This window comes from Gastrolobium bilobum, unplaced genomic scaffold, assembly GCF_033153095.1.
Source record: "Gastrolobium bilobum isolate Gb01-03AN ecotype WA unplaced genomic scaffold, APGP_CSIRO_Gbil_v1 utg25398, whole genome shotgun sequence".
Lineage (NCBI taxonomy): Eukaryota > Viridiplantae > Streptophyta > Magnoliopsida > Fabales > Fabaceae > Gastrolobium > Gastrolobium bilobum.
Genome location: NW_026897820.1, coordinates 267,550 through 339,638, shown reverse-complemented (window position 1 = coordinate 339,638; position 72,089 = coordinate 267,550). Strand labels below are relative to the sequence as shown.

Below are 72,089 nucleotides of genomic sequence, written 5' to 3'. Positions count from 1 at the left end.
AAGGGAGATGCCTAAGAGAAGGAAATGTACCTTCTTAACTTGATTCCGTCAAAGTTTGTTGTAAAGACACCTAAAGAATTATGGAAAGGGTGCAAGCCCAGATCAAACCATATTCAGATTTAGAGTGCTACGGCACACGTCCTACAACAGCAGTCAAATAAGATGGAATCTTGTATGGAAGAGTGCATATCTTTTGGCTACCCTAAGAGAACTAGGGATGATTTCTTATTTAATCTTAAGGACAAGATAATCTAAGTGAGCACTCACATGATTTTCTTAAAAGAGGACTAGATGAGAAATTATAAGCTCTTAAGTTAGGTTATTCTTGATGAGATTTATCTCAGCTCAAGAATTTCCAGAATCTCTAGAAGCTTCATCCACTGTTCCCTTGATTGTTCAAGAAGGGATATATATATATCTCTAAGTGAACAAACAAGAAGAGCATGATTGAAAATTCAACATGATAATATATAAGTGAAACTAGTAGAAATATTAGTATCACATGTAAAGGAACAATATCAAGGATAAGCGGATCCTCAAGAAATTAAAGATCCATCATTTGACCCACTCTTTGTTTTACCTATAAATACACAAGGTCTAGTGCAGTACATTCGTAGTGGGAGAGAACCTTGTTAACTCTTAAGTTTTCTCTTGTTGAGTGACATTGATCCTACTAGTTACGATAATGCACTAGAAGATGTTGTTGATCAAGTGTTGCTCAAGCTATGAACAATGAGATGAAATACTTGTATTTCAACTCTGTTCGGTCCTAGTAAAAACACCAAGAGGGGTAAAATCCACAAGGTGCATGTGGACATAAAAGGCAAAGAGAGGATGGACAAGAAGGTGAAAACCTTCAAAGCTAGCTTGGAGGCAATTTTTGCCAGACGCCATGCTTGAGTCTATCCAGATTCTCTTAGTTTCTATAAGTCTCAATTATGGGATTTCATTTTGGGAGTTGGATGTCAGGATATCTACATACATCAACCAAAAGGGTTTATAGCAAATGGGTAGGAACACACGGTATGCGAGTTGTGAAAGTCTATTTCATAGACTTAAGCAAGCATCCAGGTCTTGAAACATCAGTTTTGATCAGGTTATCAAAATTTTGATTTTGAGAGAACCTTGATGAATGATGTGTATTTGTATGTAAAGGATCCAACGAAAGACAGTAGTTTTTCTGGTACTTTATGTAGATGATATGCTCCTTATTGGAAACAATGTGGAGGTAATATCAAGCATAAAGAGTTGGCTAAGTTAGTGTTTTGGTATGGAAGTACTGGGGAAGCCAATTATATTCTTGGTATAAAACTCTTATGAGGCCGGAAGAATAAGTTGTTGGCATCACCTCAGGCTACTTACATTGACAAAACTCTTGCCAAAATTCAACATGAGAATTCTAAGAGAAGAATTATAATTCTCAGATGTGAAATTTATCTTTCTAAGGAGTAACCAAAGACTTCTAAGAAGGAAGAATGCATGAGCAGGATATCTTATGCTTTGGCAAAGGTAGACTCATGCATATCATGTTGGACGTTAAACCAGACATCTGTCACGCAGTGGGAGTAGTGAGATAGTACTATTTTGAACCAAGAGGAATACTAGATTATTGTTAAGCATGTACTCAAGTATCTTTGGAGAACGAGAGATTATATGCTGGTATATTCTAGTGGGAGTCTTGAAAAGTTGAGTTTTCAAAAATTCAGTTATTTCAAGTGGATATTGACTCAAGAAAATCAACTTCGAGCTATGATTTTTTCACTAAACTCAGATAGCATTAGAGGTGGATCTTGCAGACCCAGTTACTAAGAGTTTGCATTAACTTGTGTTCGAGAAGCATGTTACTTCTTTGGGTCTTAGGAGGATCCCGGACTTGCATTAAGCAAGTGGGAGTTATTGGTTTCGTTGTGCTCTTGGAGTAAGACGATGAAACAATAAAATAATTTTCTGAATTTCATAAATAAGATTTTATTTATTTATTTTGCGCACTATTTACAAACATAAAGGTCCGGATCAAATTGTGGAGTATATGATCATATGGATACGTTCATGGAGGACATGATCATAGGTTCTCACAATTGATGAATGGAGTCCCAGCTGTTAAATAAAGTTGGACAATTTTCAGGCTGCAATATTTTATGAAATGATTTTGTCCGAATCGTTGTAAAATATTGGTGTGAATTAACATTCACATTGAAAGAATCAAGGAGAGATTTGATTAAGGTTGTTTTTCTGTCATAAGGTATCAAATCTCCAGTTAACTATAGTTATGTAATTGCTCTTAATCCTGAGTTTATTATAAATAGGTAATCAAATAGTTTTCATTCTTTGATTTACCAACGGGTGAGGTTCGATCTATTGACGACCAATAACTCGGTATTTTGGGAGTGAAATTATTTGATTATCAGTATTTATGAGATAAACATGGAATTTGTAGGATATGTCCCCTTGATATGTTTCGGTACTTGGATATTAAAGACACTTGCCAGTGCATGTAATCCATTAGAGAAACTATCATAGTCAAGGGAATAAATAATTGATTGAGTTACAGAAAACTTGTCACTCAATTATAGACATTCTACAAAGGGGCGATGCATATTCATGTTATAAAGGTCATTAATCTTGGAGTTCACGTTCGGGCTTTTAGTGGAGTAGCGCCGAATTAGATAATCTTTCAAAGATTATCAGGAGCCTTGATGAGTGACAGATGGTAGATCCCCAGGCTAGCTTGAGACAAGGGATGGGTTGTATAATCAGATGATGATGGCTTATGGGCTACATTGTCTTGGGTTTATGAACTCAAGTTTGTGTCCAAAAGAGCAAATGGGAGATTGTTGGATTTAGTATGCTCTTTTCACTTAAGCCCAATGGCTTTAGTGAGAGTGAGCCCAAAGTCCAATTCTTAATCCACGAAGCTTAGGGTTAGTTTTGGATTGGGCGGGGTATATAAACACACTTTTCTCCCTTGTGCCTCCTAGGGTTACAGACATCAGAAACACATCTAAGAGGCAGACGTTCATCATCTGAACGGTTGCCCGCACGACCACCTGATCCCCTTGAGTCATAGCCTGGAAGATCAACCGTAGAGCGGAATTGCGACCGTTCGTGGTGCGTTGCTGCAGATCGTGAGGCTTGAGGAGGAGAACTGAACGTGAAAAATTGGCACGCTCGCTGCTTCATCTCAGGTAATCAAAGCGGTGTTCTTCATTCCTTATCGCATCGGTACGATGCGCTTTCGCGTTTCTGATGATATACCTTCATATATATCGCAACCTTAGGTATGTACGTTAACTTTAGAAAATTTTCGAAACCATGGAGCTTCTGCAACTGAAAGTCAAATGAAATGCAACTTTTATTTCATTTTGCGAAGCGAATTTAATTTTTATTTGACTTTCTTTAGTTAGGCCATCCATATTGTAAATTTATGATTAGGTTAATCCCCAGTCCTCCCCACCATCCTGGTCCTATCTTTATCAGTTCCTTACAATTATTGATCTATTTGAAATATTTTCTTGTCAAATGCTAATTTTTATTTCTTTTCCATTTTATACTTTATTTTGTTATTAAATATTTTTTCATATGACCGGTACTTAGTCAACATTAATAAATTTAATTAGTCGTTAACCAGATCACGAACTGCTACTCTGCTAGGCTGTAATTCACTAATTTATTTTATAGAGAATCTTCCATTCTTTGAAGCAAATTAGTAATGACATATACGCCTTTAAGTCTGCAAGCACTGAAGATATCTAATCTATATTTACAAGGTTAAATTATCTTTATATTATGATGAATCACTTGTTTACATCTTTTAGTTAATTTTGTTATAATGACATGCTAGTTAATTATAATTAGTCTTCTCGTTGTGCATGGTCGCGGGAAAGTAAATTTATTTACACAACTTTGTGATTATTATTGATCCCAGTTGCAAATTCTTGAGATTACACCGTACGTGTTCTATATACTTTAAAGTTTAAATGATTAAAATACGAAAGTAGTTTAAATATCTTGTTGCCAAGTGTAAGGCTGCAATTTAGAAGTGGTAAATATTTTTTTCCATTAAATTCAATTACATTTACAACTGTATTCAATTATGGCTAAAATAAGTCTCTTTTTTAATTCTTCTAATCAAACGCCATAACAAGAACGACATGGAAATGGAAGGGGAGAAAAAGTAGCACTTAAAACAGAAATGAACTTTAAGACACGAACAAAGGAAAAAAAAAAAAAAAAAAAAGAACTTTGATGCTCGTCTCTCACAACATAGTCTAATTAGAATAATACTTTTATTATACATTGGCCTTGTGGTCCAAAATTGATTAACGGCAACCAATTAGAGCAAGTGAATCACTCTTCTCTCAGCTAATCTTCCTAATAGGGATGTATAACTAACTATATATTAAGTTTGAGATTTCTTAACTTTGGCAAATTTGTTGGCATTTGGCCTCGTACTTGAAATGTATTTTAGGTGCTTTGGGGTTTGGAGTAGTGTGTGCATGATGATATGCCCATGATATACACTTTAGACCTAATTTTATGTGCTATATATAATTAAATAAAATGTATTCATCTGTTCCAATCTTTGGAATGGTTATTATTATACTTTCTCTAAAAGAGATCTCAAAGTACAACTGTATCTCTTAAATAATTACCTGGCTGGACCATTCAATGTATCCGACTTTAAACAAATTTAATTATTCCATTAAAATCATTATCTAAATGATAGTATGATTGGTTACACCTGCTCATATATCATTATTGGGTATAAATCTTTTATTTGTTTAAACAAATTTAATCTTTCTTCAGATCGCTAATATTGCTTTTTTATTGCTCTTATAAAAAATAACCCCCCTTCCCATGTTCCCACATGAAAACAACCGTAACTTTAAACATAAAAAAATAAGTGTTACAAATATTTTTTTCTGAGCCAAAGCTTGAAATTAGGTGTTGTATATGTTTGATCGACTCCGTTTGTTGTGTAGCATGACATCGTACGTGATAGTGATATCTCAAACACGAGTTAGGTTATTATTAATTAGATTTATGTACATGCGTGTGTTTGTTTGATAAGTTAGCTTATATAGTTAATTGAGACGGCACATCTTATTCTTATTTATTAGTCGTTTTATTTTCCATTTCATGGATGTATTATGTATACATATGTGATAGATCCACCATATCTAGTCACGTCAATAAAAGTTCTTGAGCACGTCTCAGAAATTAATTTTCAGTATTTCACGATACTGACCAAAAAAAGTTTATATTTCGCGTTATAAGTCAATCAATATAATATATGCTACACGTTAGGGTTATTTTAATAAAAATATTTTGTACTTGAATATTTTTATATTTTTATTTTTGGTCAAATAGAACTACATCTAACGCTAGCTTCTTTTTCCTTAAATTCCCCTTATGGCAATAAAAATTAATTTCGATCTTAAAAATAGTTATAATAACTAGAAACTTTATTAATAATGAAGTTACTCAACATATTTTTTTTTTTTTTTAAATTTTATGTTCTAAATATAAAACGCGTAAATTTATTATCTTTTCAGTTTGAAAGGCAACGTTGCAATCAAAGGAAGGAAGATGAGAATTATAAGTTATAACAATAAATCATAACGAATGGTTGAGAAAAGAAAAAAAAGAAATGTTTAGTGTGGTGGGAATTGGGAAGATAGCGAATTGAATTAATGGAGGGGTCCGAGACATAAAAAGCCTTAAGATAGGGAGGAAAGTGGGGAATTGGGACCATTTATGTTGTTAGTTTTCGCTACCTTTCTTTTCAAAATCTTTCATCCACAGGAAGCTGACAAAAGAATGTTGAAAAACCCCACAATTTATCCAGTCGTATGATCCTATTCATAATTAAATTCAATGAATGTACTGTATTTATTTTTGAAAATTTTAATGATATTCTTTTTATATTGCAGTTTATTACGGGATTTATAAACAAACAAATATATAGATCAAGTATATGATTAATTGTTTAACTCACTCCGCGTAATAAGGAAATCAAAGATCCTTAACCACTGAAAGTCATTTTTACACTTAGGGGTGTGCAAAAAAAAAAAATTGGTTCACTTGCTCTATTCTTGATCTGACCTTGACTTGATACATAAAAATTAATTTTTTTGGAACTGGTTTAAATACTGACCCACTTTTATTTGGATCAGTTTTAGACCTGACTTGTTTTAATAATGACCCATTGACCCAAAATTTAATCCATACCCATTATATGAAAAAAAAATCACAATTACTTTAAAAGAAAAGTTTTTAACGTAAAATAATTACGTCAAAACATTTTACGGAAAATATTTCCATCAAAATTTTTCGCAAAAAAATTTGACGAAAAATATTTTTTTCAAAATTTGTCACTAAAAATATTTCTGTAAAAAAATTTGATGGAAATTTTTTTTTAACGGAATCTAAATTTCGTCAAAATATTTCACAAAAAAATATATTCATCAAAAATTTCAACGAAACACATTTCCATCGAAAAAATTTTACGAAAAAAATTTCCACAAAATTCTTTACAGAATTCAGATTTCGGCGAAAGTTTTCGACGGAAACATTTTCGTTAAACTTTTTGACAAAAAAAAAAATTTCGTCGAAATTTTTAGCGAAACACATTTCTATCGAAAATTTTCGACTAAATATTTTCGTCAAGTTTTTTGATAAAAAATATTTCCATCAAAATTTTCAACGGAACACATTTCTATCAAAAAATTTCGTAAAAATTTTCGACAAATTATATTTCGATAAAAAATTTTGACGGAAAAAATATTCTGTCAAAATTCTTTAGAGAATCTAAATTTCGTCGAAAGTTTCGAATGAAACATTTCCCTCAAAACAATTTTCGTCAGAACACATTCCCATCAAAATTTTGAATGAAAAACATTATGTCAAAATTTTTGACGGAATTCTTTTTTCTTTTAAATTGATGGAGGAAATCATTTTCGTCAAAACTTTTGATGGAAACTAAATTTCGATAGAAAATTTATTTTTGTAAAAATTTTCATTAGAGAAAAAATTCCGTCGCTTTTCGACAAAATGTATTCCTACGAAAAAATAATTTTGTGACGAAATTTTCGTCGTTTGCAACGTAGAAATTTTGACGAAATTTTGTGACGAAACCAAGTCAAAAACGGATCAGTTCAGATTTGACTCACTTCAGAAACCAAGTCAGGTCAGATCCGACCCGGTTCTGAACTAGTTCAAAAAAATTCATACCAAGTCAGACCTGACTTAGATCAAATTAAAGCTGATCGAGTCAAAATACCTGATCTATAAAAATCAAATTGGATCAAGTCGGCACAAAAATCTGACCCGACCTGAGCCAATTTACACTCATGCTTTTTTAATAGGATTCTATTAGTTTTTTCAACAAAAGCATCAGCTGGATCTTTTAGAAGCAGTTTCTTACTAATAACTTTCAATCGTTCAAGAAGAGAATAAAGGTTTTGGCGAAATAATTAAAAACAAGAGCAGAGGAATGGTATTTAGTTTGTCTTTCTTATCTCCCTTTCAGCCTATTATATTAGCTCTACATCTTGAGCAATAGAAATCCTTAATTATCTGATGCATAACAATAGATGATCAGTCATTCAAATAATGATATTGAGATTAATCTGGTTTCAAAAAGAAAAAAAAATTCATGGATACCGATATTCAATGTGATTTGTTAAGTACTCTTACTATTTTAAAATGTTCATTGTTTTAGAATAATTATTTTATTTCAATTTATTATCATTTTATAAAATCAAAAAGTATTAATTATATTTTTCTAATGTTATTCTTTTCTTTTAGTATTTTCACTAATTAAAATGAGATATAATATTAATAGAATAATAATATTTTAAGTATTTTATTAAATGATAATTTAATTAACATAAATACATTTCCTGAAAATTAATATTACTTAATAACTTATTTGACCTCTGTACATTACCTTGAACCAGACATATATGAATACCAATGTTATTAAAATTGGTCTAGTCAATGATCCGGTCGAGGTACTGGGTCACTGGTTCAATCAGTGGGTCATTAGTTGAATCGCATGACCCGATAGTTATATATAAATATATAATTTATACTAAAAAAATTATAAATATACTCAAATAGCTAAAAAAATAATATAAATTCTAAACATTTTAATATAAAATAATAAATTATACATTGTTGTCCAATAAAGGATCAAACAAACACATAATGCTTGTTATGTTGGTGTTTCAGGTTCGGTAAACGACATCTCTAACTATCAAATGAAAATTCTCTGTGTACTGCATAATTGAGATAATATTAAGATTGTAGGTACATAACTTATGTAAGTCAATAAGTAACAGATCACCCAAATATGTTAATTGTGATTTTTTTTTGGAAAACTCTTTTTTTTAAAAACCCGGGCCGAGTCACCGGTTTTTCACCAAATTCGGTCGGGTCGCACCGGGTCATACCAGATCTGATACTTGACCGATTCAATATGATAACCGAACCGGTCAGATGACCGGTTCATCGAGTTTCGGGTCGACCTGGCTGGTCCGGTCCGATTTTCATAACAATGATAAATACTTTAAAACAATTTATAGAATATTTATTGGCTACAAGCAGTGTTTAAAAACCCGGCTCGGCCATCGACCCGGCTGAGGTCAGGGGTCATGGGGGTCACGGGTTCAACTGGGGGGTCAGGGAGTCACTACGCTGACCCGGTTCTATATATTAAAAAAATATAAATAGATATATCCTATATGAAAATATTAAAAAATAAATCACCAATCATCAAAGATTCAAAATATATTTAACATAATTCATCAATTACAACCACAAGCCAATATTATACAACCTAATTAAAGTATCAAGATACCAAAGTACAAAACTCATATTCTAATGGGGTCACTACACTGACCCGGTTCTGCCTCTTTTGAGAAGGTCTCTGACAAAGGAAAATTTAAAGGAAGTAAGAATGAGTTTTTGTTTTCCATCGACAACCGTAAGAATTTCATTTGAAGGGTTAAAATTCTTGTCTTTTCTAGAAGATTCTCGGCAGTGAGGTGAAGATTGAAAACATTTAGGTCACTAGGATAGAAGAGAACAATTAGATTTAGGTTTGCAAGCATTTTTTTATTTTGTTAATAAAATAATATTGTTTCATGGATTTTTTTTTTTAAAAAAAAACATGCAATGACCCCTTTGACCCCTCTGACCCGGGAGTCACTGAAATCCAACCGGGTTTTAGGGGTCGGAGAAGTCGATATGCATATAGGGTCCAACTTGTGACCCTAACCCTTAGAGGGGAGGGGTCAGGGTTGACCCGGGTCAACCCGGGAGTGGGGCGGGGTTTTAAAACACTTGGCTACAAGTCAATAACTAATTAATATTTAAAAATTAAAAAATAAATATTTAAAAACTCATTATAAATATCTTACCCATAAAAGTACCATAGTTACTCCTATGATTAATTACGCTTTAAATTTAGTTAGTGGGTCAATTTGAGCATTGACTAGCAACCAGCCATGGCGAGAACAACTGTATATATTACCAATTTACAAATTAAAATATAAGCAAATACTATTCAATAATGAAGACACTAATTAACTGTTTGTCATTCTGGAATTAAAAAAATAATTAAATAATAATGTAAAGGCAATTTTACGGAACTTGTTGTGCGTGTGTCATGGAGAAGCGAAAATGAAACTCTTTCTCCTAAAAGCATTACTCTAAGAATGTGAGTGAGTATATTTAACTTTTTCAGAACATGTTCACAAATAATAGCATTACTGTAATCATATAAACAAACATTTCAAAAGTTTAATTATTTATTTTTATGATATATATATATATATATATATATATATATCTTACATGTATTTTTTGTGCAAATAAAAAGGAAGAGGGTTTAAACATAGCAGAAGTTTCAACAACTTACAGTATTACTTATTAATAATGACTTATCAATGAAAACACGTTTTTGTATATGATATTCTATCTAATCAATCAAATTAACTCTCATTATCATATTAAAATGAGTTTAATGCTGTTATCAAAAAAAAAAAAAAATGAGTTTAATGCTGACATATTGTAATCATTATTAAAAAAAGGGTCTATTGTCAAGGGTCACATTTTCACATTAATTGTCACCCATGTTGTAAATGTGAAAAAATACTAATAATAAATCAAAAGTAAATCTTATAAAAATTATGAGAGAGGCGTTAACAAGATTAAAATTGAATTTGTAATTTTTTAGGCATGTCCATTTTTTATTTTTTAGTAGTTGGTGAATAAAGACGTGTCCTTTGATTTGGTTAAAAGGGTATAAAGCTCAATGAGTATCTGTCAACAATAACCGAGTAATGTATCTATCAAGAACCAAGGAATCCATTAATAAGAATGGAAACGTTTCAGTGGACAGGATCCCGCTAATTATACCTTGGTCTGGGACTCTGTGTGGGAATGTAAAAATTGGCACAGAACTTAGAAACAGTGGTAGGGTCCCAGTTATGATGGAAAGGAGAAGAGGGTAACCAATTAGTTGTTGCAGGCTCCTATCCCTTGTCCTCCCCTACAAATGGAGTAGCTAGGACCATACTGTGACCCTGTGACTCCACTATCCGAGTATGCACGGCGTGTTTGGTTTTGTTTGAAATTCGAAAATTATAATTTGGTATAAAAATTACAACAAAACAATCTTTTACTTAAAACCTTGATATGATACTTTTCAAACTGGGAAATCAAACATGCACTTCATATCATATGCATACCTTCCTATTCTCATGTCATGACCACCATCACTCTTTATCACATTCAAAATCTGAGCCTCAATTATTCATTTCATCTAGTTTATAATTATGCCTTTGCTCATGAATGCGTTGATCGAGTGGTTGAGCGAGGACGGCTCATTGTTGATTTGTCGTGATGAGAGCGAATTAAAATCGTATTGTATAGGTGTTAAGCGAATTCTAATATAACATTAACTACAAATTCAACATTTTGGATTGAAATAATTTTTTATATATCTAAATGATTAGGAAATCGATTCTCATATAAAATATTTTAGCACATGTAAATAAATTTATGTAATATTCATTCTTCAAGTCCAATAAATTCTTATATTAGGGGATATGTTAGAAAAGTCTGATATAAAATTGTTAATATAAATAACACTCACAAATTTAAATTTTTTAGTTGAAATAAATCTTTTTGAAAGACAAAAAAAAAAATTATACAACTTATTATCATTAATTTTGCAAGAATCCATCAATCTTATAAATAAAATAGTTCGTGTCTTTATTTTTATTTTTTTTGGGTTTAACAATAGGAAATAAAATTATTTCTTATACACATATAAAATTAAGTGGGACTCATATTTTCTTTTTCTTCTCTTCATATGATCTCATATGAGCACCACACATTTTTATGAGTGCGTAGAAGATAATTTTATATCTTACAACATTAGAAAAATCAAATCTTTTTTTTTCTTTTATCGCATAATATTAGGTGGCTTGTTTGGATTATCTTTTTTTTTAGCTTCTCTTCTCTTTATAAGAAAAAGTTAAACTAAACATATTTTTACAAAAACTCTTATAATAAAAAGAGCTTTTATATAATAAAGAAAAAAAAGTCAAAACCTTTTCTTAGGAGGAGCTTTTTTTTTTTAACTCTTATCAACTTTTCTTGAAATGAGTTTGAACTTTTAAGTTAAAAATTTCATATAATCACCAAATATTTTTTAGTTTTTTTTAATTATTTTAACTTTAACTTAAAAGTTACTTTTTAACTTAAAAAGAAGAAGAAGATCTAAACAAACTCCAGGTTACCAAATCTTAGTACCTGTTTGTATTCTTTTATTTTTAGCTTCTCTTCTCCTTATAAACAGGATTTATAGGCTAAATAAGTTTTGAAAAAAGCTCTTATAATGAAAAGTTCTTTTTTATAATGAAGAAAAACCATAAGCTCGTAGGAGATTTTTTTTTTAAGCTCTTATCAACTTTTCTTGAATTGTGTGTATGTGTGTGTTTGTTTTTTTTTTTAAATAAAGAGCCATAGATTTAGAGAGAGAGATTTTTTTTTTTGAAATTTATGTTTTTAAGTTAAAAATTTATATAATAATCAAACAGCTTTTTTTTTTTTTTTAACTTTTAACTTAAAAGTAATTTTCAACTTAAAAAAAAAAAATCAAAATAGGATGTGCTACCAATTGAATGTGCTTCGCTGGACATTGGATTAGATCGGGTCTAACAATAACGATGTGGTTTGGAAAGTGAGAATCGCGTGTGACAGATTGTACTGTGTGCATCAAACACCAAAGCTTGTCGGGGAATCAAAGCCTACGAAAGCGACCAAATTCAGTAAATTCGAGGGTAATGGATTACAATTATTAAGTTTACAGAACTACATTTTACAGGTTAGTCTATATATCCTATGTTATGGTTTACTTGTAACTTCAGGAACAGAACCTTCTTCAGTTCTTCTCCTCCTAGTGCTCCTTAATATTTAGAGTTTAGACGTAGAAGAGAAATAAGGTTTGAGTTGGGTTGGTGGATGAACAGAATCAAATTAGGATTAGACAGTTGGTTTGTTTGTTTATATGCCTTATATTATATTACATTACATGTGATTCCCAAGATTTTTGTCTTGTAAGTTTCCATACCTATGTCCCACCATGCATTCCATATATCACCATCACTTTAATCTAGGTTCTTTTTTTAATTATAAAATTATATTTTTAGAAATAGTTTACATATATAATATAAAAAATTGATTTTCTTATTATATTGTTGGAATTTGTTTAATTTGTACACAAAATTATTGTTTAATCTATTGTCCGTGTTTATTAGTTTTCTTTTTCTTCTTCTAGTAGTTGTTCATATAGGCATATAGCACTCTCCTTTTTACTATATTTAAGTTAAGGGAATTATTAGGATATATAGATCATTTAGAACATTTATAAAAAAGAGTTATAAAATCGTTAACTAAAATTATTAACCCGTACATCTATAAATAATAAGATTTTGTCTTTGTATTTAGACAAAATAAACTAGGAATTTTTACATGGAAAGGTTACACATTTTACACTTGAAACTAAATGGCAGTCAAATTTACTTACTTTTAAAAAGATAACAAATATTTTTTATCTTGCTATTGGTATATTAATTGGATTTAAAAAATTTAAAGTTACTTTACATAATTTTATCTAATGTTCTCCAAAATACACACAATAAAGTGTGTGGGCTCTATGTGGACTCATGTGAAGATAAGAGAAAGAAAAAGAAAACATGGATCTCACACACTTTTTTTATGTGTATTTTGGTAAACATTAGATAATTAAAATGATCTAAAGAAAATATTAGAAACTTTAAACCCATATTAATTTTCTAAATATTGTAAAATTCAAAAAAAGTCAAGTAATTTTTTAGTATTATTAGTATAATTTTATATTATATTTTAATTGTATGTTGGTTCTTTATTTAACAGTTTAATTTTGTTGATAATTATATGAGATGTCAAACTGATTAAATAATCTAAAAGTATATACCATTAAATGTAGGGATTATTATTTCTCATGTTATAAGAGATACAAATTATCTCTGATATACACATAAAAATGTGTGAGACTTATATTTTTTTTTCTCTCTCTTCTCTTCATATGATCTCATATGGGTCCCACACACTTTTATGTATGTATATGAGATAATTTTATCTCCTATAATATGAGAAATATTAATTCCTTAAATGTAACTATAAAACTTTTATATATATATATATATATATATATATATATATTTGTACTTCATTAAAGTTAAACTCTCAAATGTTGCTCCTTTAGCATGTTTATTAATGAGTTGTTTTAGGGAAATACTTATTAAAAAAAAGGAACAAACATATTACAATTTTTTTTTACTAAAATATTTTTTGAAAATAAATTAACTCAAACTCGCAAATACATGCACATACATAACACTTCACGGAAACACTTAATAGCCTCACCTAACTAAAGATTTACAAGGGAAAAAAAAAATAAAAAAAAAAAGTCGAACCCAATTAACTTCGCAAGATGTAGGATTTGAAATCTACTATTTATAATTGGGCACAATTGATTAAAGATTTGACTTGTATAAATTATATCCCACAAGAGGTAAATTCTGTTAGTTGATGTAAAGATTTTATTGATGGATGATCTATAATTTTTCTCAAATTTTTTCGAAAAGGTTAAGGACTTGCCCCGTTTCTTATGAGATACTGGTGTTTATCCTCATCTAAATTATTTTGTCTTAAAAAAAAATGTACTACGTATTGCTTTTAAAACCCAATAATGATATAGGATTTGCTATAGTACACTAAATCTTCTCATTAATTAGTGTAACCAAAGCATACTGTTTATGATATCTTCCATCAAGTAGTTTTGATAACTTTATTTATGTTGATACTATTTAAGCATTGGCAGCTAATGCCTAAACAAAAACTTCAAACTTTTGGTCCCCAACTGCATGGAATCGTGCATGTGAAGATGTTTCAATGGCTCTAGCCTGTGCGGAAAGGAGGACCCCTCATTTCCTTTCCTATTATTTTTCCTCCAAAGGAGGGTTGCAAAAGTAGGAGGTGCTGATAGAAGCTTACGTATGACTAGGCTTAACTTTATAATTGGTTTTATAAGTGTTGACCTTTGGTCTTCGTTTTCAGTAATCAAAACTAAATTTACTATGTGATGTCACTGATGAGATCGATCTCTTTCTATGAAAGGTCAAATACGTCCTTGCGTTAGTGAAGTCTTACTGGATTAATAAGCAATTAAGCATACGCTAAGCTAGTTTGGACGATAGAATTATATTTACAATTTAATGTTTTAATTTTAATTTTAATTTTTTTATTCGGACAATTGAATTTGATTAAAAATAATTTTTATATTCGAAACCACTAAATAATTAAGAGATAACATTAAATTAAAATTGTATTAGAAGAGGCCGACACCAATGGTGATTACAAGACTCTAACAGCAACAATAATAAAAGGTTATCAGCAACTAGGGTTGTTAATTGGTTGCGCTGGACTGATATTTGGGTTTAAAAGATTAAATTTATGTTTAAATATATTACTAGCATAATCTGTAATTTATTATGAATATAATTATTGGCTTGTGGCTTGGATTATTTACAAAAAATAAAAGTCTGGCTTAGTCTGTTATAAAAAATAAGATAATAGAAATTTATCCAAACAAAATATACAATCAACAGCACTAATAATTTTACAAAGATTCATAAATTCAATGTATATCCAAAGATTCATAAAAATTGTATTCCAAAAAAAAAATGCATATCCAAATAGCATAATATAGAACAAAATCGTTCAAAAAATCTATTTAACCAATAAACTAAGAGAGTACAACAAAAGATTACAATTGCGTATACAATTAAATATACTTATATCAACAATTTATGTATTGCGATGTTGTCTTCTACATTAAAAAAAAATAAGTCAGATAATTTTTTGACATTCAATATAATATCATAAGATATAAAATAATTTAAATTAAGTAAATCAATACGTTCTATTTTTTATTTATGCCATATTTAACCGTATTTTCAGCCAAACTTGCTCGATAAGTATCAATGACTCTTTCCAGTAGCGGACCCAAGCAATTTTATTTATGTCTGCACATTTAAGGATGGGGGTTCGGTGGCAATGCCCCCAAATTTTTTTTAAAGAAAGTTTTAAATGTTTAAAAAACAAAAAGAATATAAACAAAAAAAAGAAAAGAAAACTGGAACTTACTACAAAAATAAAGTACCTTTTAAGTTCTCAACAAAAACCACGGGACCCAATTTAATCCCTTAGAAAAAGATTGACTTGTGATCCCTCTGAATTTCAAAATAGACCCATGTTAGTCTTTTTGAGGGACTAATGTAAGTCTTCTTTAAATTTCAGAGGAACCACAATTTTGACTAACTGTGTCTATTTTGGAATTCAGATGGACCGAGAGTCGACTTTTTTTTCTAAGAGATTAAATTGAGCCCTGTAATTTTAATTTTTGTTGAGGACACAAAATATACTCTCTCTTTTTTTCTCTAAAAAATTTGTGTTGCACCAATACAGGTCCGCCCCTGACTCTTCCCCAGCACTAAATGTCGATTCAGATGCAATTGTAGAGACTGGTATTGTTATTATATATTCTACCATCTTTGATAAAATCTTATAATTCATGCCATTACGCTTCCCCTATTCAAAGGCATCAAATGAAAGAGAATTATCCTCACTTATATAAACATTATCTTCAAGATAACACTTCAACTCCGACTAAACTGAATAAGCAGGTTCCCTTACACGTAACATTCTATAGCACCTAACAATTTTTTTAGAAAAAAGATCAGTTAGGGTTCACCAACCACCAACCCTCTCATTCAGTGAGCCTTCCTCCTCTGCTGCGGTTGTGCTAGTCTGGACTCTGGTGGTGTAGAGAGAGATGAAGTGAAGTGAGGGATATAAAGTAAAATGATGATGAACCACGAAGAGGAACTGAAAATTAGGTTGAGTTTAACAAATGAGTAGTATAAAAAATATAAAATAAAAATAAAAGTTAGTATACCAGGGCAACCTAATAGGCTCTAAGGCAAGACTTTTGAATTGGAGCCTGTAGCCTTTTTATTAAATGAGCTTTTACACAAGTCCAACTCTATATCCAACAACTAAAATAGACGGGTCAGGTCAGGGCCTACACAAATCAAACCAAAGGTTCCGGGCTCTTTTAACATCTCTACTAACAACCTTACGCCTGCTTGTCAAAGACTCTCGTTTTGACGAGATCTTTTTAAGAATTTTTTTTAATAAAATACTTTTAATTTTATTTATGTGTTTGGATGTAACTTGAAAAAAAACTAAAATGATGTTTTTATTTTGGAAGTCAAGATTTATGATTTTAGAAAAAAAATCAAAATATAATTTTTTTTTGCTCAAGTTTTTTTTTTAAAATACTGATCTAAATTCAAGATAAATCTTATTTTTGAAAAAAAAAATTCCAGCAAAATAATGCATAATTTATTTTTTAAAAGTTTATCCAAACAGACCCTAAACCAAGGGTAATTGTTTATGAAATAAGTAAGTGGCAAAGATAATAAAACTAAATTATAAAATTGGGAAAAATTAAAAAAAAATCCCGGTGGTTAATTCTTTTATCACTTATCTCTCTTGATTTTTTTTTTTTCATTTAAGTCCACCTTTAACACCATTAAAATTTGAATTAACATACCAATTTCATTCATGTTTTGTCAACATCAAACATAAAACTTTCAGAAAAAATTGTCTGCTTCATATAACTTCTAGAAGAATTAGATCATAAAAGCCATAAAATGTAAAAGATGAACAAGAAAAGGGAGGAAAATACTAGCAAATGGAAACAAGATTGTACACACTTACCACTCTTTTTATTGTTAATGATAATTATGTTTATTTGGAAAATCCTCTTGTAAGCCTTTCCCCCTGATCTTTATGCTTGGGTTTCACTGAGTATCAAGTCTTCCTGATCAATCTATCACTCTAAACGTTTTATAGCAATAAAGGCATTCGTGAATAAATGCACTGGTTCTAATTTGACTGTTTAGCAGATGAAAATCTTAGACACGATTAATGTGAAAATATTCTCTAATATGATAAATTAAATAATTTAAATCCTGGGATATTAACCATATAAATTATCATTTAGTGGTTGAATATAACTTTATTGAAGAATTTCTATTTGAGAGAGCATATATGGAGTAATGATTAATAAAAGCTCGTTGAAAAGTGCCTAATTCTAAGCATTTGTGAAAATCAAATAATGAAAAATAATAATAACGACAATAATAATATAAACAAAAAGGAACAAAAACATTTAAAAAAAAAAGCATTTAGATTCCAAATCTTCATGAGTTTGAAAATAAAGAAAGTACAGGAAAATGCAACATAATAATCAGTAAAAGTTCATATGCTAAGATTTTTATGATATATTAATACTTTTGGTGTAGGCAAAATTAAGGTAAAATGTGCAAGTTAATTCAAATTTTAATGGTATTAAAGGTGGGCTTAAATGAAAAAAATCATAAAGGAGGTAAGTGATAAGGAAAAAATCATGAGGGGGAAGTCATAAAACAGTAAACCACAAGAATTATTATTTATTTTTTTGAACTTTTTCTTATAAAGTTTTAATTTTAATTTTGATGCTTCTAATTATAATTCTTAAAGTTTAAACTAATAATTGAATATAAGATGAACTAGTTATAATTAATTATATAGAATGTGATTCAGAATTGAAATTTCAATTTTCATATACTCATGAAACAAGATATTGAAATTGAAAATTTCATGAATTGTAATTTCAAATCCTATTTCATAGACAAGGTATTGTTCTTGCTTAAAAGGTAAGAAAACGTTTTGTTTTTTTAAATTTCTTGTATAGATTCATATGTTCTGAATTTGGGACCAAATCTGAAGATATGCAGTCATTAACATGACTTCACCATATGTCACCTTTTATGTCACTGTAAAACGACACATTTGACGTGATTTTATTAATCTTGCTGTTGAATTCATAATAATTCCATATCAAATAAATAGTCCATATATATATATATATATATATATATATATATATATATATATATATATATTGTAGAAGATGAAAATTCATATCATATTATGTATATCACAGTTTAATTTTCAATAAAGCAATTGAAAGAAGTGAATAAGATATAATTTATTTATCAACATTATATCCATATTTATATGTTTACATGATACAGTTCGCAGATACTATATATGAAAAAGTCCATCTAAAGTTTAACTGAACTCTTAATTTTTTTGCACGATACAGATTTTTCTATCACGATTAGAGTGTGCTTAGTTGAGTTGATGAACAAAAAATGCAAAATTTTAAAATAAAGTTCTCTTTAAAGTTTCTATCTTGGTGAAAAATAAAAAAATGCGAATGTGAAAAATAAAATGTACTTTATTATGGCTCTTGGTTGAAGTATCTTCAATCCATCTTTTACTTTCTATTTTCTGGCTTTCCAGTTATTCGATAAAGCATAATTTTGTTTTAGCCCATGAATCAAATATAACATATTAACATTTTACATCTGAAAGAGAAAATTGACAGTTAAATTAGCATTTGTTGGAAAAAATTACTTAATTTAATATATTTATTTAGTTGAAATTTGATTCAATAATAATTTTTGTAAAAGTTTTAATTTGATTCAAATATAACATATTTATTCATTTTTTTGAAAATATTTTAATCAGTTTATCGTCTCACGACTAGTCCAATTTGGGACGGTTCATGATTAAGACTTTAAATTTTCTCAAAAATGATAGGGGGAGGATCGGACACATACTTTTACCCTTACGTACTTAATTTATATACACCAACTGAGCTACCAACATTTGATAAAATGTTATATATAACCCAAAAGAGTTTCAAAAGCAAATGTAATTATGAAATTTTCTTATACATTAAGCAAATTTGCAACACGTAGGGTTAGATTAGTTAGTAGAATAGTAGTTACCTAATAAGACTATTCATAGGCAAAATAGAGATAATAACTCAGTCTTTTGATTAAAGACTTTTTTTCTCCCATAAAATCGTGATAGAATAATTATAATTATTTATTTAAATCATTTCTATCCTTGATATGCATCTAACTTTCTTGGATCTTTCGATAAAATAACAATGGGCGATGGGCCACAAGTTTTGATCTAGAAAGATCAATGATGAACATTCCATCATACTTTCATGTAAAATTTAGAAAATTGGTATGAACATTTGACTCTTAATTTTTATTTTTATTTTAAAAAAAAAGGTCATGAATGAGAGTGGGAAAAAAAGATAATGGCATGGTCTTGGTCTTGGTCATGAAGGGTTGCCATAATGGAGGGAAGAAAAGAGGGAGGGAGAAGACATCAGAAGATTTAGGTATATTGGCCCACTAATTCGTGCCTTTTCACTTTCTCGGTTTCTCGCATGTGCCACGATTTTCACCCTTTAAACATCAATGGGTCCATACCATCTATCTTATAGAAGAAAGAGTTACAACATTTTGTACAAATGTCGAAAGTCATATCATATATTTGATATAACATATGCACATATACCCAACGAATAGTTTTTCACTTCTAGAGAGTCAATCTAATTCTGATAATTTTTCATACCAATTGACGCTTTAATCATAAACAAATTTGAAAAATGGTAGATATTTGATTTTAGTCTGACAAGCTAAAAAATTCAACGGCATAATTAAAAAAAAATACTCCTCACTAAATCTCAACTAACGAGAGTGAGATATGTTAGAAATTTTTATAATAATTGTGAGCTTAAATTAATTGTAGCTTTTCTTGTTTTAATAAAAAATGGGCTAAGTCATGATTCATATAAGGGTACAGTAAAGTCTAGTTAATTGATGATTCTGTTGATTTGGGCTTGGATATCTGTAAACTAATTAGTTTGGCTAGGTCCCTTCTGCATTCACAGTGTGTTGGAAAATCGTCACTCCACAACTCGCTCCATCGACGGTTGTAATCAGGGAGTGGTGTGAATTGCATAGGAAGATCCTGGTCTTTCCATTGCAGGAGCATCAGAATAAACAAGAAGCCTTCAAGAAATCAAAAATCATGTCTTCAACAAGTAAGCCTGAATCTTTTGGTGTTCTAATTTCATATAATCATATTTTATAAAAAATCTTACAAGGTATAAAAAACTATTTCCAAAAAAAATTTGAACGTGTTATCTTTCGTTTGACTTTAATGTTTCTACAGTGAATGTAGATAAGTTATCTACATTCACTCCCAAAACGACGTCTTGGGTTGAAAAATTAAAAAATTAAAATAAAAGGACTATTATAACCCTAAAATAAATTATAATTATAAAAATACTATGATTTCGGCACCAAAACGACGTCATTTTGAATTTAATGTAAATAACTTATCTACATTGATTACAGAAAATATGAACCCCTTTCGTTTACGGAATAAATAAAAGTTATGTTGTAGGAAAAATAATTTGGTTATGTTAAGATAAGACAAAATAAAATCATTGAACAAAGTGTCTTATCATATTTTTTATTATTATTATTTTTTGTTCTTTAGTGTTGCATGACTTTATATAACATGATAAGTTAAAGACCCTTCGTTTATATAAATAAATGTATAAAAAAATTCATGTACTATGATAAGTAATGATTATTATTTATTTTTTTAACAAGAATCAGAGATGATAAATTTGCATCAAGTTGATTATAATGAGGCATTTGGTAGAAGATAAATTTTTTTATATTTGATAATTATAATTTGCAAAAATATGTTAAAAAAATTAATTTATCAAAAATATTACCAAGAAACTATTTGGTAGATCAAAATATTATCAAACAGCTATATAAAATTTTTCCATGTCATAAGAAGCCAAGAATACCACCCTCCTAGTGGTACTTTTGGATCACATTTTGGTTCAAAAGTTTCAAAAAAACTGTTTTTAAGAATTTGATTTTCTCAATTTTTTTTTTAACAATTCTTATATTAAACGTCCTTTTTCTTGTACCATAAATTGAGTGTTTTTTTTTATTTTTCTGGTTGGTGAGAAAACAGGAGCACAATTTGATGGATGTGGATGACATGAAAGATGGTTAACATGCATGAAGCACATGGTCATAATACATAATGGGCATGGGAAGCAAATCTTAAAAGGGAATCAAAAGAAATTGGCCTCTCTTTGCCACTACTCTTCCCCACCTGCCCAAGATATGGTAAGCTCCACATGATTTCACACCCAAGAAAAAAAAAAAAAAAAAAAAAAAGCACCATTGCTGACCTCACCTGTATCTCATGAGAGGATTTTTATGGGTCCCACTTGTACCCTTCTCTCTCTCTTTTCTCTCTCACAATCCTTTCCTATTTTTCTTTCATCCAACTTTCTAATTCCACAACATTTTCTCACTCCCTCTTTGCATATGCATATATAAATATAGCCCACCTCCTTCCTCACCTCTCAACAACCCAAAAAAATATTCACTAGTATTTTTTTCTCTCTTTATATTTTATTCATTCATTATTTGTTTCTAGTCTTTATCTTAATAACTTTGCATTGCTTGCCCTGTAATTCAAAATCAACTTAGAAAATTTGCTAAAGATTTGGGATGAAATCTGGTCGGATCTTGCTTTGTTGGATTGGGATTTTGGTGGGTCTTATTTCATTACAAAGCTCTTCTTCCCATCTCATCTCCCTCTCATAAAGATTACTCAAAAACAAAAAACAAAAATAAAAAACCATCCTTTCAAATCAGGTCAGGGAAGAAACAAAGCAAAGAGAGGAAAAACAAAAGAAAAGGAAAAAGAAGGAACAGTTCATTGCTTCTTCACTTCACCTTCAATCCATTTTTAGCTTCCTAAGGTTTCACTGAGTTGGAGCAAATGGGGATGGCTGCAGAGTCACAGTTTCATGTGTTGGCTGTTGATGACAGTATCATAGATAGGAAACTCATTGAGAGGCTCCTCAAAACCTCTTCCTATCAAGGTACTCATTCTCTTGGAAACAAACCAAAATCTGAGGAAAAAAAAAATTGGATCTTTACCTTTTTTATATTGATCTTAACATGTTATCTGATCAGAATGAACTTTATTTTCTTAATGGCAGTTACTACAGTTGATTCTGGTAGTAAGGCTTTAGAGTTTCTGGGCTTGCGTGAGAATGATGAGAGCAACCCAAGTACACCAGCTGTTTCTCCTAACAATCATCGGGTATATGCTTTTGTATTTTTTTTTTTCTTCTCAAAATGTATTTTAATTATCTTGTTGCAGTTTTTATTTTTTATTTTTTTAACCATAGGTCAGTTTCTTTTTCTGGGGTTCTGAAATTCTTTGGATTTCCTTTGTCTTAATAGGAGGTGGAGGTGAATCTTGTTATAACAGACTACTGTATGCCTGGCATGACAGGATATGATTTGCTCAAGAAAATCAAGGTATGCTTTGGTTTTCTATTCCTGTCTCATGTCTCTTTTGGGCCATTGTATTCTCCACTTTTCTCAAGTCTTTATGGCCAAGATTGTTTCTGCTTTTTTTTTTTTTCCAAACAAAGTAAAAGACTTTCCATTTTGAAACTATGCATTCATTCCAACTTGCTATTGTTTAAATTTGTCAACTTGGACTAGTTATATATTGCTTACCAGAAAATATCAAGCATAATCTCCTGGAATATTTTTTTTCCTATCTGCTTTTCAGTTTTCCACCCAAAACAAATCAGGTTCAACATCTAATGAAAAGATTTTCTTTCCAAGAAGGCCCTTTTTTAGCAGCTTGATTTGATTTGAGAAAAAAAAAAAATTGTTTTGAGAATCTTTGACAATTCCGTTCTCTCTTATTCCACCTGGAACCAGAAAACTTAAAAATTAATAGGATTTTCTGTGTTATTTCAGGAATCTTCATCTTTGAGAAACATACCAGTGGTGATTATGTCATCTGAGAATGTGCCTTCAAGGATTAGTAGGTAATGGGGTGAAAGATTTCAGTATTTTTTTATTTTAATTTTTCCCCTTTGAACATTTTTTGAGGTTAAATTCTGATGAATCTGTCAAACGGTAACAGATGTTTGGAGGAAGGAGCAGAGGAGTTTTTCTTGAAGCCTGTGAGGCTGGCAGATTTGAATAGGCTTAAACCCCATATGAAGAAAACCAAGTTGAAAGATCAAAAGCAAGAAACAGCAGAAAAGCTTGAAAACTCAGAAGTTGAACAGCAGCAACAACAAATCCAAAATGACCAACAAGAAGCAACAAAATCCAAATATCTGGAGCCAGAGTTAGAGTCACATTCACAGCCAACTATAGAACAACAGCAACAGTCACTACAACAAGCCAACAACAGCAAGAGGAAGACCATGGAACAAGGGCTTTCACCTGAGACTGACAGAACAAGACCAAGATACAGTGGCATAGCCACTGTGGTATGATGATAAATCATTGGCAAATAATTTTCTTCTATTTCAAAATGTAATTTTCATATAACTCTTTTTCTTAAAAAAAAAAAATTAACTTCAGTGTTGGTTAATATAGGCTCTATAGAAAGTGTAGTAGAGAGTTGTTTCCTGTAATCATTACCTGGAAATATTTCCTTCCAATTTTGTTTGCCCTTATATGTGGAAAAGAAAAAAAGAACATATTCGGTAAGAAACCAGATTTATAAAGTTTGGTCTGAAATCTGAATTAGTTCTTGATTATTTCCCTTCTTGACTAACACTCTTCAATTATTTTGGTTGAAAAACCGGCCAACATAACCCAGAAAACACGTTTAATTCTTACAGTTCACAATCTGTATCTAAAGCTAAAAGCCATTGCATGAACAGTAAAATTTTGTTTGTACTATTTCATTAATCAAAGGAAAAACATTTAGGAATGTGTATGTGAATGGTATCAATGAAGAGGGGATAATTAATTTAAAGGACCCGGAAATTCTTGGAAAAAAATTTAAATATTGCAATTTAAATAAAAAATTATGGAACTGTAACAATTTAAAATATATTTACGAATGTGCACTGTTTAGTTGCACCCAGAAGTGGGTGCAGTTGGTTACGCCCAAATTTAGGCGCGATAGGGAGGCATTTGTGACTCACAGGAGGATATTACGTGTGGCACCAAAATTTTAAAGGTCATAATTTTTGACTCGAGTGTCCAAATCAGATTTTTTTTATCCCGCGTAACTATTTAAGATCTATGCGTTGGCAAAATCCATCGAAAGAGATTTGGTCAAAAAATTTCCAAAAAACTGCATCCTTGTGCCCGTTTGTCATATTTTACCTTTGTGAATAATATTAGTTAATTCCTATTCTTATTTCACTATCAAACAATAACAAATAATCGTGACTTATTATTTTAATGGACAAAAGAGATTATGTAAAACTTATTCAACTTTTTAGAAAGTAGGTATATATATTCCAAAATTTTGTACACGGTTAGAATCTATGCATTATATATATGATTTGTGGATTATGGATAGTTTGTGTAATTTCTTTAATAAGTTGTGTGATTTCGCAATTATGTGAATTTTTCAGTACATAGATCTCGAAAAGTTATGTGAAAATATAAAAAAATCACTCGATCCAAACCAAAAGTTTTAGCCTTCTAAATTTTTGTGCCACGTGACATCCTCATGTGAGTTGGTTGTCTATCGCGCCTAATTCTGGATGCAACTGGTTGCTACACATTTATAAATAAGTTTCAAATTATTACAATTTCATAATTCTTAATTTAAATTGCAATATTTAAATTTTTTTGGGGAAATTCTTGAGCTTTAATTTTACTCAATTTTTTTGTTATTGGACGATCTCGCCCCAGCTGCTCACCAATCGAAAGCTTCGTCTTTAGATAAAAAGTTTTATTCGCATCACTAAATGAAATCAACAATAATAGGCATCCTCTCATTTAATGAAATGAGCAATACTTAATCTATTTCCAAAATAGTAATCAAAATCAACCTCAACATCAATATCACCTTTATTCCAAATTAATTGGGATCGGTGGTAGATGAACTCACATGAAAGATACAAAACGGTTGAAAATAAAATAAAAAAATAAAAATACAATAAATTAAATTAAATTAAAATAAATATGTATATATATATATATATATGTATATATAAATAAATAAAAGTAAAAAAGAAAGGGACAAGGAGAAGTGGGGGAGATGAAGGGGAAAATGACTAAAAAAAAGGACCATCTAGAACATAGGAATAACAACGGGTCTAACCCTCCACCATACTTATAGCTTTTCTCCATTCCGTTCTAAGACATACCGTCCGCCAATCTATATCTCACTCCATTAAATCAAACACAAAAATCTAACATCATCCTCTCCTGTGAAATTTTAACATGAGTTGATCCATTCTTGTTTTTTTGAAAATATTTCGATCGGTTCATTACTTCACAATTAATCCGATTAGGGGCGGGTCCAGAAGATGATCTATTCTTGTTAATCTCGCATGCCCATGACTCCTACGATCGGTTGAAGTAATGCGTAGACATTGTCAAACATATTCAATGAAACTTCGGAACAGTCACTGAAAATTACACATTCATTTATATATTGGCCAAAACTATGGCTATTAACAAACACAAGAGCCTTCCTACTTTAATTGGTTGGCTATGGGACAGGTGATTCTCCGAACGGTCTTTAAGAGAACACAAAAACTCAACCCAATGCGTGTGGAGATACTTTAAGCTAGTTTTGGATCATTCTTAACATTTTATTATTCCATTCATGCATCCTTCAATGCCTTGTGTTTATTTTTAAGTTAGTTAATGTGTCAATCAAGTGTCCCTTAGTATTTTCTAAAGTAATAAGCATGTATTGGTTTATTCCTACTCTTTTATATGTAGTAGAATTCTTCATTCAAATTAGTATTTTGTGTCTTTTTATGCTACCAAAAAGTTAAAATGCATCTGATGCGTAGTTTAACCATAATTTCCCCCAAGATGTGAATTATAAGAAATTTTAAATATTATAATTATTTTCATAAAAAGAAGAAGTGGATTGAGATATTAATCTCCAGTCATAGCCGATTTATTAAGGCATATTTACATGGTGTTCTGACCAGCCCAGTTGACTAGCCCAATACCAAAAGGTCCATGCCACATCTTCTTCACCTACCCAGCAATGTCAGAGCAGCCTCAACAGTGTTGTTATCCCTGTCTCCATGCAACAGGTTTTCCAACGTAAGACACCAGAATATCTTATGTTGGGGGACTTCCCTTTCATTTTTGTCTCCTCAGACACCCAAAATAACCTACTGAGAACTCTCCCCTCACAATCTCCCTTGCTCAGCGACTGCTGCCAGTATTGCAACAACTGCAAAGTGCCTTGCCCCTGTAAGGATAGGCTACTTTGGCTCTTCCTCATAACAGTTGACTTGACTCACTCTCTCACTAGATTGGATCTTATAAATACCCCCCCCCCTCACCACCATAAGACACACAGTATCACTATTTGTATGAGTCGTTACCATGTTAACTTGGAGAGTCATTATAGTCATTCTACACCCTTCATTGTTATACACAGTATCTGAGACCTATTTGCATAGCTTTGGTTCATGTCATTGCTGTTAAAGACATCCCTACATTAACCACTACACCTCTTGGGGTTACATACTTGGCTCTCTAGCCTCACTAACGGTTGACATAGTTTTCCTTTGCTTCTTGAAGCGTCCACATATAACTAATTTAGAATTTAGTAATCAATCGTAGATGGAGAGGTATTCTTTTTGACTTGACTAGAAACTCTGTCTTATTAATTTTATAATGCTCCTACTTCTCTATCATTTCTTACCTTTACTTAACTCTTATATTAATAGCTTCAATGAAAATTACCAAATAAGTGTTTTGTGAAAAAATTGCGATATTTTTATACAAACTGAATTAATCTTATTTTTGAATTTAAAGTTACTTGGTAACAATATTATTAATTTATTATTCTCTTCATTTGAATCTAATTTGCGAGGACGAAGATTTGTGCGGAGGGGTGGGCATTGTTGCCCAATCGTGTGGGCCATAACCAGTAACTCAACCCGTGACATTGGCTGGACCAGCATCGCAAGTTAGAAGGCCCAAACGTATAAGGGTATTGCCCAAACAGTACCAAGACTATTGCCCAAACATCCTCCAGGCCAGTTGTATTTTTTTTTTATCTTTTCTCCGTACATAGCCATATGTTTTTTATATTTAAAAAAAAAAAATGAAGACATCCAGTTTTTGTCTTAAGTTTTCTAGATATGTCAGAGGCCTTGGCTGATTTCTACTTGTTTATGAGGTGGCATCATTCAATGTATGATGATTATAATGAATATAAAAGAGGGAGAGTTAAATACAGGGCACTATTTTTTCTTTTATCTTGGATTTTTTTTTTTTGAAAAGTTTTTAATAAGGCAGTTTAAGTAATATATAATAAAAGGTGAACATGCAAAAGGGGTTCAATGAAATTATCAAGTAGATATTTACCTTCTAACCTTATATTATCTCCCATCTTTTCTTCCTTCTCTTTATATGATATTATTATTAAGGGAAGTGAAATACATGAAGCACTATTTTTTCTTTCACCAAAGTTTTGTCTTACTCGATTTTCATGGTAAAGTTTTTAATGAGATTGCTTGCAATACATATTATTTGAAAATGTACACTCTTTCCCCTTCATTAAGATATTTTCCACAAAGTTTTTTCTTAGTAAAATTTTAACAAGGTACATTATCTTAATGAATATTCAATTGTAGTATTATTAAAGAGAAAAATATTTCTGCAGTTACTGCATATAAGTTATCTGTATTTATTCCCAAAACGATGCTGTTTTGGTATTGAAATCTGAAAAAATTATAAATATAAAGACTATTATAACCCTGAAATAAATTAAAATTACAAAAACACCATGATTTTCGCTCCAAAATAACGTCATATTAGACTTACTGCAGATAAGTTATCTGCAATAACTGTAAAAAAAACGAACCCATTATTAAATATAACATTGGATATGACGCAAAGGATGTTATCTACTCTGAGTTATTATCCCTCTAGGTTTTTGTTAACAAGGTTTTAACAAAGCATATTTGATAATGTATTGTCATTCAAGGGTGAGTATTATAAAATATTTATGTGGATGACCATTGATTTGTCATGTATCGTATAACTGTCATATTGATGATGTATTGAAGTGTTGTTATTACCTTATTTATGTATAGAGTTGACATGGATGGTATGAAAAATTGGATGATGAGTGAATTAGAATTTGGTAATATTATTATACTTTTTCGAAGTGGAAAAAAAATAAAATATTACATTTTTAATAATTAATTACGAATTGGTAACAGTTTAGAAATTATTTTTGAATTTATTACAGTCATTCACGTTCAAATTAGGCGTGACTCCCAAGGCATTTACGCCTAATTTAGGCGTGAATCATTTGGTGTTGACACGTGGCACAAAAAATTAATAGTTTAACTGTAAAACTTTATAAGACCATAACTTTTGACTCAGGTATCTGAATGAGGTAATTCTTTTTTTTGATTCCACGTAACTTTTCGAGATCTACGCAATGACATCTCATTTGATATATTTTATCTCTCACAAACACAATTCAAATTTACAACAATGATACTATAAAGATGGCACCAAAATGGATTAACTCATCTATAAATAAGATGGCACCAAATTTCCTATTAAATACAAAACGCAATCAGCTCTTATTAAATACAAAACGCAATCAACTCTCTTAACATTAAATTCAAAATTCAAATAACTACTAGCAAAACGGCAATATATTCGTAATTAGGGTTAAAAACGACAACTTATTCGTAATTATTTAATAAAAAACAATATTTTAATTTTTTTGCCTCTACCAAGTGTTTGAAAAAAAATAGTATACAAGGTTATTTATTTAATTATTAAAATATATACAAATTTATATAATATTCTACCAAGTGTTTATAATATTTATTTAATTATTTTCTTTATTAATACAGATTTTTCAAATTGATTTTTGAGTTTAAATCACAAATTAAATCTTTATTTTGTTTTTCTTATTAATAATAATTTTAATTTTTTTTTGGTAATACACTATGTAATACAATTATTGTAAATTTGAATTGTGTTTGTGAGAGATAAAATATATCAAATGAGATGTCATTGCGTAGATCTCGAAAAGTTATGTGGAATCAAAAAAAGAATTACCTCATTCAGATACCCGAGTCAAAAGTTATGGTTTTCCAAAGTTTTACAGTTCATAAGTTGACTTTTTTTGTCACGTGTCAACACCAGACGAGTCACGCCTAATTTAGGCGTGAATGCCTTCGAAGTCACGCTTAATTTGAGCGTGAATGACTGCAATAAATTCGAAAATAGCTTTCAAACTGCTACCAATTCGTAATTAATTATTAAAAGTGTAATATTTTACTTTTTTTTTTTTTTTTTTTTTGCCTTTCCGAAGTTCATTTTTAGATCTTCCTATATCATCTTTTTCTAGCTTCCTTTTTCTATTTCTCTCCTATGATTTTATAACAATTTTGTAAGTAAAAGAATGTTTCTACGATATATTTTTTTAATAAACATTTTATTTAATTCTTTGAAAAATAAAAAGAAACATATGTCTTTTTATTTTTTGGGTTGAGCATGATTTTAATATTTCAATAGTAGAATATTGTCTGTTCAATTCTCAATGCTTTAATTTATGAAAAATCTTCCTTTCATCATCCCATTAAGCCTTCTTTATAGTGTATTTTAATTTAGGAAATAATATTTTTCATATTATAAAAATAAAATTATCTCCTCTATACAAAAAAAAATATAGGACTATATAATATGTAATGGCCTCGATTGCTCACGGTTTTGGCTGGGACATACAGCTTTTTGATCCGCCGACGGAGTGCACACAGCTTTTGGTGGACGGTGTCGTGAGGGACATGTTTGATTGAGCTGTAGTTGTTTTCTTGTTTTTATTTTCCGATGTATTCAAAAAAAAAATTATAAGATCAATATTAGGATTTTGTTTATACTTATCACTATTTTAATTTTATTACTTCTATTATCTGTTTAGTTATTATTACATTAATTTAAAATTAATGATTGAAAAAAGTTATCATTGATTTTAAATTAATTCAATAATAATCAAACAGATAATAAATTTAAAATGATAATAAATATAACTGTCTTAAATAAATATTGACTCAATGTGTTATTGATAAGTAATGGCGTTGAAAAGTCTCATAGAGTATATCAATATCTCCAATTTGTTTCGGTGATTTCCGTGACCGAATAGCAATTGTGCAGTAGTAAAATCCTCATTATTTATGAATATGTTTGATTGTATTTTGTTTTTTTAATATTTTATAAACTAATTAATGAAATATGTATTTTTTATATTTTTTTTGAAAACAAAAAGTCAAAAGTCAAAATAAAAAATAAAAACAACTGAGATATGAGGGTCTGTTTGATTTCTTTTAAAAAAAAAATTATTTTGTAGAATAATTAATAAACAATTCGCGGTCAGGTTGAATCGGTTTTGGAAGCAAAAATTGTCCGATCCAATCCCTTCGTTCTGATCATATAATCATCCATTCGGTTTGAGTTTTTTTCAAATCCGATCCGATCCAATCCAATCTTTTTCGGTTTGGATTGGATCGGTTTTCTGTTTTTTGAAAATCCAAAAATTTGTTTAAGGGAAAGTGTTTGTCATTTTAATGACATGAAGTTATGTCATTTTAAGAGAGAGATAGACACAAAATTAATTTTTTTATTTAAAATTTAAATTAAAAAAATATCCACTTTCTCTCTCCCATGATTTTTATTTTTGTGTGTATCTCTCTCCTAAAATGACATAACTTATGTCATTTAAAATGACAAATACCAAACCCTTTGTTTAATTATTATTGTACAAATAACATCTCTTGTGTATATTGACTTTGTAAATTTTTTTTTTTAAAAAAAAAACATTAGTAAACTATGATATAATTATTTTGTTTGGACAATAAGATACGAAGCTCTCCAAAGATAAAATTTTGTTGATGAGTTGCGATTAGATTTTTTCTTGAATTTAGTTGATAGGTTAATGGGTATTGAGTTTAGAAATTTTTGGACTATTATTGGGGAAAGACTCAAGTAGATAGAGAAAAATTAATATATTGGATCGGTTTGGATTAGATCAGTTTTCATTACCCATCCAAAAATCAATCCAATCCAATTAAAATTTGCGATTTTTTTCGGTTTTCATTTTTTTAATTTTCGATATATTCAGTTATTGATTTTTTATTCGGTTACCGCAATTTGAATCGATTTAAATGGATTGATGAACACTAATTATTGATAAGTAATGGCGTTGAAAAGTCTCAGAGTATATCTATATCTTCAATTTGTTTCGGTGATTTCCGTGACCGAATAGCAATTGTGCAGCAGTAATATCCCCATTATTTATGAATATGTTTGATTGTATTTTGTTTTTTTTAATATTTTATAAAATAATTAATGAAATATGTATTTTTTGTATTGTTTTTTAAACTAAAGGTCAAAAGTCAAAATAAAAAATAAAAACAACTGAGATATGAGGGTCTGTTTGATTTTTTAAAAACAAAAAATTATTTTGTAGAATAGTTAATAAATAATTTTTTTTGTCTCTTTTTGTTTTTAAAATTAAAAGCCAAAATACAAAATAAAAATAATTGAAACATTTTATCTAAATTTGATTCTAAAAACTAAAAAGCAGATGTAATTTTTAAAATTATTTTTACAAAGAGATATTATCAAATATGTATTTTTGTTTTTTTTTCAAAATTAAAAACTATTTTAAAAATAGAATTCAAACAAATTTAGTTCAAACAAATTTATGTTTTCTAAATTTGATTTTAAAAATTAAAAAATTATTATGATTTCTAGAATTATTTTTTAAAAAAGTATTATCAAACTGATACGACTAAACTCTCAGAGAGAGGAGAAGGAATCGAAAAGACAGAATATTATTCAAAAGTTCTCTGTACAATGCTTCTTGTCCACCTTTTATACAATTTTCCCTAACTAACTCACGTGGCTTAAGCCAACTCACACAATCTCTAACAACCTTTACATCTTAGTTACTAATGATATTCCACAACCTATCATGCTACATAATAGTCATGTAGCCTCACGGACTCCTTCCTTGTACGGTTAGACCTTCTATTCGTATCAACTGCCCCTGGACAACTTCAACCTTGTCCTCAAGGTTTAAAGAAGGATAGGCCTTGCGTATATTAGTTGTTGTTTCCCAAGTTGAATCTTCAGGAATTGATTGGGACCACTGAACCAAAATTTTTTGTTGTGGACGCCCCCTAGCTGACCTCATCCGTGAAGACAAAATTGCAACCGGTTGCTGTATGGGCCTGTTATCTATGGTTTGAGGTGGAAGACTTTCACATTGAAACTGAGGTGAAGCACGAAACGGCTTGAGTGCAGAAATGTGGAAGGTGGGGTGGATCCTAGAGCCTTCAGGGAGCTTAACTTGGTAAGCTACAGAGCTGATAACCTTCTGCACTGGAAAAGGCCCATAATATCTCTTAGCCAATTTGTGGTTCGAACGTTTCAACACAGAAATCTGGCGGTAAGGTTGGAGCTTCACGAGGACTAGATCACCAACTTCTAGTTTCCGATCTAAACGATGTCTATTTTCCTGAAGCTTCATTCGATTTTGTGCCCGTGATAAGTTCAACTTCAAATTTGTCAACAACTCATTACGGTGCTGCAACATGGAATCTAAAGCTTCGAGTTTAACCATCCCACGTGGGTAATGAGGGATGTGGGGTGGCAATCTGCCATACAATGCTTGGAATGGTGTCATCTTGATAGAAGAATGGACTGAGGTGTTGTAGTGAAGCTCAGCCCAACACAACAAGAGTGACCAACGTTGATTCTCCTCTGAACAGAATGCTCTCAGATATTGCTCTAAATACCGGTTGGTGACCTCTGATTTCCCATCAGACTGTGGGTGATAAGCTGAAGTAGCACTGAGCTTTGTTCCACTTAACTTGAACAATTGCTTCCAAAACTGGCTGAGGAAAATGGAATCACGATCTGAAACCAGTGAACGTGGGAAGCCATGAAGACGCACCACCATATTGGAGAAAAGTTGAGCTACTGTCGAAGTTGTATACGCAGCTTGGAGGGGTCCAAAATGGGAAAACTTTGTTAAACGATCAACAACCACTAATATTGCACTGTACCCGTTTGAACAAGGAAGACCAGTCACAAAGTCCAATGTTAAATCCTCAAACACAGCTTCCGGAATAGGAAGTGGTTGCAAGAGTCCCAATGGAGCTTGTGTAGAAGTCTTAATTTGCTGACATACGATGCACTGCTGGACAAATGCCTTGACATCATCTCTCATTTTAGGCCAATGAAAAGTAGCAGACAATCTGCAGAATGTTTTCAAGGTACCAGCATGGCCTCCTAATTTTGTAGAATGAGCCTCTTCAAGTAAGTGGTCCTTTACTTTCTATTGAGAACCCAACAAATATTTACCCTTGTAAAACAGAATACCATCTCTACATAATAAGGATGCATCCACATCATCTCCATTCTGCAGCTTTTGATGGAGCAGTAACAAGTCAGGATCAGAATTATTTTCTGCTCTGATCACAGTGAGCAAATCAAACTCAGGTTCGAACCACAAAGTGCATAAAAAACTAACTTCCTCATGCTGTCTTGACAATGAATCAGCAACAACATTTGAAATTCCTGGTTTATACTCAATTCTGAAACTGTACCCCAATAACTTGATAACAAACTTGTATTGCTCTGGAGTCAACACTGTTTGTTGAAACAATTGCTTGAGGCTTTGGTGATCTGTTCGAATTATAAACTCAGCACCAAGCAAATAATGCCGCCACTTTTTCACAGCTTCGGCTATGGCATAGAGCTCCCGAATATAGGTAGAAGCAGCAGCCATTCTCGGTCCAAGCTTCTTACTATAAAAGGAGATGGGTTTCCCATGTTGAAGTAACACAGCCCCAACACCAGATTGGGATGCATCAGACTCCACTATAAATGGAGATGTGAAATCTGGAAGTGCCAAAACAGGGGTGGATGACATAGCTTCTTTCAACTGCTGAAAAGCAGTCTCAGCCTCTAGCTTCCACAAAAACTTGTCATTCTTTAACATGCCAGTTAACGGGGCAGCAATTGCAGCATAATGATGCACAAATCGACGATAATACCCTGTCAATCCTAAAAATGCTCGCAGCTGTCTAACAGAAGAAGGTTTGGGCCATTCCAGCATTGCTGACACCTTCTTTGGATCAGCTTTCACACCCAACTCAGAAACAATGTGACCCAGATAAGATATTTCAGATACAGCAAAATCACACTTACTTAGTTTCACAAAAAAAAAACAATTCTGAATTAAACAATGCAATACCTGGGTGAGGTGGTTGACATGCTCCTCCAAGGATGAACTATACACAAGGATATCATCAAAGAAGACGATAACAAATTTCCTAAGAAATGGCTGAAAAATCTTATTCATCGTCGATTGAAAAGTGGCGGGAGCATTCGTTAAACCAAACGGAATTACAAGGAACTCGTAATGGCCATCATGAGTGCGGAAGGCTGTTTTATGGACATCTTCGGGAACCACTCTAATTTGATGATACCCTGCACGAAGGTCCAATTTGCTAAAGATCACCGCTCCCAGCAACTCATCTAGCAACTCCTTAATTGTGGGTATGGGAAAACGATCCTTTACCGTGATTGAATTCAAGGCCCTATAATCGATACACATGCGCCATGAGGAATCTTGTTTCTTCACCAACAGAACAGGGAGGAGAAGGGGCTCTTGCTGTATTGAATAAAACCAGATGACAAAAGTTTTGAAACTTGTCGTTCTATTTCACCTTTCTGTTGGTAAGGGTAACGGTAAGGTTTCACGTTCACCGGTTGGGAATCCTTGCTCAAATGAATGCAATGATCCATTCCTCTAAAAGGAGGTAAGGATTTTGGAATTGCAAACACCAATTCACAACGCACCAAGACCTGCCACAATTGGAAAGGAACTTTATCTCTGTAAGTTTCCAATTCGGAAGTCAACTCTCCAGTAGCTATGTTCCCTGGATGGCCCTCCAAAATGCAACACCTTTCTGCAATACTGTGTTGTGAGACCCCATCTGAAATTCCACATAATTTCACACAGCCACCTTGCCATGCAAATTTTATCGACTGGTCACCATAATCATGAGAGACTCTCCCTAGCTGGCTCAACCAGCACATGCCTAAGATTACACTTAACCCACTAAGATCAGCAACCCACAGGTCCACCACAAACTCTAAGCCTTGTATCAGCAGTGAGACATTAACACATTTTTTCTCACAAATCATATACTCACCATTGCCCATAAAGACCTTCATTCGAGTTACACGAGACATGGGCAACTGTAAGTCATCAGCCAACTGTTTGCGGATGAAATTATGAGAGCTTCCAGAGTCAATCAACACTACCACTTCCTGCTTCCTAATTAAAGCTGACAGTTGCAATGAACGTGGATTAACTGATGCTGCCAATATGTGTAATGCTGCATGAGTGACATTCTCATCTGTATTCGCCACCTGCCACACAACCTCCTCCTCTGGTTCATGCGGAGGATCATCTGATTCGCCAATCAACAGTAACATTCGCGCCTTGCATCTATGACTTGCTGTCCATTTCTCATCGCAAGTATAGCAGATACCTAAATCTCTCTTGCGTTGCAATTCTTCTGGTGGTAATTTTTTTATGGGTAACGACGAGAGTGACGAAGACTGTAATGCTAAAGGAGCTGAAGTATTACCTTGAGTCAGAACAACGGTAGACGTACTCGGAAGCAGTTTGTCAGTGGAGTTTTTCCAAGAAGGTAATGGTGAAGAACGATTGGGAACGAACTTCTTAGTTGATGAATTGAACGAGGACCGTAGCTCATTAAAATGAGAGTCATACGACATTGCTAACTGCATTGCGTGATGCAACGAAGTAGGCCAATGTAATTGTATAGCTCCTCGTAACTCTGGTTGGAGGCCAGATACGAAGAATTCCATCAAAAGATCATCTCCCAGATTCGTGACCTGGTTCATCAATCGTTCGAACTCCTTCATGTAATCAGACAAAGTCCCTGTCTGCGTGAGCTTGGAAAGAACCCCACTCACATCACGATGGTTAGGAAAAGCGAACCTCTGTTTTACTGCGACACAAAATTCTGGCCATGAATTCACTGTACCACTGCCATAGATCCATTGGTACCACGGTGCGGCTGCTCCCTTCATTTTCAGGCCTGCAAGGTGCACCTTCAACGCTTCAGGAATCTGCTGAAGACGAAAATAAAGCTCTGTCTTGAAAATCCAATTGTTTGGATCGGTGCCATTGAATGCCGGAATCTCCATCTTCACTTGCTTACAAGGATTTCTCGTGTCCAGAAACTCCATGTGTGGCGGTAACGAAGAAGCTGAACTCGAAGAGTGCGGAGAAACATGAGGAGACATATCTCTCAAGCGAGCATCAATGGCTGCAAATCGAGCATCCAATGCAGAAATAGATGACAAACGCGCATCTAGGGTTTCAGATATTTGATCCAATCGTTGCTGGATCTCAACACGGTGGGACGCGAACTCTTCCGCTAAGTCTTGGACTCGCATCGTTGCTGAGTGCAAGATCGATGAAAGCACCAGATGATACGACTAAACTCTCAGAGAGAGGAGAAGGAATCGAAAAGACAGAATATTATTCAAAAGTTCTCTGTACAATGCTTCTTGTCCACCTTTTATACAATTTTCCCTAACTAACTCACGTGGCTTAAGCCAACTCACACAATCTCTAACAACCTTTACATCTTAGTTACTAATGATATTCCACAACCTATCATGCTACATAATAGTCATGTAGCCTCACGGACTCCTTCCTTGTACGGTTAGACCTTCTATTCGTATCACAAACAGTCTTTTTTTTCTAAAAAATAAAAAATTGTTTTTGAAAATCAAATTCAAACATGCCCTAAAAACTGTTCTGAGCCATATTTCGTTCTAAGGAGGTCAAAATGAGGATTATATTTTCTCAAATTTGTTATTGAGGATAATAACCCTTAATTCAAAATAAAAGAGATGTTTATCTCTTAAAAAAAATTAAACAATGCCCACAATTAATACAAGGTAAAACGTGTGGAATTTTCTCGTATGGTCAATAACTACTGGAATAATTTCAATATTTCTTCTAACATTTAACAATTCAATTCCAAAAATATTTTAAGAAAATCAAATAATTTATTATCATATAGATATTAAAGAGACGAAACCTATTTATAAAACGAATAAGAGTGACTTTAATGAAAAATTGGACGTGAAATGAACTTGAAAAGCGGGCAACAGAAATATATATATATATATATATATATATATATATATATATATATATATATATATAGACTAAAACTTCAAACACATAATTGGATAATATAATCTTATCACATTATTAATCCAATGCACACCAAACACAGGATATGATATATGCTTATCCTGTTCATATCCTTATAAATAGATAGAGTAACTCAACTACTCAAGTGAGAATCGTAACAGAAGAATTATCTTATAACAACCTCACAACAAACCAAATTAATGTCCAACAAATAACCCATTATAAATAGTAGGCATTTCATCTGTTACACACTTTTAGGTTATCTTTCCTTCATATATTCATCTTTACTTCTGCTGTGCATGCACCCCACCGAACAATAACCAAAACTTCCCATCACGTAAAGCGCATTGTTTTCTCGCGTTTGAGATTCTGATCATAGGGTTCGTAATTCCAATATTTGATTATCATTTGTCTTTTTTAGGTTTGATTGATTTCAACTATGCAGCTAAACCATCAATTTTTTTTATTTAATTTTATTTAATTTTATGGTTTGTTTGTTTGGTTAGAGAATTAGGAATCTTTGAATGTGATGACTATGTATCACTTGTTTGTTATATGTTTTGCAATTGAATCTAAAGGAGTGAGCCATTGCTAATCGTTTTTCTTTATTATAATGTCTCTAGGTAATTGTTAACAGCATTTGATAACTTCCGATATGTCAAGTGGATTCGCGAGACAGGTTTCCGATGATGATATTCGCCTGGTAAGCTGTGAACTCTCTCTCTCAATTTTAAGGGTCTTTTTTGGTAGACGGAAAATTTTTTTTATCGGTAGAAAATAATTTCTGAGGATACGATGAATTTTTTTTTTCTGGATAAGTTACTAAAAGTGTTTGGTAGGTTAATTTTTTTTCGAGAATGTTAAGTTAATTTTATTGATGTTGTATGTTAATTTTTTCATCACAAGGAAAAAAATAATTCCACCCCTTTAATGCTTTAAAAGGTAATTTTCCCCAATCATTTTACACAAAAAAAAAATGATGAATTTCAAACCATAATTTTACTGTACCTCTTATCAAATATAGGCAAATAATTTTTTCCATGATGTACAACATATTTCATTGAGAATTTACTTTTAGGCTATTACTTATGAGATATTGGATGTTTGGGGTTTTATTTAATTTGGGATTTTTTTTTTTATTGAATCAGGTTTTTTAATTGTAATTAACAGTTAGGATTGCTTGAATGTATAGTTGCTTAATTGTTATCACTTGTTAAGCTTTGCAGAGGATTTCTGTGTACTTTTGATTTCTCATTATATCATTTTAAATTAAAATCATCACTGTTGTGTGTTGTTCTGTATGTCCTCTGTTCAAATCTTCCTCTCTTCCAAATTTCTCATTATTCCGTATACTGTTCAGTTCATCTAACATCTATGAGAGATTGCTAACTGGAATTTTTTTTTCCCCTTTACTTGCCTCATTATAGGTGCAAATTCTCATAGAACATTGTCTATCACGATACATGAGCAAGAAAGAAGTTGTGGAAGCACTACGAGACCAAGCAAAGATAGAGCCTGGTTTCACCGAACTGGGTAACGAAAACCTTCTTTCTCTGGCATTTTTTTTTTTTAACTTTTATTTTTCTTCACCTTCACTTCGCCAAAGACTTTTGTTGTGTTCTACAATCTATAGTATTTAGCATGATTAAAAGTTTTAATTGATTTACTTTCATAATATTTTTCACTTCATTTCTAGATTTTTTTTTTAGTAGTTGTGATGTGATTGTCAAACTTCTTTTAAAGAAACGGAAGAAGCCTCTAGAAATTGTTGGCAGTTTTAATTTGTTGTTTTAGTCTTACGGATTGGGCATTGGGGTTAAAAACCAACAGTTCCCTTAATTTCACCAATCATTTGTTGTTGTTGTTTATTTCTAAGTTTCTGTTTTTTTTCAGTTTGGCAAAAGCTTGAAGAGCAAAACGAAGAATTCTTCATGGTGTATCGAACAAGAGCGATTGTGAAGGACCAAATAGAACAATTCAACAAGTTGATGAAACAACAAGAACAGCAATTATTGGAGTTACAGCAAACTGCAGTTGCATCACAACCTTACTCCAATGGGACATATATATCTCCAAGTAAGTCTATATTACCTCCATGAATATTATTACCATCATTACTTACCTCTAATAATGGGTAATTTTTCACAGATGATGCCTTCATTCCCTCGCATTCTTATTCTCCAATTGGCAACGTACATGCAGTGGGTGTTGGCCAATCTGAAACGTTGCATCCTCTCCTTCTAGGGTCAGAGGATGCAGTGAGCACACAATATCATCACCCAACTAACTTTTCTCCTCTTTCAATAGTGCCACCCCACTATTACAACCAGTTCGATAACCAATCCTATGCTGCCAATCTTCCAATAGTGCCACCACACTATTACAACCAGTTCGATAACCAATCCTATGATGTCAATCTTCCAATAGTGCCATCACACTATTACAACCAGTTCGATAACCAATCCTATGCTGCCAATCTTCCATTAGTGCCACCACACTATTACAACCAGTTCGATAACCAATCCAATGCTGTCAATCTTCCAATAGTGCCACCACACTATGACAACCAGTTCGATAACCAATCCTATGCTGGCAACCCCTTTTTATGAGCGACAACCTCCGGTTCACCGAACACACTCTTATGTTCAACTTCAAGTAAAAAAGACTATTGTGTGAGGGAGGTGTTAGAGATGTTAATATAAAAAGTGTTAACGTAGTTATTATTTTTTAGTTTAAGTTTTTGGTTGAATTCAATTGACACTTTATGTAATTATTATCTATACTTTTTTAAGTTCTTGTTATTTAATTTGATTAGATGGCCGATCAGTGTATAATGATTTTCCTTTGTGGAGATTTTTGGTGTGGGTACTGGGTATTGTAGATTTTATCCAATGTTGTGGGATTTTCATGAACAGAAAGTCTCCTCTTTCGTTCAATATGATGAAATCGAGTTCAAATTATTCTCCTCCGTATCATCTCATTGGAACGTAGAACAAGATATAATTAAATGATTTTAAGGAAAGTTTAGATCCACGGCGTTAAGTAAACACCTTAAAAATAATATACTTAAATTTAATGAACCTAAAGACAATAAGGTTATATAGACAAAAATTTTTTTGTCTCCGAGTATTATATTATTAGGTATGCTAATATTCGTGCCTTTCAAGTTTTTGCATATGGATTTGTGTATTTGTAATTCGTATTCCTTTAAGTTCTTCAATTTTTTTTTTTAACCCAAAAAAAATCTTATTCACCAAGTTACAGTAAATCATCGAATGTGTTTATCGGCTAAATCAAAATTCAGGTTATTGATGTTATAGTTTTTTTGGGTCATTGATGTAGTACCAATTATGATTGGATAGCAATACTTGGGCTTTAATTTTCTCATGAGAATTGTAAGGATTACAACATCAGAAAACATTTCTCGTTTTTTCTTAATTTTAATAGCATTAAGAGACTCAAACTCCGCCTCAATCTTTCAAAGATATATTTATTAGAAGCGAAAAATGTTTATCCTTTTAAATGACACAATTTATATCTTTTCACTTTCATAAAGAGATGGGACCCACACCTTTATTTTTTTTTGTCAACTCTTTTTCTTCCTTTATCTATCTTTTTCTCTCTCTTAAAATGACAGAACTTTACATCATTTGAAATGACACACACTTTACCCTTATTAGAATCTTACAATCCGTATTATTTGGCAAGCATACTCGATTACAAACTTTGGAAGGATTATATTTACAAATTTTTTGTTTATAAAATTTTACAAACTACACTATGTATTCCGAAAGCACATTCGGTTACACTATATATTTCCGGCTAGTGTAATTCGCAAAAATTTATAAAAAAAAAATTGTAAACGGATCTTTCTTTCGTATATATGGCTCATTTAATCTCATGTAGAGAAAATCTCTCGTTTTATAGACACAATGAGTTTTGCTCATTGAAGACATCACGGCAAAACCCAGAGAACATAGCTTCGTGTTCAATTCTTCACCCGCAAAAAATTATGATCTAATGAGCAAAATAAAAGCATCATTGCAAGTTCTGGTTTTCAGGAAAAATATAGAAAAAGGGAGAAGGAATGGTGACTAAGTTAGGGAAGTCAACTGAACAAAATAGTACTTTTGAAATAGAGAACTAACTCCTATTACTCAATGAACTCTTTCAAGTTTCAACCAGCAACAGGATACCTAACATATTGCAGTATGTGGGTTTCATATATTTTTTTTATATGAATCCCATATATTTTTATGTATGTATGAAAGATAATTTTATTTTTTATAACATAAAAAAGCAATGAAACCTAATTTTATCCCCCATATATTGCTAAATTAGAAAACAATACATCATTGAAATAAATTCATAACAGGATTACATTGTTTCAAGACACCAATGAAACCTTATATCACAAGTATCATCTGGTTTCATAAAATTTTGTGAGACAAACACCATTTAACTATAATAGATCACAAAAGGCTCACAATGTTTAAAAAGCAACAACAAGGATCACATAGTTTCGTAACAGTTGGGAGACAAACATGGTTTAGCCATAATCTCAAGTGGGGTAGCTTTGGTGTTGGTAAATTCAAAGGATTCAGTCATATCAATAGGTTCGTTAGATGGATTTAAGATGTCAAATGAATGCAAAAAACTAGCCAAAGTGAAATGAACCACACTCAAGCCAAGGGACATTCCAGCACAAATCCTTTTGCCAGTTCCAAATGGCAACAACTCAAAATGATGATCCTTAACATCAACCTCTTTGTGAGTGGTAAGGAACCTTTCTGGTTTGAACTCCAATGGATCTGACCAAACACTAGGATCTCTGTGGATCTTCCATAGGTTTGGGATTAGTCTAGTTCCCTGTCTAACATGGTAGCCACCTAAAGTGCAATTCTCTGTGAATTCACGAGGTGATGAGACAGTGGCTGGTGGATACAATCTTAGTTTCTTTTTAACTATAACTTAAAGATATACCAGTTTATTTATATCTGATTCATTAACACATCTCTCTTTCCCAACATGTGTGTTAAGTTCTTTAGCTTTTTCTCAATAGCAAACACATTGCCCATGTAAGGGTAACTGCGGTTGTGTCAGTTCCTCCCACAATAAATTCCTGCAAATAAGTTCAATTTCCTTATGAGAAGAATGCTGCAATATTATCTCATAAAAAAGAAAAAGAAATCTTGGATCCAATCTTTGGTATAATAGAAACTTCCTCATTTGGTCACAATTTTGTTTTTCACAACTGTTTTCAAAACTCATCAACTTCCAACTTATTACTTATAGTTCATGTAGTATCCCTTTTAGCCACCTAATGATTCTAATCAGAGATGAGTTTACTGTGATAAAAACTTTCACAATACATATTTCAAACAATCCATATCAATATAAAATTGTAATCGTGATTCGTGTGACATACAGAGAATTAGTTTAATTTAATAATCTAATTAATAATTTTTCCTATTTTTTTAAAAAATATATGTTTTAGAAAATAGTATATAAACTCAAGTTGAGTTAAGCCCCAACTTAGGTGCGACTAAATCATAACCCACAAATACACCACATCTAATTTTACTATCTAGTTAAGTCATGAACACTCCTCTTTCTTAGGGATTATTACATTTCCTCTAAAAAGACCACAATTTACATGGATAATCTCTCTAGAAAAACAAATAGAAGTTCAAAAAAATGGAGAAGAAAGAAGAAAAATCTATTGTTGTAAGGGACTACAAAAATAATTTCACTATACACTACTATATATACACCAAAGTTGAGGCCTTGAAAATGGTATCAGCATCACATCCATGAAGTCTCGATCACCTACAATCTTTTCACCCAAAACCCTCTTCTGTCGGTGTTCCTCTAACCATTCACTTAAAGTTTTGTCCATTTCCTTTGCAGTTTCTTTCATGGCCTTCTCATACCCTCCAATATCCAACCATCTTAAAGATACATCATGTATATGTCCTTCCTAACACAGTTTGAAATCTTTTTTTAAGACTACAATTGCAGAAACCATTCAATCGAACATGTTACAACACAATAACTTACAAATTGATGCGTCACAAGCTGTTTAACCTACAGACCCCTCTAACTTCAAGCTCATTAGTTGGTTCACCTCAGAGCCAAATTCATCTGGAAGCTCATTGAAGACATCACGGCAAAACCCAGAGATCATAGCAGCCATGGCTTTTTCATAGTTTATTCCCCTTTGTTGAAAGTAAAACAATTGATCTTCACCAATTTTGGATGTACTAGCTTCGTGTTCAATTCTTGCTGTAGGATTCTTCACCTGAAAAAATTATGATCTAATGAGCAAAATAAAAATATCATTGCAAGTTCTGGTTTTTGGTTTTCAGGAAAAATATATAAAATGGGGGAAAGGAGGAGAAAAGAAGAGGGGAGGGGGGGGGGGGGGGGGGGGGGGGGGGGCTAAGTCAGGGAAGTCAACTGAACAAAATAGTACTTTTGAAATAAGAGAGAACCAACTCTTTGCCCCATTACTGATGAACTCTTTCAAGTTTCAACCAGCAACAGGAGACCTAACACATTGCAGCTACCTTAAGACTAAAGCTACTTTTGAAGAAGCTCTTATTAGCCAAAGGCAACTGGAAAATGGGAAGATCAGAACCAGGAGATCCTCTTGAAAGAGACAGAACGATTCAGCTGTATAAGAAATACTAATATTTTGTAATAGAACATTGAACATCCAAGAAACTTATAGTTCTTACTTCCTTGATATATATTAGGCTTCCCCATTGCTGTTAAAATATTTACACAGATTTCTCAGCATGAAAAAGTACACACTTATACAGGGCATAAACGTATGTATTATGTTGAATTTAATCTAATCATGTTTTTATCGTATCCAGGGTCTAATTCAATTACAATGGTTTCACTTCAAATTCATGGACAATTTACCAAAATCTGATGACTCTGCATTCTTTCATCCAAAGCATTTACTATTATTTTTCTATAAAAGCCTTGTTGTATGGAATCTTACCTAACGCTAACTTAAATTGAACAAATAAATTTCAAAATCTTTCTTTACCAAGAATTTTTGTTTATTTTTTTAAGAAACTGTTTTCAGTATCTTTGTTACGGAAATTGTTTGTTCATTGGTTTTTAATTCCTTTGATTATTTACTTGGTGGAAGTTTCCAGCTTCTTTGACGTGGCTAGTAGCATGGGAGATGTAAAAGAATTTCATTTGCACCTTTGTCTTTTGAATCACACCCTATATACAAGATGAAGTTTCTAGCATGTGATATGTAAAAGAATTTCATTTGCACCTTTCTCTTTCTGAATCACACCTTTATATACAAGGGATAACACATGAATGAATAGAAAATCTCCCCATCATAAACCTTCTCTGCTCTCACTATTTTCTCCAGAATTAATCAATGGATAACTTTTCTTTCACTAGTTTTCCCTGGTTAAGTGTTCTCGGTTTCTTTGAAATCCGTGGACTACAAAATTCCTGTTAAAATCTTTCTCTCACTCTTCACTTCTTTGTTCTCTCCCTCTATTTTATGCTCCTAGGTACCAGGTTGTTATCAAGGCTCAAACTTATTTAACAGCCTATATACCAAAAATTATTAAAACTCCCACATACTGAAACAAGCATAAACAGAAATCTCAAATTATTAGCAGAGGAAAAATTTATCAAAAAAATAAAAAAGAAAGAACTTACCTGGATGTAAGGATATGTATTGGCAGCTGCTTTATCACCAATAAGCATTGAGTCACACTGAGAGGAGTTTCTAGCATTCTCTGCCTTTGATTGAACCTGAACAAGCCCCCTATAACAGTTCCTTGAGTGTCCAACTGATATGCCCTTGGAGATAATCCTACTCTTAGAGTTCTTCCCCTTGTGAATCATCTTTGTACCTGTATCCGCTTGTTGATAGTTATTAGTCAAAGCAACCGAATAAAACTCCCCAACAGTATCATCTCCCTCCAAAACAACACTGGGATATTTCCAAGTAATAGCTGATCCTGTCTCCACTTATGTCCATGATATCTTAGAGTGTGCCCCAGCACAAAGTCCTCTCTTTGTTACAAAATTGTATATCCCTCCCTTCCCATCCTCATCCCCAGCATACCAATTCTGCACAGTGGAGTACTTAATTTCTGCACCTTCACCACAATACAACTCCACAACAGCAGCATGAAGCTGGTTCCTATCATAAGAAGGTGCAGTACATCCCTCCAAATACTCCACAAAACTCCTATCATCTGCAACTATCAAAGTCCTCTCAAACTGCCCAGTCTCCAAAGCATTGATCCTAAAGTAAGTTGAAATCTGCATAGGGCACTTAGTATCCTTAGGAATGTAACAAAAGGATCCATCACTAAACACAGCTGAATTCAAAGCTGCATAATAGTTATCCCCACTAGGCACAACTCTCCCCAAGTACTTTCTAACCAAATGAGGGTACTCCCTAATAGCCTCAGATATTGAACAAAAGATAACACCAGCTTTCTCCAAAACCTTCCTATGAGTTGTAGCAATGGAAACACTGTCAAGAACAGCATCCACTGCAACATTAGCCAAACGGTTCCTCTCATTCAGAGGGACACCCAGTTTATCAAAGTACATAAGGAGTTCAGGGTCAGCATCTTCAAGGGAATTTAGGTGGGTTTCTTCTTTGGTGCAGAGTAATAGCACATATCTTGAAAATTAATTGATGGGTATGAGTTGTCTGACCAATTGGGTTCCTCCATGTTCAAGAATTTTTCAAAAGCACTCAACCTGAACTCAAGCATCCAAATGGGTTCCTCTTTCAAGGAAGATATCAACTTTATGGTCTCTTTGGAGAGACCTTTGGGGATGGAAAAGGAATCGATGTCGAGGGTGAAACCGAATTTCTTGTCGTAGTCACGATTGCGAAGAATCTCACGGATTTTTTCATCGGAGCTTGTGGGAGGAGAAGGAGAAGTGAAACCCACATCAGCACCAAGGTTAAGGACCCTTGAGCTCTGCTTTTTTTTGGGTTTCAAAGTTGGAAGCTTTGGATTGTGGAGATTTCGGAACTTGGACTCGGAAGAAGTGGGTTGATGAGGGAAAGTTGAGACACCGCTCGCAAGAAGACGAAGAGAAGCCATGGATGAGGTTTGCTCCAACAAGGAGATGTTCACAACTACGCAATTATTTTCGTTTAGAACGTGTTACAATTATATGTTAATGGATAATTTTTGCTAATTAATTAATAATTAATTAATAAATTTTTTATAAAAATCTTAACGGTTGATTTACATCAACGATTAAGATATGAATTATAAATAAAAACAAATTATAAATATAACATTATCTAAAAATAAATACTTAATTTTACTCGAATATAAATTCTTTTTATTTATAAATGTTTGAATACTTAAAGGGAAAAAATTATGTATTTTAAATGACATATATTATATTTTTTTATTCTCATAAAAAAGAATTGAGACTTATATCTTTAAAAAAAATTTCACTCACTCTTCTTTTATTATCTATTTTTTTTTTACTTAAAATTACACAATTTTATATGTTAAAATATAAAAATAATTATAAATATTGTGATTTATAAATTAGGAGTTGTTCTTGTTCGTATTTAATGAATGATTCCGTTTTCGAGTATAATTACGCAGTTGTCTTAAAATTTATTTATTTTTTGGTCTACTGTGTTAAATTTATTAAAAAGAGTTTTTTTATCTTCTTGATATCCGATTCCACTCGAATCCAAATTAATGGATAGATTACCGATTTTGTAGTCTTATCTGAGTCAAATCCGTAATAATCGGTCTAATTAGTTACTAGATACATTATGGTTTATTAAAATAAAATAAGATTTATTTATAAATTTATTTTCGTTTATAAATATCTTATAATTATATTTTAATTATTGATTTCAGTCAATTAAATGATTATTATTTTTATAAATTAAATTTATTAATTAATTATTAATTTATAATAAATAATAATTATTAATTAACAGAAATTAATAATTAAAATATAATTATAAATAAAGATAGATTGTAACCTTCCTTGAAAAAATAAAGAAAAAAAGTGTAAATGAAAACCTTAATATGTATCGCACAGCACAGCTCAGCTCCTCCTTTGTCGTTTCTTCCTCCTCAGTCACTTTTCTTCTCCAATTCAGGTCAACCTCGAATCCCTAACTCTCTCTCTCTTTCCCTATCCCTATCGTACGATTCACCTTCTCTCTCTCTCTCTCTCTCTCTCTCTCCAACTACTTTTCCCTCCAATTTTACTTCAACTCGCATCCATGGTTTCGTTGATTTTGATGTTTTCTCGCTTTTCGGGATTCTGATCATAGGGTTCGTGATCCCAAAATTTGATTATCATCTGTCTTTGTTTGGTTTGATTGATCTCAACTGTGCACCTAAACCTTCAATTTTTGTTTTTTTCGTTTTTAATTTTTTGTTTGGTTGGTTTGATTATCTTATGTATCCCCTGTTTGCTGTTTTGCATTTGTTTTCAAGAGTTTGGGTTCTGATGGCAAATCATTATGTCTCCAGTTAACTGTTAACCGTATTTGGTAACTTCCAATATGTCAAGTGGATCAGTCAGACGGGTTTCCCGCCAAGATATTCAGCTGGTAAGCTAGGAACTCTCTCTCTCTCTCTCTCTCTCTCTCTCTCTCTCTCTCTCTCTCTCTTCTTTTGTGGATTCTAAGGATGAGATGATATTTGCATACATAACATGTTGACTGTAGCAAGTTTGTTTTGTGATTATAGTTATTAGCTTGAATATTTGGTGTTGTAAGTAATTTGGGATTTTTATTGAATGCGTTTTTTTTTTTTTTTAATGTCTAGTTGCGAATTAATATTTGGTGTTAAATTTTCCTGAGGAATACTATGTACTTTGATTCCTGATTATATCATTTTAAATTGAAATCATCACTGTTGTGTTGTTCTGTTGGCCCTCTCTCCCAAACCTCTCACTATTTCTTTATACGGTTTAGTTCATCTTACGTCTATCATAGATTGCTAACCTTCATTTTTTTTTTGCTTTACTTGCCTCATTATAGGTGCAAAATCTCATAGAACGATGCCTACAACTATATATGAGCCAGAAAGAAGTTGTGGAAACACTACTGGATCAAGCAAAAATAGAGCCTGGTTTCACCGAACTAGGTAATGAAAAAACCTTTGTTGTCTGGCATGATTTTTTTTCCCCCCACTTTTATTTTAATGGTAAGTTACTTCTTTGTGACTGAAAGATCATGTGTTTGAGTTTAGGAAATGGTTTTTTTGTGAAATGCAAGGGTATGAATGCGTAAATCGATTCTCACCCTTACCCTCACAAAGTCAGGTAGCCTTTATGCATTGGGGTTTGCCATATTTTACACCACCTTCACTTGGTCAGAGACTTTTAGTGTGTTGTACAGTATATAACATGATTGAAATGAAGAGAATCAGTTTCTGTCTTTACATTGGCGAATCTTGAGTTACCTTTTTTGGCAGCAGTTCTCAAACCACTACTTTATGGGGTCCTGTTTTGTAAAAAATGTCAAAACGACTTGGGAGTCAGAAGGTGGCTTGTTTTTGCTATGGACTTTTGCACTCTTGTTGATGATTGTTTATTAGTCCATTCTATTTATGTTTTTAAAATTTCTGCGGCAGTGGCAGAGAAGAATGATAAAATTATGCGAAAGTCTTACAGTCAGGAATTCAAGAATATAAACAGAACCATTTAGTATGGACATTTGCTGTAAATCAAGTCATGAAAGGGACCTTGGGCTACTGGCATTTAATGTCTGAAAACGTTTCCCTTGTGATGAACTGCCCATTTGTTTCATATTTTACCCAATTGCAAGAGGCATTGGGCAGAAGAAGGAACATATCTCCTTCCTTCAAATGCCTTGGGATGTGTGCTGACCAATGTTGTTAAAACGTAGAGTCTACGTAGAAACGGTAGGGGTTAGCAAAAACGTAAAATCGTGAATCGTAAACGAAACGGAAGAGTTTACTACGTGCCATATATATTTAATATATATTTATAGTTATCAAAATCATTATGAAGGAGCCATGAATAATGATTAGAATATATAATCAAATATATAATAAAAAGGTGGAATATAAAATATAAATCACAGTTGAATAGAAATAAATCACAATATATATAATTACTTAATATAAATAATGTATGTTGAAATGAAACTAAGCAGCGAACCAAATAATAAAATATAAAGTGGTTGAAATATATAACATCTAATTTGAATCAAAAGGTGCCATCATGATAACCAAGAAATAATAATAAAATAAAGAAAATAGTATGTATATAGAGAAAAGGTTGGATCGTACGAAGATAGTTTAACAAAGGAGCAAAACAAATAATAAAATAAGAGTTAGGTGGGATAGATCTGTGACTGTGCTTCTGGTTCCTTTTGCAAAGTCCTCTTGCTCTTGCTGTGACTGTGCTTCTGGTTCCCTCTCCGACGGAGCCATGCCTCAGCAGCTGTGGACGACTGAGCAGAAACTCCGGTGGCGGCTCGAGGTTGTGGTCGTCGTGGGTGTCAGACATGGGTGAGCTATTGTACATAACCACAGAGATGGAGACGAGCTAGTTCTTCCTTTTTTTTTTCTTTTTTTTTTTTGGTTTTAGTACTGAGTCGACTTGGTAAAATCGCCGAGTCAACCGAGTTTACCGAGTTGACTCGTCGTTTCAACCGAGTCAGCTCATTTTACGTTTCTACTACCGTTTCGACACGTTTTTTGCCAAAAAAACGTAAACTCGTCCGTTTCTACGAGTTGACACTACGTTTTTGTAGAATATTCTAGAGTTTTCTACTTGTTTCTAGCTTTTTGTTCCTTTGAGTAGTGTGATGCCTCTTCGGTTACTGTGTATTTTATTTATTACTTCAACTCCTTAACTACCTTGTAATCTGTATATAAAGATCCCTTTGGGTGTCAATCAATATATGAAAAAATACATTTCAGTCTTATATTTCATCATGGTATCAAGAGCAGGTTATCCTGTGGTCATCTTGTAAACCTTCACGTTTCCTTCCGTTTTCCATTTTTCACTGTTTATTAAAATAACTCAAAAACCATATCTGGACCCCTCCAATCACGAAACCAAGGCCACCATTGGACTCAGAAGCCATTTCCGAGTCGACCCACGTCAGCCCCGTCGCCGGAAAGTCAGCCACGCGCCGCCACTGCAGAACTGCCTCTCCGGCGCGTGTGAGCCACGCGCCGCCCTGCTGGCCTCCGTTTGTCACGCGGCTTTCACAGAACGGCTCGCCTGGCCTTCCTCTTCCTGTTCTGGGGGTTTAAATCACGATTGGAGCACTCTTCTTGTTGGGTCCAGTTGGTTCCTCTTCGTGATTTTTCAGTTCTGAACGATTGGAGTTCCTTTTTTGTTTTTTTTATTTTTTTTTTATTTTGAACAATGGAAGTTGAAAATATTGAGACTGAGAATAAGCATTCTGAAAAATCATCCGGTAATGTTTCCGGTGTCTTTCCTCTTCCCTGTTCTTCGTCTTCCGGAGACAACCCAGCTATACAGATTACTAACCACCGTTTAAACGGTAAGAATTATGAGCAATTTCAGGAGGTGATGTCTCAATCTGCTGAGGCAACTAGTCATGTTGCTCAACAAGGTATGGCATTCCATGTTGATCATAGTAGTCGTTGGATTCTTGATTCGGGAGCTTCTGATCATATGACAGGTAATGCATCCCTGTTTTGTTCTTATACCCCTTATTATCACCGGTCACGAATAAGGACGGCTGATGGTAGTTTCTCTAATATTGCGGGAAAGGGATCCATTAAGCTCTCTGAACATATTACTCTGAATTCTGTCCTTCATGTCCCTTCTCTTACTTGTAACCTTATCTCTATTAGTAAACTTTCCTCTGAATTGCATTGTGTTGCTAAATTCTCTGCCAAAACCTGTGTTTTTCAAGAACAGGATTCGGGGCTGATGATTGGCAGTGCTAGAGAGGAAGAAGGGCTTTACTATTTTGAAGAAGATTCTCATGAAAAGAGATTTTTTGCAAATCACTCTTTATGTTTATCAGACGATTGTAATGATGTTTTATTGTGGCATCGTCGTTTAGGACACCCAAATTTCTTTTATCTTCAAAAGCTGCTTCCAAACTTATTTATCAACAAAAAACCAAGTTCCTTTTTTTGTGATGATTGTCAGTTTGCAAAACACTCTCGTGTTTCTTATTTCCCTAGAGATTATCATGTTTCGTCTCCATTTACATTGATTCATAGTGATATTTGGGGCCCAGCTCGTGAAAAAAATATATCTGGAACTCGTTGGTTTATTACCTTTATTGATGATCATTCTAGAGTATGCTGGGTATATCTTCTAAAAGATAAGTCTGAAGCTGCAGCCACTTTTAAAAATTTTCATGCTATGGTACAAACTCAATTCCAGACCTCTATCCAAATCCTGCGAACTGACAACGGTACTGAATATTTTAATTCTGTTCTTGGTGATTACCTAACCAAGCAAGGTATTATCCATCAAAGTTCTTGTTCTAACACCCCTCAACAAAATGGGGTGGCTGAAAGGAAAAATAGACATCTCATTGAAGTTGCTAGAGCCCTCTTGTCTACAATGCATGTCCCTAAATACCTGTGGGGGGAGGCTGTCTTGACTGCCTCATATCTCATCAGTCGGATGCCCTCTCGCGTCCTGAATTTTCATTCTCCCATATCTTGCCTTACCCGCTCTTTTCCCTCCTTTCGGGCTCTCTCTTCCCTTCCTCCAAAGTTGTTTGGCTGCGTGGTTTTTGTTCATATTCCTCCACATCAAAGGTCCAAACTTGATCATAAGTCTGTTAAATGTGTCTTCATAGGATATCCTCCTAATCAAAAAGGTTACAAGTGCTACTCACCTTCTCTTCGAAAGGTCTTTGTTTCTATGGATGTTACTTTTTGTGAAACACAATCATTTTTTCCTCGACTTCTCTTCAGGGGGAGTCTATTGGTATAAATGAAGACAAGTCTTGGAATCCAAATAATTCTACTATCTTACCTTTACCCTTGGAAACATCTGTTGTTTCTTTACCTTTGGAGTCAGGGGGAGTTAATGTACAGGAGACAAGGACAGCAATTGTACCAGAGACTGGAGATCCTCCCGGTAAATGGGGAAAATTCTACAGCAGGCGAAAATCTCCTCAAGATCCTCTAGACTGCCAGGATTCTGACCCGAGTCCTAGTTCCAGCAATCCACTTGAGAACACTGGTACAGCTGATCTAGATGTGCCCATTGCCCTTCGAAAAGGTACTAGATCTTGCACTGCTCATCCTATTTCTCATCACATTTCATATGAAAAGTTATCTCCAGGTTTTCGTGCTTTCAACACTATATTAGACGGTACAAAAATACCAAAAAATATCCAAGAGGCACTTAATGACCCTAAATGGAGGGATGCAGTCTTTGAAGAAATGGATGCTCTTAAAAAAAATGGAACTTGGGAGTCCGTGGCACTTCCCAGAGGAAAGAAAACTGTAGGTTGCAAATGGGTGTTCACAATAAAATTTAATGCAGATAACAGCATCAACAAATATAAGGCCAGATTGGTTGCCAAAGGATTTACTCAGACTTATGGGATAGACTATCAGGAGACGTTCGCTCCCGTTGCCAAACTTAACTCTATCCGAGTCTTACTATCACTTGCTGCCAACCTTGATTGGCCCTTGCATCAATTGGACGTAAAGAACGCTTTCTTAAATGGGGACTTACATGAGGAAGTTTACATGGATCCACCACCTGGTTTTGAACAGGGAGATGGTTCTGTATGCATGTTGAAGAAATCTCTTTATGGACTTAAACAATCCCCTAGAGAGTGGTTTGAAAAGTTTACTCGTGTTGTTAAAGAAAGAGGATTTATCCAAGCTCAGACTGATCACACTTTATTTTTTAAACACTCCGATAGTGGCAAAATTGCTATCCTCATTGTTTATGTTGACGACATAATTGTCACAGGTGATGACTGGGAAGAAATAAAATCTTTAAAAGGGGGTTTAGCTAGTCAGTTTGAACTAAAGGATCTGGGATCTCTCAAATATTTCCTTGGAATGGAAGTTGCTCGTAGCAAGGCGGGAATTTCCTTATCTCAGAAGAAATATATTCTAGACCTGCTACAAGAAACAGGTATGCTTGGGTGCAAGCCTGCAGAAACTCCAGTTGAACCCAATATTAAATTGGGAATTGAAGATGGAAAAGATGTTGACAGGGAGCAATACCAAAGGTTGGTAGGGAAGCTGATCTACTTATCTCACACTCGGCCTGATATTGCATTTGCGGTTAGCATGGTTAGCCAATTCATGCATTCTCCTAAGGAAAAACACCTTAGTGCTGTTTATAGAATCCTCAAGTACCTCAAAAACACCCCTGGTCGAGGAATGCTCTTTAAAAGGGGACACAAGAGGATGATAGAAATCTATACAGATGCTGATTGGGCTGGCTCTGCTATGGACCGAAGATCCACTTCAGGATATTGTACCTATGTCTGGGGAAATCTTGTGACCTGGAGAAGTAAGAAACAAACTGTTGTTGCCAGAAGCAGTGCAGAAGCAGAATTTCGGGCGCTAGCCCATGGCATTTGTGAAGGAATCTGGTTAAGAAGGCTCCTTGGAGAATTAAAGATATCTTATTCTCTACCTGTGAGACTCTATTGTGATAATAAGGCTGCAGTCAGTATTGCTCAAAATCCTGTACATCATGACAGAACCAAACATGTGGAGGTTGATCGTCATTTTATCAAAGAAAAATTGGAGGAGGGTAGTGTATGTTTGTCATATATACCCACCAAGGAGCAAACAGCCGACATTCTCACCAAAGGATTACACAAACCCATCTTTGAGGGTTTAATTAGCAAGTTGGGGATGATCAATATATATCTCCCAACTTGAGGGGGAGTGTAGAATATTCTAGAGTTTTCTACTTGTTTCTAGCTTCTTGTTCCTTTGAGTAGTGTGATGCCTCTTCGGTTATTGTGTATTTTATTTATTACTTCAACTCCTTAACTACCTTGTAATCTGTATATAAAGATCCCTTTGGGTGTCAATTAATATATGAAAAAATACATTTCAGTCTTATATTTCATCAGTTTTAACAACAATGGTGCTGACCCAATTTTTTTAACGCACACTAAAATAAATAGCCTTTAAATGGTTGTGGTGTTTTCCACTTAGTAGTCCCTTTGGCGTATCTTTATCAAAGTGATTGGGATGCCAAAATTTGTGTCACTTATGAAAGTCATTGGATGTTCATTTCTCAGGTATATCCTCTTTCTTCCTTGATGTTATCTGGGAGTGGAGGATGGTTCCTGTATTAATTTTTTGGAGGATTTATGGACATGAATGTCATACATCTTGGTTCTTTCTTTCCTCCCTTATATGAACGTTTTAGCTTCCGTAATGCTTCTGTTTCTTGGTTTTGTTTTAATGCTTCGGACTCTGGTTTGTGAAATTTTCTCGGTTAAGGAATGTTAAAAATCAGGATCCGAGAGGTATCATTGTAATCCTTGTTGTGTTAAACTACACAACATTGTTTCTATTATATAACAAACCAAATGTAAAATACAAAATGATACACACTATATGGGACTTCTACACCACTATTGTAACACTATTCTTAACACTTCCTCTCAAGCTAGAGCATATAGATCATATGCTACAAGCTTGTTACATAAATAATACCCCCATTAGGAACCAAAAACAACATTGCTACATCAGCGAAATGAAATGACTAAGTACAACAAATTAACTGGAATGACAATCAGTCTAAAGAAGAGCTGGTAAAGAGACAATGTTTGAATGGACATCAACAACATAGACAGTGCCGGAATGAACATCGGCAAAGACAACTGAGTTGGCCAGGACATCAGCATCAAGATCCCTCTCACACATTTCATCGAATAGTTGGTGAGCAACACTGGTTTCCCCTTGATGGGAGGCCAAAATAAAGCTAAACGCAAATAAAAAAATACTGGAAACATGATAGGAATATAGTCATGTAAGTATATGTAGGTATATGTAAGTTGGGCAGTAGGGGATTATGGGAGAATGACAAGTCTGTTAATCAGAATATTCCAGACGAATAAGTTTGTTAGAGGAAAAAAGGAGGGCAATGCTGAGGTGGCAAGGCTGTTAGAGGGAATAAAAGGTGTAGAGTGGCATGAGCAGAGGCATGGAAATAGATTGGAACTTGGGACTTGGGCTGGGAAACCAGATTGGGAGAGAATCAGAGCACTCTCTAATTGCTCTGGAAACCATTTAGCTTTTCTTGTATTTTTTCCTTTATTTCATTATTGTCTCATATTGTTTGTACCTTCTTCCATTGATTAATATACAGAAAATTCAGTTCTTTTGGGCCATTTCTTTGGTGTTAGTTGCGTTTTACTCTGATATTTTGACAGATCCTATCAATTGGTATCAGAGCACTCCGATCCTAGGGGTGCTTTGAACGGTTTGTTGCGTGCCATGGAAATTCGTTTGGAGATTATAGAAGAGATGAGGAGGAGGAGTGAGGAGAAAACAGAAGAACGTTTCCGCAGAACAGAACAAAAATTGAATGAGATCGAGCAGCTTTTGCGAAGCAAGAGAAGGTCTAGTCGAACATCATCGTTACGGTCTTTCTTGCAGTAGGAGATCGGAATCTTCAAGATCAGAAGAGAGTGTCAACAAAGATGTTCACCTCGTTGATTGGCTAACTTCTAAGCTGGAGCCTCCTCGAGGCCATGGTGTGCACGTTGTAGAAAGCTATCGAAGGGAGTTGTTGCAGAAACCAGCTACGTTGACGGAGAAGATGACGAAGGAGACGAGTGTGTTGGCGATAAGAAACGAGGCTGGGGTCCAATATGGATTTGGGGTTGGGGGAAGACGTAGTGGGCTTAGTCGAACAGCCCAACCCTTTCGCAATAATCAGGGCGCTTCTACAAAGCACATGACTCACTTAAGTCACCATGGCAGCCCCAATGACTCACGTGCCTCTGCTAATACTGTGGTAAAAGACTCGCGTGCTACTGCCCAAACACGTGTGAACTCAGGGGTCTCTTTGGCGAATACCAATCCCGTGGAGAGTTCTGGGAGCAGCGTAGCTAGGGTTGATGGTAGGCGGCTCACTCAGAACGAATTGCATCACAAGTTGCCAAGGGGAATATGTTTCAAGTGTGAGCAGAGATATCGTTGCCAGAACGCACAATTACAAAAGTCGGTGATCGAAGAAGAAGATGGGGAAGACACCACGGATGAAGGGGAACCAACCAATGGTGTACACGGGGTGGGAGGTGAACAGAAAAGGGAAATGGAGGCTCTGCAACTCTCGATCTACAGTGATGTAGGGATCTCTTTGAACATGATTGTGAGTTTGGAGCGTTCCTCATTACATAGCCATGGAAGCAAAGTGCGGCTGGAAACATGAGGGACGTTGAAAGAGGATCTGATTAGGGTAAACAGGGAGTTGGGCCATTTTTTTTTCGGCCCAAACTCTTAACTCATAAATTACAGACTTGGCCCAATTTGAAGGGAGTAATTTCTCTATGGCTGTTTTATGTAAGGAATGGGTATGGGAGCCAACAAGTCTGATTGAGTTAAGCGGGCCCAAAAAATGTGGGTGTCGCCAAATTGGTCTGAAGTGGGTTGTCCAAGAATATGGAATCTTAAGCCAACCCATCTGGGCATATAAATCACAACGGAGTGTGGGTGTTGGAGGAGACGGTGTCATATTCTCCTTTCCATGGCTGCCTAGGGTACTGTTAAAAGCGTTCTCGTTCGATGGAGGATCTATTGATTATCCATAAGAGCGTTCCATGTCAGTCATGAAGGGGAGGGGGAGGTGCTAGACTGCAATGGGTCCAGGTATGTTAGTTACGGTTTGACTATTCTTGTGCTTAAGGGTGATAATGAAAAGACTGCAAAAGGGCTGTGGGACCCTGGAGGAGATCAATATGCTGCAATAAGAAACTGGTCATTGCAATTCAAGCAATGGGATCCCGGTGGAAGGTTCTTGGCGCTGCACCTCACCTTGAGGGCAAGGTGAATGTTTAGGGGGGGAGTATTGATAGGAATATAGTCGTGTAAGTATGTGTAGGTATATGTAAGTTGGGTAGTAGGGGATTATGGAAGCAATGACAAGTCTGTTAGTCAGAATATTCCAGAAGAATGAGTTTGTTAGAGGAAAAAAGGAGGGCAGTGCTGAGGTGGCAAGGCTGTTAGAGGGAATAAAAGGTGTAGAGTGGCATGAGCAGAGGCATGGGAATAGATTGGAACTTGGGACTTGGGCTGAGAAACCAGATTGGAAGAGAATCAGAGCACTCTCTAATTGCTCTGGAAACCATTTAGCTTTTCTTGTATTTTTCCTTTATTTCATTACTGTCTCATATTGTTTGTACCTTCTTCCATTGATTAATATACAGAAAATCTAGTTCTTCTGGGCCATTTCTTTGGTGTTAGTTGCGTTTTACTCTGATATTTTGACAGATCCTATCAAAACACCATAAACATATAGAAATAAAATAGAAATAAAATCATAGTGACCAACTACAAGTCAATATGCCAAACAATGGAAAACACTTAATAGCACCAAACACAACAAATAGTTAATGGTGGTGCGAACAGACCGACAGAAGACGACGGAAAAGACAGTAGTGTCGGAGCTTCGCCGAAAAACATGAACGAGGTCGCACAACAACAACTGGTTCGATGAACAGATCCGACGGAAAAACAGGTCGGACGAAATTGGAGCGGACTTTCGCGAACAGGGACAGACTTTCTTGCGAACAATTGACGGTGCATGAACAGATCTGGAACCAGCAAGGAGAAACGGCAGCGATCTGCAACAGGGTCAGACGCGAACGACGGAGAACATCAAACGCGAACAGCAAATGCGAATGGTGGAGACTCAAAGAAGGTGTGTGGCCCAAACGATCTCCGTTGAACGAAATGAAGGCCGATATGGAAAGAGGAAGGATGGGCGACCTTGTCTTCCCTTGGTCGACGGCGAACGGCCGCTACAAAACGCCGTACGCATCGGAGGAAGGTGGCGCGTGACATCCACGCGCAGAGACTGAAGTGGAGCGTGAAAGCGCTTGAGAACTATTACGACGGTGGGATTGGCGGCTTTGAGTAGATCAACTCCTTCTGAGTCTGTTGACGTACTTGTTGATCAAAACGGTCGCTGAAATTTTTTTCGGTGGCGGACGACGGTGGCTGGAAACTTACGACGGTGAGCTTTCTGCAAAGAACCATTAAACCAAAGACCCCACGACGAAGGAGTCACCGGAAAAGAAATGGCAGCGGGAATTCCTCAAAGAAGGTGATATCTCTTCACAACCGAATTAAAATTATGGAAAAGAGAAATAAGAGAAGCGGATTAAGATTTCTCTCGTTAGGCTTTAGATACCATGTTAAATATCAGGATCCGAGAGATATCATTGTATTCCTTGTAGTGTTAAACTACACAATATTGGTTCTATTATATAACAAACCAAATGTAAAATACAAAAAGATACATACTATGTGGGACTTCTACACCACTATTCTTTACAAGGAAGCTTAATGATCAAGAAGCTTCTAACTTATTCTCAATGCTGGTACTCTGGATTATTTTCAATTTCTTAGTTCCCTAACGTGGGATGTGGACCTTACACTCTTCCAAATTTTGCACTTGCAAATCTTTTCTTTCTTCTTTTCTTTTTTTTTTAAATTCCACTTTTAAATACTTAATCCGGAATCCTTCTACTCAATACTGCCCATTCAGCTCTCTTTGGACAGCCATACATAGTATGATAATACTAATGACCTGCTCCAAGTGCATGAACCACATAAAATTGTCTTCAGATGTTATCTTACGCGTTAGAAGAGTTTGCTAGGTAGTTCTATGGGGTTTCTGATGTGCAGTGGCTTTGTCCTCCCACTTTTTTCCTTTGTTTTGGGAGAAGGAAAGAGGCCAAGCCATCTAGGTGTTGTGAAACTGTGCTCTCTATATGGGCTTGTGGTGCATTTGATTAGATCAAATGTGAGAATATTTGTTTGTGGTTTCTCTCTTTATAAATTCTCTTTTATCATAGAAAATTCCTTTTTTTTCTTTTTTTTTTTGGAAAACTCTTCAAATTTCTTTTACATCTCTCTTGAGTCATCCAGAGGGTGCTATCTTCCTCGCCCGAAAAAAAAAATGCAGTTTGTGATGAAAAGGTTAATGAATCTTGACTGTATTTTGATTAGGATTAGGATTAATTGTAGACTTGTACGGTTGTCACTAGGTTAATGTTTACATCAAGTACGTTTGAGTATCTGCAAAATATGCAAATTTTACATATTTGTAACACTGTATATCATGTTCTTTGACCAAGTTTAGTATTTTAAGAACTAAAATTTAGTTATCAGAGCTTCCTTGAATGAGTCAATGACAGTTCCCTTGGCATGGGAGTTATCGGGGGGAACCTCATTGAGCTGTAGGGAGGCAGTGGCTCCCCTTAAACTATGTTAAACTCTATTACTTTCTATGTAATGTTTTTCATTTTTTTCTAAAAGTGTCCCCCTCGCCTAATTGTTTATAAACTAGTCTAGCTCTGCCACTGGGAAGTATATTGGTTATCTACATTCTGTCCACTATCTGATAATCTTTGGAGAACCAATCTGGTTGACAGCTAACTGTTATTTTTTTAATACTTCAAATTAAGGAAATGGAAGAAGCCTCTAGAAATTGCTGGCAGTTTTAATTGCACTGAAAAAAATGCTGAACTTCTGAATGCCTATGCTTACAGAAAAAAGAAATTAGCTTGTTTGCTTTATCTAGTGAATTAGATCAATGGGCTGAAAAATGAACGCCTGGCTTAGACACCACTAGAGTCTTGATTCCCGAACCATCACATAAACTTGTCAATTCATGTTTACTTATTTGACATGGTTGGCTCGTTTATTCTTGCTGTAATTAATTTATAATTACTGCGGTTTAATATTTGGACTTCCCTTATAAGAAAGATAATAAACTTATTAATAAAATAAGTTGAAACTCGGAAGCTTTGTGATAGGTAACTTTGGGTGATTTCTTGTTTAGCTGCTGCTGAATTATTAATTTCATTTCATGCATGGGCACCATATAGATTGCCTTTGTTTATCCAGCACAGTGCTTCTTCCATTTCCGTGCTTGTAAAAGTTGCAGTAGTTATGTACTAAAAAAAAATAAAAAATTTGCAGTAGTTTGGATACATACAAAGTGGTGGACATTGGGATAAGAGTAAGATTTGATCATCGATAGTTGCTGTTGAAATTGCCATTTAGTCCTGTGGATTGGGCATTGGAGTCAAAAACCAATAGTCACCTTGCACCCATCATGTGGTGTTCTCTATTTCTAAGTTTCTTTTGTTTTTTCCTTCTTTTTTCAGTTTGGCAAAAGCTTGAAGAAGAAAACCAAGAGTTCTTCAAGGCATATCATGCAAGATTGATGTTGAAGCAGCAAATAATGCAATTCAACAGGTTGCTGGAACAACAAGTGCAATTAATGCACTTACACCCAACTGCAGTTGCATCACTATCTACCTCTAATGGGTCACATATCCCTACAGTTTCATCACTACCTAACTCTAATGGGTCACATATCCCTGCAAGTAAGTCTATTACCTCCATGAATATTGTTACCATCATTACCTACCTCTAATGGGTAGTTATACAATTTTTGCTAGTTCAAGCACTGGTAGTAGTTGGGTTTTATCTTCTTTGTGAATGGTGTGAATTTGGAGTTTTGACTTTGTGGCAAAGGATGATGTGGTTTTTGGTATATAGGGGTTTCATTTTTGTGAGATAATGAGAGAGAGTGGATACGTGCCATTCGAGAGGTTAGAAGCTCTCATTCAGGGAAGAAAGTGATTTGGGAGATGAAGAAATCCACGTGGATACCAATGTGGCAATAAACATGCTACAAAAGCGCATAACATGCCACGTGTATACCAATGTGTTCATTAATTTACCATATGCAATCCATATACCTAATTGAGATCATTGGTTTCTCCAATAGGACTGAAATGTACATTTCGTTTTTGTGACTCCCCCAATCAAGTTTCATGCCAGCATGTCATCTCAATTAGTTGAATCTAATTCGATCTAAAATTGGTGTGTGAGTTTTGTTGAGTTGCAACCGAGAGCAGAAGACATGATCTAACCACTAAACACCCCCTGGCCTCAACACCCTGTATATATCATGCAGTGCAAACTCATGGCATGTGGTATCCAGTTGCTTATAGCATGCTTGGACTGCATAATAACCTGCGTGTTTTCAAAGAATGAAAGTCTTTGAGAGATGCTGAGATGCATTAGTACCAAGCCCCTCGATGTAATGAAGTTATGAATGAATAATCCAAATTCAGTGTGCTTGTGATGATTGTCACACTATGTTCCCATATTTTGGCAGCCAATGTCAGGTCCAGTATGAATTGTTCCTCCGGGCTTCGTTTTAAGGACTTTATCTATCCCAAACTCAATCCTCCAATGTCAAAGAGGACTTACTCTTCTTCTTGCCCATGCTTGCAGTCATAGTGCACAGGCTTATTCTTTCTGTCAATTTTGCGCTGGTAGATTTTACAAGCATAGGAATTCTAGACAACGTTGGTGTTTGGTGGTATGTCCATGCATAAAGCCAAGCAGCCTCCTCGTTAAAATAGCAAGCCTATCTTGATAAACAAGTTGATTTTGAATTTAAACATGAATTGATCAAATACTTAGGCATAAATTTTAGAAGCACCAGTTTTAGACAGCAAGGAGTGGATTGAGAACATTTTCACATATAGTGACCTATTTGAAATATTTGTGAAGGGACCAAATCGAACATTAGTGTTGGGTATATGGACCAAAAGTTTAATTTAACACAACTAATCAAACACAAGTTAGTGCCCAATCATACTTCGTTAGGCAGGTAAGATGAGTAGATCATGGTGTTATGACGATTAGTGGTGGCAAAGAGTGATTTGAGAACATTTTCACATTTAGGGATCAAATTGAATATTTTGTGTAGGGATTAGATTGAAAACGAGCATCACCTATAAGGACACAAATTTTAATTTGACCAAAATTATATTTTGTTTTACCTGCCTTGATATATGGTTACTATATTTTTGAAAGCAAAATGGGTGATTTTATTCATAGAAATTTTTTTGTCTAACTTTATAAAGAAGAAAATGAATTTCCTGGAAGGTGAAAGAGACTATCATAAAATGATTTTATGACTGTTTCTGCCTATATTCTTTGTAAAATTTGTCATTCTAAAATTTCAAAATTCAGTTTTTAATGTTCCAGAGATGTAATGAAAAGATATAGAATGATTGAGGAGATATTGAATGTTTGGTTCCAACCATTTTTGTAATTTGGCATCAAATGTCACTTTATTTTACAGTACCTGACAATCCAGTGTGCTACGCTGCTGTGCAAACCCGAGCAGGTTTGAAGCCAGAAAATATGCAACATCCTGTTGATTCCAGTTTATCTAATGTGTTTAATAATGGTGGGTCATCACTCCATACAAGTATGCATGCTGCGGTTGATATGTCTGCTCATGGCAACAGGATTAATGGCCCTCCGAGCATGCTTTCTGGTCAAAGCTCAAACATGGGTCTGATACAAGGAATCAATGGGGGGATGATCAAATCAGAACCTGGATATTCAGGTTGTTCTCCTTATATGTTTGGTACTGATGGAAATGTCCTGGAGGCTCGCCAGACTATCGGTGATGCTTCGGTTACATCATTCACCAATGTGGAGTCCAACTCACATTCACTGAATGAGGCAGTCCTTGATCCAGACACTTCTTCATTTGGATTTTTGGGGCAGATTCCTAGAAATTTTAGCCTTTCAGATCTAACTGCTGATTTTTCTCAGAGTTCTGGTATGTTCTTTCTCTTGTTTTTGTGTGGGTCCATGTGTGTGTCTGCATGCCTGCTTACTACTGATGTTCCTCTACTAATGTCAGGGTGATGAAACCTCAAGAATTATCACACCAACAGAATTAAAATACTGAAATATGTATTATCGAGAATCAGACTTACAGACACCAATATTCAGAAATAACTACTGTAAATGGCCACTATAGCCTTAGAGACACTATGAAATTGGAACACAGAGGGCTCCACAGCACCTCTCCCAATCCAATACCCCAACCAATTCAATTACAAAACATCATACACCCTCGCCCCGCCCCCAACTCTCTCCCTATATCCGTCACACCCCCTCTCCTCTCTCCTGTAACTAACTCACGCTTTCCTTCCTCAATCCTGTTATGTTCCCCCCTCCTTCCTTGGATCCAAAGTGTCTGGGCCTGTACCTGCATCTGGCCCACTCACTGCTACCAGACCCTCTGTTGTTGGGTTCTTTTTCTTCTTTCTGTTATACACCGTCTTGAAGGTCACAAGGAAAGTGCACTTTCCTGATGGTGTTGGGTAAAATGCTGGTCATGTTGATTGTTTAAAGTTTCAACTCGCTTTCTAAGATATTATAGACGAGTGTATCCGCAATTAACAAACCTCAGATTGGATTAATAATTAGCACTAATAGTTCAGTTTCTTGTTTGACAGATATACTGGAGAGCTATTCTAGGTCACCCTTCATGGATACTGGTAACGAGAACTTCCTTGAAAGAGAACAAGGTAAGAAACAATCTCTCTTCACTTTGGGTGTGTGATTCTGTTTTCTAGCACTCTTTTTGAAAAGAAATAATTTTTTTCTATTTCTGTGCCTTGGAAGAGTTTGTGGGGAAAAAAATACGTTTGATAACGTGTTTTATTTTTATTCCAAGAAACAGAATTATGTTTAATAACAAAATACAAATCTATTTCTTTATTTTTGAAATAATTACAGAGATTTCATTCAATGTGTAAAATAACCAAATCGCAATAGATATTTTAACATCATATTTAAAAAGGCCGACCCAGTTCAAGACCCACTCCGTGAGTGTCTGGGGAAGGAAAAATTTGAGTCAAGCCTCACCCCTGCTTTGCAGGGGAGCCGAGTCGAACCCCTGACCTGGAACACCACAGTAAGCAAGCTTACCGCTGAGCCAGGCCGGCCCTTCTAACATCATATTTAACAAATAATAATAATTTTATGAAAATATGAAAAAATATATAAAAATATAATATTTTAATACAATGAAAATGCTAAAACAAATATAATATTTTGTCTTATGAAAATACTCAAAACAATGTTCAAACCAAAATCGGATATGCCTAGTAATTTCTTGAAACTTAAATATTCTTGTCTAAGTTTATTCATCTTGTTTTTCAGTTGACTTTGGGTGTAATCAAGCCCTGTCTGTTTTGTAAATTCGTCTTTCATGTTTTTCCATGCTTTCTTACTAAAGGTAGTTGTTGTTCTATTCCCTTTTTTAACTTCTTCAACCATCAAATTAACAAAAACAATTGTGTTCTTGTCAGTCCATTTTGCTGTGAAACCTTAGGATGCCATTCTCCTTACTAATAACATACGTCAGACGATTAATCATAACACTAAACATTAGAAAATAAACCACATATTGATTATGTATCTATGAGTTACTGTTACTCAGAGCACGTTGAATGCAACCAACAAAGAAACAGAAAGAATTTAAACCAAAACTAACGTAGATGTATTATATTAAACCAGAACACAAATGAAAAAGATGAAAGAATTTAAACAAAAAAAAAAAGGTCACAATTAAGGTTTGCGGTTCAGTTCCCAAAACAAAAGAGGTTTAACTCTCAGTTCGTCACTACATGCAATGGAAACTCTAAGGGAACTGAGAGATAAGCAGAGAAAAATATGTGGGAGATAAACACGAATGTGTGGGAAATTTTCAACTTTTTTCATAAAAAATATAACTAAGAGGGAGGGGGAGGAAGAAGAACAATGTTTTGAAGAGATGATCTCAAGGAGAGAAAGAGAGGAGAGGAGAAGAGAGGTTTACCTGATGGGTAGAAGACAGTCTGGTTGGAAACAGAAGGAGGCAGAAGAGGCGCGTATTAGGGAGTGAGAGAGAAATGTTTCTTTTTTTTTGTCCTGGCATAAAATAACCAAAAAAAGTTTTTTTTTTTTTATTCCCTAGAACAGTAATTAAACTAGTTCATTCTCGAGAACAAAAAATAAACCGATTTCGTCAAACATCGTTTCTGATTTTTTCCGTTCCTTGGAATAATTTTTTTTTTAAAATTGATTTGGAAAGATTGTTATGCACACCGTTATAGTCTGTTGCTTTGTGCTGCAATGTTGACACTATTATTGTCTTGGTGTTAAATTAGACAATAATAGGCTGGACTCCATATCAGAAGGCTTAAGTTATGAAGACTTTGGGAGTGAATAGTTGATACTCGCTATTTAGTCGTCAGCATCTTTGAGGTATGTTCTTTACCTCTATTGTTAGGGATCAGTTATGCAGAAACTGCTGTGAAGTGCAATTAAATCAAGCTGCTATAAAGCCCCCCCTAAAAAAACCCTTCTAACCTCTGCTATTGTTTTTAATTTCATTACATGCATGCATAGTTACAAAATAAATAAACGCTTTAGTTATAGTCTTGATAATTGTTTATCTTGCCTGCAGGTTGAACAAAATGCTTAGAGTGGTGTTGTACAGAAAAATTTAGAGGTTAAAATTTAAACTTCCGGGTCACATACTTTGGTGTGCATAAAGTTCACTCTCCTCGTTCTGCCGTGAGGGGATATGAAATTTGGAATACTTGCATGGAAGGGAAAAGGATGGTGCAAATAAATAACTTTTTTTTTTTTTTTTTCGTTTTTGCTTGTATTTGCCCTTTGGTATTTGCTTTGCAGAATGATTTTATTCTACATTGTGTTGATAGTTGATACTAGAATTGCATTAATATATCTTGTTTTTATTAACTGTACTAAAATTTTATTTTTAAGGAATAATGAACAAGAGTATTATTGAATTGGTTGACTCTTTGGTAAAACTAGTAGGAATTAAAAGATTCCAGAGAGTCCAAGGGAATGTAGAAAGATTGGCGGTCCTCATATAACTTGCTAATAGAAACATTTTTCTTAGGCCAATTCGGTACAGCATGTGGTGCAGTACCCTCTTTCTGTCGGCAACTCTCTTGTCGGTTGGATCGAATGGTAAAATTCAACGCGTAAATTAATGGTTAATTCTACTAGGTTATCTCATCTGTATCATTTGTAAAGATTTGTTGAATGTCCTTTTATTAGATTGGGTCAACTTCCCATTCCCTTAAACCTTTTTGGGTGTTGTAAACCCGAGAAATGAATTGTTCTACCAAATTAGAAGTTTTGGGGGTGGGAAGCATGGACAATGCATGCAACCTTAGCCTTATGCCATGATACGAGAGACACCGGTCCTGCAAAGTTAATAAAATAGCTCATGTCTAAGGAAAATAATCAAATAAAATAGCTAATTAAAAACTAATATACAAAAGATCAAGCAGTTTGAACGTATGGACACTTCGTAAAGTATTTTTGCGTAAACATAAAGGTTTGCGATCCATTATGTTACAGGAAAGAAATTTAGTCTTAAAAAAAAATATAATTATAATATTAAAAGTTATTTTTTTTTCCTCTTCTCATAAGATTATCAGATGATGTGGTGGAGAGAAAAAAAATAACTTTAATATTGTAACTATATACTATCCGTAATATATAATTTAAATTTTTCTTCCTACCATGTGATTCTTATATTTCCCAAACATAAATTGTCAATTTTGGTCCCATTTCCTTTCTCTTTGATTTATATTGGAATGGCTGGTAATGTGCGTAAAGGTAATCCAGCCAAAAAAAATAGCATAGCTGGTTTTTTTTATTAAAAAATAATAAATAGAATAAATCTTTAATCTGGATCTTTAAAGATCATGGAGTTGTCACATACTCACCTTAATCTTTCAAAGTTTTTATTGTTGAACTAGTCTTTCAAATATAACCATATTTGTCCTCCAAGGGTTTTTTTTTTAATAACCAAATTTCTTTTAAAGATATAAAATTATCAGAAAATTCATCTTTTTTGTGTTATTACTTTAGTCTTTCATAAGGACAAAAATAACTATGTTTTTTATAAATAAATTTGACAGAAGAATATTTGGAGGACTAGTACAATAACACATTAAGGTTTGAGACTAATGACAAAAATCTAAAGGTGACAACTACTTAATATTCAAAATGCCAAATTGAGGGATTACTCTAATAAATACTACTCTCCAATTTAATTTAATTTTTGTTGGTTTCCAGGAGTATCTCCACCCATTTGAAAGAGACTTCCCATTCGTGATATAGAGCCTGAAAGATTTTACCAATAACCTTAAAGTATTTTGCTTAGGAATTGAATCAACGATCTTTCAGCCATAACAATTCGTTCCTTGAGCACAATTCGCTTACCAACTGTGCCACCCCTTGAAATTACTCATCAATTTTTAATTTGTTTAATATTGAAAAACTCAAATTTAACTGGATACTCCATTTCCAGTATTTGATATAACTTCACTGAGAGATGCAAGGAAACCTACGGCTATCTATATATTTATTTTTTTGGTAAGATTACATTCAACAATTTTCTATTTAAAAGAAAAAATAGAAATTGGATAGATTACAGCGGAATTAAAAGAGGGTTTATCTTTGCATCACTGCTGCTTAATCCTGTCAATTGAGCGCAACTTCATTGCCTACATTCAACACCTTACGAGTATATTTTCAATTCATGAGCAAATTAATAGAAAAATATATATACCAAAACAAAATATCTAAATATAAACTGATTTTTTTTCATTACCAATTATGCACAATCTTTTTTCACAACTAATTTTGACATACACTAAACTGATAACTATAAGAATACAATATAATATGAAGTTCTGGTAAAAGATTGCGTTGCTCCAAGAGCATTGACCCGACAATATCCCGAAAACAATGAACACAAATGCAGAAACACAGTTAATTTCTCGTTTCTCACCAGCTTTTGAGAAATGAATTCTTCTATAATTAACCCCAACACATTTTATCACTTTGAAGCTGTGATTTTTTATTTTCCTTTAAAAAAGTTTATTAGGATTTACAAATGGAGACTCTTATTTTGCAATAATTCATTTCAACACATTCTTGTTTCTATTTTATGATTTGTAAGAGGTTGTTATATCCACTTAAACTCATGCATAGTGATTGAGACAATTTTTAAAAGTTAATGGGAGCTTTTAAAGCTAGATCCAAAGATAGTAGAGATTAGAGCATAAATGTAACCAAAGCAATCCAATAGATCCTAGTAGTTTGATGATAATTTGTGAATGAATCCAACAACATGGACAGCATGTTCAAAGGGACAAATAGATTGGGAGATTTCTCAGCCTTTCTGGCCAGTGAATTTTTCACTCAAACATGATAATAAGCAAAACAAAATCCAATTCCTTAAGGAGCAAAAAGCAAGGAACTTAAATGCCATCTTCATTTCCTAGTCTTTTAGCTTTAAAGCTTTAAGACGACTTTTATCATTTAAAAGGTGTGATTTATCTTGTTAACAAATTCAAGTTTTAATTAACAAAGAAAATCACTGACATCATACCAAAATTTCATTCCTCACAGAGATAAATGCAATAAAAAAAAAAAAAGCTCGCAACACACTCTTTGCCACTCTCTTTTTAACAACTCTAAAGTTTTATGCTAACCTCACTGACTAATAGAGAGTGGTTAGCATGCTATTTCACCAAAAAGTTCTGGCTAGAATTTCTCATATGTAAGCAAAGCATAGTTGACTATAAAAAATATGTTCCAGCTCGATGACAGAAGAGGGTATATGGAGTTCAGCCAATAACAATTTGATAACTAGCAAACAACTGATGTAGCCATATGGTGATTAGGAAAGTGCAGTTGTAGCATTAAAATATTTAGAAGGACAATTATATATCTGGAATGTTCTAAGCATCAACTAAATCAAAACATTATCAGAATTCCATGTGTTTACTTTACATACCTTCACTTATAATCAAAAGTAGCACTCTTCAAATTTCAATTTACTCGCTTTTTGTTTTTTCTTTTACATGGTGTGTCAACCTGCAAACCACTTAGCCTCAAAACTCAACATAATTTACAGTTAACGGTTTTTATGATAGCTTATGGTCTAACTTAATGCAGCTGCCACACCATAACATTCATCTCATGATGTAATTGGTCAAGAGTTTGCAGTATATATTTAATCTCAAACACCGTGTCATGCTTGGGGTAAAGATGGGGTAGAGTTAGGAACTTAGCATAAAGGTCACAGGCTCATAAAGATGAGGTAGGGTGAGGAACCCAAAAAAGGAAAACCTTAATATGGTGAAAGATAAGGTGAACTTCTGTAAGGCTCTCATGTTCTGTGTTTCTTTTGCTAAAGAATCATCCAGTAACCAGAAGCTCAATGAGTCAATGGTTATCATATTTAACAAACTTCTTAAAAGCGAATCCCTACCATAAAAATGAACAAAACTTAGTAAATCGCCACACTAATGCTAACTATGGATGAATCTAAACTCCCAATTAAATTCATATAAGTCTATCACCTAATCAAACAAGAACTGAGAACTGATTGATAGTTTTCGAATTCAAATTTATCTATAAAACGTTAACAAAACATGCTAGCAAGCAATCAACAATCTATAACAAATAACCTCAAACAAGTCACCCAACTAATTCCTCGATTTAAGGAAACTCCACACAACAAAAACATCATCCTTTCCTAAAAGCACAACCCAGGATCACCCAAACTACCTTAAACACACCAACCCACAAACATAAAAATAAGATTTACATGAATACCCATTACATGAAAACAAGTATAGTTTCAAGGGTAGTTGAAAATTACAGAACTTGATGTATACCCAATAAGGCCAATTGGATCAGCCAACATGGAAGGGGCCAATATCGCCAGAGCGAAGAGCGCTGGCAAACTCATCAGCAATAGTCAAACATGAAGTAATCCATCCATTTAGAGCTATCCACACCATCTTTGTGATCCACATGGCCACATCAAGTGCCATTGCCATGGATGCTTCTTCTTCTTCAGGCGTTGGGGCTTTCAAGGAAGATGTGAAGATTGAAGGAAACCCATTCAAGAAGATGGGAAGAGAGTGTGTTTTGCTTCTGGGAAGGTGGTTGTGGGAATCATCAATTTATTTCCCATTGCCTGGACTCAACAACCCCAAAGCAAAACTATGAATGAAATTTGCGTCTTAAATTAATAAATATTATGTCACATTCCCAGTGGCAACCCTATTCTGTGGAAGCGAGCAGTGAAACATAGGAGAAAAAAGAAGAAGTAAATCTTAATTAAGATTTTGATTTAATCGGTAATGAAAGACAGAACATGATAGGTAGAATATCCTGTCATTGTTATATACGTATAGCAGATAAGATTATCTCCTATAATATTTTATTTTATTTTAAAAAAAAATATCTGTCATTTTAAAAGATTAAATTTTGTATTATTTTAAATGAAACTACCATAAATTTTTATCCTTTTTCTCCACTATAATACTTTCATTTTCTCTCCTCTCCTGCTTTTGTGGGAGAGAGATGGTAAAAATCTACCCTTTCTCCCCTATGTAATATTTTCACTAAAACACATTAGTTTCATTTAATAATATAAATGTGTATCCTTTAAAAAAAATTTTAAATGAAGATGTTTGAGCACATTTGTTTCGCCTCTTTTTCAATTATTATATTAAAAAAAAATTAGGCAATGTTAACAAAAATGATTATTTTTTTTATAATTAATCGATTCACATATACACTAGCCTAATAAATTTACTGAGATAGGCACAAATAGTATGAACCCATTAAGATGGTTACAAAATTTATTAATTATATTAAAATTATTTCTAGAGTAAAGTCCCTAACAAAAAATATGATCATCTCTTTAGTGTCTTACAAAAAAAAATTAGTTTTGAGATTCCTAAAAAATTCAAAGTGGACCTATTTAGTTGAAATCATAGTCTTTTATAATTTCAAAAAAGGCCCACATTAATTTCTCAAAAGGACTAAAATAGTCCACTTTAAATTTCATAAGGATCAGACACTTAATTTTTTTTATAAGAAACTACAGTGAGGATCGTATTTTTTATTAAGAAGTGAAAAAAAACACTTTACTCTTATTTCTGTTTAGGTTGGAAGTTTGATAATCCATGTTTAGCTTGGAGCACTTTTTATGCGAGTTTGCACGTTGAAAATTGAAGTGATCTT

General features: G+C 33.5%; 4 protein-coding genes and 2 pseudogenes across 5 annotated transcripts; 2 read left to right on the top strand and 4 right to left on the bottom strand.

The window, feature by feature from the left end:
* Positions 1 to 22,014: 22,014 nt before the first annotated feature.
* On the top strand, positions 22,015 to 24,155 carry LOC133310642 (two-component response regulator ARR9). Of its 2 annotated transcripts, none has more exons than XM_061511606.1 (5): positions 22,015 to 22,522; positions 22,643 to 22,725; positions 22,893 to 22,967; positions 23,421 to 23,491; positions 23,590 to 24,155. In XM_061511606.1, exons 1-5 carry the CDS (start codon positions 22,420 to 22,422, stop codon positions 23,948 to 23,950), a joined length of 693 nt encoding a protein of 230 aa, XP_061367590.1. In that variant the 5' UTR covers positions 22,015 to 22,419; the 3' UTR covers positions 23,951 to 24,155. The 2 variants fall into 2 exon arrangements, with proteins under 2 accessions (XP_061367590.1, XP_061367589.1); XM_061511605.1 differs by having other exon boundaries at positions 22,643 to 22,746; positions 22,890 to 22,967.
* An 11,139-nt stretch (positions 24,156 to 35,294) lies between these two features.
* Positions 35,295 to 37,151, bottom strand: LOC133310624 (uncharacterized). Its single transcript, XM_061511584.1, has one exon. It carries the CDS (start codon positions 37,149 to 37,151, stop codon positions 35,295 to 35,297), a length of 1,857 nt encoding a protein of 618 aa, XP_061367568.1.
* Positions 37,152 to 42,435: 5,284 nt separating this feature from the next.
* On the bottom strand, positions 42,436 to 43,951 carry LOC133310622 (cytochrome P450 82A3-like; annotated as a pseudogene).
* LOC133310628 (UPF0051 protein ABCI8, chloroplastic-like) lies at positions 43,757 to 47,063 on the bottom strand (annotated as a pseudogene).
* A 933-nt stretch (positions 47,064 to 47,996) lies between these two features.
* LOC133310629 (uncharacterized) lies at positions 47,997 to 66,739 on the top strand. The gene is made up of 8 exons (XM_061511590.1): positions 47,997 to 48,251; positions 48,453 to 48,532; positions 48,965 to 49,070; positions 61,292 to 61,513; positions 63,292 to 63,780; positions 64,466 to 64,537; positions 66,164 to 66,260; positions 66,463 to 66,739. Exons 2-7 carry the CDS (start codon positions 48,485 to 48,487, stop codon positions 66,223 to 66,225), a joined length of 999 nt encoding a protein of 332 aa, XP_061367574.1. The 5' UTR covers positions 47,997 to 48,251; positions 48,453 to 48,484; the 3' UTR covers positions 66,226 to 66,260; positions 66,463 to 66,739.
* A 3,487-nt stretch (positions 66,740 to 70,226) lies between these two features.
* On the bottom strand, positions 70,227 to 71,113 carry LOC133310641 (uncharacterized). Its single transcript, XM_061511604.1, has one exon. The coding sequence runs from the start codon at positions 70,892 to 70,894 to the stop codon at positions 70,748 to 70,750; it is 147 nt and encodes a 48-aa protein (XP_061367588.1). The 5' UTR covers positions 70,895 to 71,113; the 3' UTR covers positions 70,227 to 70,747.
* Positions 71,114 to 72,089: the final 976 nt, after the last annotated feature.

Excerpts from the sequence above, each read along its gene's own strand:
- LOC133310642 (XM_061511605.1), top strand. The coding sequence starts at position 22,420 with ATGGGGATGGCTGCAGAGTCACAGTTTCATGTGTTGGCTGTTGATGAC. Across the intron at positions 22,523-22,642 it reads CAAAACCTCTTCCTATCAAG|TTACTACAGTTGATTCTGGT; the intron begins GTACTCATTCTC and ends TCTTAATGGCAG. Across the intron at positions 22,747-22,889 it reads TTTCTCCTAACAATCATCGG|GAGGTGGAGGTGAATCTTGT; the intron begins GTATATGCTTTT and ends TTGTCTTAATAG.
- LOC133310624 (XM_061511584.1), bottom strand. The coding sequence starts at position 37,151 with ATGCGAGTCCAAGACTTAGCGGAAGAGTTCGCGTCCCACCGTGTTGAG.
- LOC133310641 (XM_061511604.1), bottom strand. The coding sequence starts at position 70,894 with ATGGCAATGGCACTTGATGTGGCCATGTGGATCACAAAGATGGTGTGG.
- LOC133310629 (XM_061511590.1), top strand. The coding sequence starts at position 48,485 with ATGTCAAGTGGATCAGTCAGACGGGTTTCCCGCCAAGATATTCAGCTG. Across the intron at positions 49,071-61,291 it reads GCCTGGTTTCACCGAACTAG|TTTGGCAAAAGCTTGAAGAA; the intron begins GTAATGAAAAAA and ends TTCTTTTTTCAG. Across the intron at positions 64,538-66,163 it reads CTTCCTTGAAAGAGAACAAG|ACAATAATAGGCTGGACTCC; the intron begins GTAAGAAACAAT and ends GTGTTAAATTAG.